The sequence below is a fragment of the Genypterus blacodes genome, unplaced genomic scaffold (genome assembly GCF_046128005.1).
Source record: "Genypterus blacodes isolate CSIRO-AG114 ecotype Tasmania unplaced genomic scaffold, CSIRO-AGI_Gbla_v1 ptg000028l_1, whole genome shotgun sequence".
In the NCBI taxonomy this organism is placed as follows: domain Eukaryota; kingdom Metazoa; phylum Chordata; class Actinopteri; order Ophidiiformes; family Ophidiidae; genus Genypterus; species Genypterus blacodes.
In genome coordinates this window covers 4,188,246-4,242,104 of record NW_027466841.1, presented here as the reverse complement: position 1 = coordinate 4,242,104, position 53,859 = coordinate 4,188,246, and the positions used below count along the sequence as shown (strand labels likewise).

Sequence of the window (53,859 nt, the reverse complement as noted above, 5' to 3'; positions counted from 1 at the left end):
GATGTTGATGCATGGATGGAAGTTTTACAGAAAATACACTGAAAAATACTTAATTTCCCATCAATGGAGGCACGAGGAGACAGTGCCCCCATGTGGTCATGTTGGGAATAGACTTTGATGTTGCTGCAGGGCAACAGTGCTTTCGAGGTTAAAGGATTGTATTTCTCCCTTTCAGGCAGAGCTCATTCCTCGGCCTTGTATCCCTCCAGCTACCTCCACCTATCAAACGGTTGTATTTCGTGTTATTTAGGCCAGGTTAGAGCGGTGTTTGGGTCTGGGTCTGTCATTCCCAGAGAAGGATTTATTCCATCCTGAGAGGCTCGATTCTGGGCAGAAAAACAGATTATTCTCTCATATGTCCTGCCAGAATCCTCCACCTCTGCTGCCTTGCACAACCAGTCCAGTATCAAACACCACTTTCAAACTAAATAAGAACTAAACAAACATAAATTCAGCCTATTCATCATTTATTGCAATTGCTTCTATGTTTGATTTGAGATCTATTAGAACTAGATAGTCTTTATAAACTAAGAATTATTTCCTCCTAAATACCATTCACACAAATAAATTCACTTCGAGTTTCTACATTTGTTTGCCACATGAATTCCAAAACTTTTCCATTGCGTATTAGAGCAACGTTTTGAACTACCGTGACATTGTAAACAAAGCTTGTTATACGAGTGCATCGTGCAAAATGAAGATTCTCAAACTTGTAAAATGAACATACTACCATCACGTCCCCAGCTTGAACTGAACTTGAACTCACCAATTAAATTCATGTTGACTGGCAGCTCTAGTCTAGCAAAAATTAACAAAGTCTGAAATCACACAAATAGAAGGAATCACAAGATGTTACTGAGTGCTTCCTATGATACCAGAGTGGATCTCCAGGAAATAAAAACATAGACATACAGTAGATGTCCCTTCTCTGCATCTAGTTTGATTTAAGATTCCAGTCATTATCCAACATTTCCGTGAGCTTTCCAAATCCTGAAGGACACATACGTACATTATAAAACCAAATTCCTGCCTGAAGAGTGTTTAGTTTTGATGCTTTGTATTACAAACGGAGAACAAAGCATTTACATTTACTCAATTGAGAGACACTTTCATGCAAAGTGATACCCATTTGAAAACAATGCAAACAACAATACAGTCAGGAGTAAACAACAAGAGTAAGTGCCAGGCAGCTACGGACGTTCTTATCGGGACGGTCAAGTCGTGAGATGAGTTGGTTATCAATCGTGACACCCAACTTCCAGGCAGACTTTGTGGGATTAACTTGCGGGGAGTGGAGCTGAATCCTGATTTGTGGTTGTATGGAGGGATTGGCTGAAATGACAGGGAGCTCACTCTTCTTTCAATTGAGCTTTAGGTGCTGTTCATGCATCCAGACGGGGAATATTTGTGAGGAATGCTGCAGAGACTGTACAGTCGCAGTTGCATTTTGTCGGCATACGAACAGTAAGAGAAACCAAGTGAGTGACACTTCCTCCTTTTACGCCACTCTAAAAGATCTCAATGAGAGGTAGAAGTCAAACCAACAGAGAGACGATCCTGGGAGGCCAAGCTCAGAGAATGTGGAGAGGAGGCTTTGATGGTTGACTTTGATAAAGCAGCCCATAGGTCAAGCAGCAAGAAAATTGACAATCTCAGTGTTTCCACTACAGACAAGAGGGCAGTTTCAGTGGAGTGACCTTGAAGTCGCTGGCCTGACTGGTTGGGATCAGGCAGGTAGTTTGAGATTTGAATAAAGGCTGCACGCTAGAATTTTGGACAGAAATAGATGAGCGAGACCGGCCTGTAGTTGAGATGGTTGGAGTGTAGGTGTTTGTGCTTGCTTGAATGCGAGCGAGGGATTGATCCGTGCCAGTGCAGGGAAACGTGTGGGCGTAAAGGCCTGCAGCAGGTTGGAAGGTACGAGGTCCAGAGGACAGGACTCCAGTAGAATTTTGGAAGCGAGAGGGGAGAAAGACATGAAGGAGGTCTTGTTAGCTGGGGGGGCTTGAACTGAGTTGGTCTGGCTCAGAAACTGTTCATTGATGTCGGATACCTTATCAGTGAAGAACGAGGCCAAGATGTCTGCAAATATTCATTTATGTCCCTTGGAACCCATTTATTTTAAGGTTTTTATGCTGAACATGTCATGCTTTGATACAAAAATATTCAAAATACTGTACACTGGTTCTCATCAATGTGCAAAATGTAAAGTATATATATATATTTACAAATCCAGTTGCCAGGAAGAAAATCAACGATAAAAGAGAAAACGGACAAACATGAACTCAAACATTGAACTGAACATTATAGATTGTTATCTTGATTCATAAGTTTTGATCAAAATACTTAAAATCTTCCCGCGTAAACCTCCAAATAACATGAAATGCAAACAAAACCTTTTACAGAATGAGAATGTGTTCAAAGGGATGCAACAACGCCAACATGAACAATTCTGATCCTCACACCCGATTACCTAATTCAGGGTGATGATCAAGAGTTGGTGGCTCCCAAAACTTGATTGACCTACCGAACCCGACTCGGCTGATCGGGTGTGGGTAGAGCGGTGAGAAATGGAAAATGTGGTGCTCGGGATCACAATTGAGAACCACTTTAGTAAAACATTAAACACTGATGTGAAAGTCCCCTTATACACCTTAAATTAAGATGCGACAGAGGGAAGACAAGACAGAGTGACGTTTCAACTTGTGTCTCAGCTGTAGTGTTTGCATTTCTAGCTGGCAAGTTCCTGCTGGGATCTGATCCCATGCTGCGTCTCACCACATTCTGATCACAACCACTTCTGCAATCATTTACAACTGATACTAAAGTGTGTTTTTGCTCATTTTTACTGTACAATACCCAGACATGACTCAAAGTCTGTAACAAATACAGTGTCTTCCACTGAAAACTGTAAAAGAAGTTAGTTATGACTGTGTGTGTGTTCAAAGTGAATGACTGAGGTTTAACTACCTGGAATGTTTTTGCTTCATGCTCACGGCTTCATAAAACAATAAAACAATAAAATGTGTTTCCCGTTTCCACAAGTGCACAAACATACATACATACATACATATACATACATAAATACATACATACATACATACTTACGCACATACCTATGGCTCTAAGATCTTGAGCTGGCCATCCCACAGTACCATTACAACCAAGACCCAAGAATCTGAATCCAGTTATTTCCAGTTCACAGCCAGTCCAGCAGCAACAAATATATTTGTAAATCGCTCTACAAATCGACCCCACAGATGCCTTTTGTGATTTTATTTGTAGAAGCTTCATCTTGTTTCCTGAAATAAGAAGACAAAAAGAAGTAGGACTTATAAGAAGACCTTTTCTATTAAGGTTCAAGTTTGTTTATCACTTACCGAGTCTTTTGAGGAATTTGTTGACACCGCTCGGCTCTGGCTCAGGGTTGGAATCCAAATACTCAGCCACTCTGACTTCAAAGAGACCTGAAACACATTAGAAAGGTTCAGCCATCAGGACAGGATGTGCAGGTCAAAACCTAGATGCCCTTCATGTGCAACACTACTTACACATTATACACATTATATTGCTTTGTTCTTACACTGATGTCTAAAACACAACAGCAGTAAAGGAGAAAATATTCTCTTTTAAAGTGTATTGTTAGCGACGCTGTAGTAGAAACAAAGTCAGTTACCGCGGAGCCCCGACTTGCGAAGCTCCTTGTCCTGAATGAAGCCAGCAAACATTTGGGTTTCCATGAAGAGCTGCAAGAACTGACGAACTCCACGGGAAGGGTGAGATTTACGGAAGCTGTCCCGCTGTATCTCTCGGCTTCCATTGGACGACTCGGTCATGTGTTGAGGATAGTGGCCTACCATCTCCACAAAGAACCGCACAAAGGCCTCAGACAGCAGGGAGCTGAGATCAGCCTGGTGGTCTGAATGGGACAGAGGAGGGTGGAGAGAGGAAGACAACGATGAGAGAAAGGTCCATTAGTACATCTTATTTTATAATAAGCCACACAACAAAATGTGATGGCCATAAGAACAAACATAAGAACATTATATACATATCATAGTAGTTCAAGAGTATCAAATAATTACATCTAAAATAATCTTTGAATAATAGTAAATAAATGAAAGGACAAGCAAAGAAGTCAGATGTTGATAATAAACAATAATCTACACAGGCCAAGACTTCACAGGGTTGTTTAGGGGTTCCTGAGTTGAAACAGCTGACAGATTCAAGCATCATGTCACAAGTCTAAACAGACGTCTGCAGTTTTCTTGACTATAATCTCAAGACATTAACAATGGCTCTACAGCTTCAGTGTGAGCCAGTCAGTCTTAGACACTGTGTACAAACCTCTATGTGTTAACTTTTCCTCTGACATCATGAACTCCAAACTAAGGATTAAGCTTGTCAAAATAGTGCTCATGGCCAGCAGGAAACACGGCTGACTGTCAGTGAGCTCATGCCTTGAGGGTTCTGGTCTCTCAGTTAGCTACATTTTAGAGTCTAAAAACCTGACCAAGTAGATCTAGATATTGACCCGATCTGTGTTGTACTAACCTCCAGACTGCTCTCCATCCTCTCGTCTCAGCATGTCTTCCCTTTCCTCCAGGATCTGCTGCAGCGCTGCCTGAAGTTTACTCGGCAGGATGCAATCTTCATCACCGAGCTGCAGCACAAAGCCAGAAAGACAAGTTCCAAGTCAGATCATGCATTTGTCAACATTATGGTGCTGAACTGAAATATTAAACCTGTTGCCTGACAAAAGGTAGAACTATCCTTTAGCCAATCTGCACAGAGGACATCACAGCATCGGGAGGTTACTTATTTATAGAAATAATTAAAAGTAATGTAAACAGACACGTTGGATGTGAATACGTGTTCATTTTATCCTGAATTTAAAAAGGCAGCGGCCAAATGAGATGTCAGTCAATCAGAGTGTAAGCTAAATAAAACTGACGCAAGAACATGCAGACCCAACCAAACACAGTCCATCAGAACTGGAACAGATGGAATACTGTAGAATGACAGCTCAGGCTCTGAATTAGTTGCACAACAGTCTTCATGTTTGTGCTATGACATCAGCAGCTGGATTCCTGCTCCAGGCTTATATCCTGAATAGTTTCATCTGTGCAGTGGCAACTTTGTCACTTTCAAAACACTGCCATGCAAACAACAGACAAGTGCAGGCAAAGCCAGCCCTGAGTCCCACTAGAACCACACCTATCATCCCATTATACTATGCTATGTGAACACACCTGAACAGCGAACTTGTCAGCACACAGATCCACTATGAGCACCTGAAAGAGAGAGAAATTCACACAGTGCACAAGGTCAGTGTTTTGTTACGAGAATTATGAAACAGTGAAGTGGTTGCTTTAGCTTCTTAAGCACTGCTACTAGAACAGGGAGATACTGGATGTGCTACAAAACGAAGTGTCACCCTTGTGTGTTATCTCATTTGTTTGCTAGCAGATCAACTCAGAATGTATGAATTGATTTTGATCCAGGGATTTTTAAAATTTGTCAAAAATGTAAGTAAAACAGTAGGTGTTAAAAGGTGCAGTTCAGTCCAGATCCTTATCAAGATCTGGACACAACTTGATGTCCTTCAACAAATAGGCCAGAAACATGGCATGCAGGGTGCCAGCACTCCGATGAGGAATGGGGTGGGAGAGCAGCTGATGTCCAGCATGCTGGCCGGCAGTACGGGAACAAAGGTGTGCTGCCAGGTGAACGGGTACAACAGCGCCAGCACTGCATGACTGCACTGAGACAACACACTGGAGAGACAAACAACAGCAGAAAAGAACTGTTAGAATAGACGTATGATGTTGGGGAAAAAGAAACAAACTCCACATTAATTTGGTGCCCAGCTTTGACACACTACAACTAAGAAAAAAGCAGATCAGCGAGAATCCGATCTACCTCTTACATATGTCAATGATGTATCAGACTGATTAAATACTTTAATCTCGCTCACCAGCATAACTGGGTTTTAAAGGTTTCATTGTCAAATGTATAATAATCTTTGCAGCAGCTTAGAAGTAAGTGAACTAACACCTCAAAACAGACAGAGAGAGATGATATTGTAAGACATCAGTGATTCAATGATACATCATTGTCAAGGTATTGTTGAGCCCTAATGCCGCCTGTCAACTGTGTGGTAATAGTGATATTAGAGGTCCAGTGTATGAAATGGGCGTCAGACTATATGAGGGAACACTTCTGCTGCTATGATGAGAGAAGCCATCTGGAGGTTACAATAGGAGATAAATACAGACTTTGAAGTTTAAATTGTCATAGAAAAACACTTTCTGAGGTATATCGGAATGCAAGAAGATATAAACTTCATGTAGAACAGAAGAAGCTTTTCATATTGTTCTGTGGTTCCATGCAGATCCAATAGACTGCAGGTCTACTCCGGACCTGGTAAGTCAATGGTATCAAATATCACAGAAAACGCTCTAACTAACAAAAAGAAAACTATGCCAGTGCCCTAGTTTGGACTTTGTTTTAGCATGGTCTAATGATTTATCACACAGGTTAAATAATGTCTGCTGTTAGTTCTTCCAGGGAGCTCATCAGCATAAGCAGGCTTTGAGGTTTTCATGTTGAATATAAGTCCACAGGGACTTTGCTGCCGCTAAGTAATTAGTGAACTGTCATGACAAGACCAAGTTTGCAGAGATGACACATTGCTAAGCTCTATAATGCAATCAAACTGATGATCACTACAATCATTAAGGAGAAAACTGTAAATTCATCCATCCCAAATGTTTTTGAAATGCCAACACTGACATACTTATAGATGTAGCTGATCCCCTACAGCTGTGAGCAGTACCTGAGTTTGTCTGCAATGAAGATAACCCTCCTCTCAAGCAGCAGAGAGGCAAACACCTGCAGGAGTCTCCCGACACTGAGACACTGCAGCAGACTGTCAAAGTCCACATGCTCTAGTCTGGAGTCCACCGGCCGACACAGGGTCAGTTCCTGGTAAGGCAACAAGAGACATGGGAGTCATTCAAGGACTATTAATAACATTTAAACAAGCCTCCTTTGTTACCAGGAAAAGAAGCTCCAGGAGTTACAATTTTCAGTTGTGACACAGCAGATTCTAATGTGATCACAGCCGACCTCTGCAGTACAAATAACCAAGTCCCCAAGTGACACTTCGAAAATGATTCAAAAATTCAATCTGAACAGTTACCCAAATGCTGAATCCAATCAAAGCAGTGACATCACTTTTGTAGCATTTTCTTTGATTTACGAGGGAACGAGACGGTTCATTATTTGCCTAATACTCAGTGCGTAGAGTTACTAACAGACTAATTCTCCGGTAAATACACGCAAGCCCAATTCTTAGGCAAACTATTAATTTACCTGAATTGTTGTCCATGTCGTTACAACACATAAAAGCAGGGCTATGTGGGATTTGCTTTGTCCCAACATGAACCTAAATTTGAAATGGCAACCCCTATTGTTTACAGAGATAACCTCCCATTCTGAGTCATGAAGTAAAGAGCGGTTAGGAGGAACAAGACTACTAATTAACATTTCCTCTTTGGTTGGAGCCTTACCTCATTCCCAGAGCCAGGAAGGAAGCTCTTGATGGTGACTGTGCGCCCAGGAGCTGGGAATGGGGCCTCCATGACGCTACGCATGAAGGAGTAGACCAGCGCTGGGGAAATCTCCCTCCGCCTCTCTACCTCCTCCAAGATCTGGAAAGACGCAGACAAATGACTGTACGCAATCAACAACCAGGACTGATTATCATCTCAACAACAGACCTGCAGGACACATGTACAGAAGCAACATGCAGCTTCCCAGGCAACATTCACACTTTTTTTTTGTCTTTTGGCCAGATGGAAAATGGGTGGGACACAACAACACGCATACAAATACTTCAGTGGAGCTTCATTCCACTGTGAAACACTCAAGACAGCAGTTTTTAGGACACAGAGACTGAATTTCAACAACCGGCAGTCTATCTTGTTTCACTAATACTCCCTGAAAATCCAGTAAGGGCAGAAACAAGAGAGCAGGTGTGTTTTCTGGCTCCTTTACCTTTGCAAACAGGTCGAAACAGCCCAGTTAACTGACGACACAGTGCACCTCAGGAAGCCTCTTGCCCTTTCCACTGGGCTGTAAGACAAGTTAGACAGTGTTACAAGGCAGAGATCACGTATGACAAAGACAAAAAAAATCCATAATCAACATTAACCTAAAGTTATTGTGCCAGTCATGACGCATAAAGTGCTTATTTGTTATTTTTGTATACTTGCTTTACCCTTTTAGCATGAGGCTAATGTCACATTTATATTGTGAGGTACAGATGTGGCACATACAGGATGTGTGTTGTGAATAGTAGACATGAATGGATGGTAGATGAAATCAGAAACACACTCATACATCTGTTCTGTGTCTGATTATCTGCAGTATTTTCACACCTGGCAGAGTTTCCGAGCAATTCTGACTCATGCATCAATAAAATGCAACTCTCCTCTTACTCCGTCTACATTTAAAAGACAAAGCAGTGATCCCTGTCACATGCCCAACAAGTGCTCTAATTCCTCTCCACCTTAAGATATAAGTCCTTTAAAAAACACTTAACACTGTAAAGAAATAGCTTGTACAACAATTTCAGTCGCACTTGGATCCATTGTGACACTTTGTTTACCTCTGTCTCGGACACTAAACCCTTATTTGTACATGTGGGTTGTTTGTTTCAGGCCCGAACTGAGTTAACATGTGTGTCAATGACAATGAAGTTGAATCAAATCTAATTCACTGGTGTAGCCTTACTGACACCTACTGGAAGTTTGCAGATATTGCTGCATAGTAATGACTAGTGATCAAAACACATCACACACAATATTAAACCCAAATAACACAAAAAAGAATATAAAGGAACCCTCTTATTAACATCCTTTCAATGGAAATACGTTTGTCTACCCTAAACATGACATCTACGCCACATTGAGGTCACAGACATTCCTTCTGTCACCCTTTGTCCTTTTGTCACCATCGAGAGAATTATCATTTTGGGTTGATTTAATCAGTGTTACATATTGGCAACGTACACAAATCTATTCCCATGTCTGAAGACACACTAAGCAGTGTATTGGATACACAGCAACATGACTTCATCCAGGGTCATGGGTGGCTTCATCACTTTTTTTTAAACAATGTAAAACGGCACCTTGTCCTCCCATCTCGTCTTTAATTCATTTATAAATTTGCTCTTGGCCACACCCAGAATCGGCCTCAGCTCACACATCACCTATAATGCAAGTAAGTGTTCAATCATGCAACAATGCTTGCTGAGTGGATAAGCCAGATACGATCGGCTCGATTCAGCCCTGAAAATCCAGATGGCCCAACCAGTGACTTGGAGGAGGAGGAGGAGGAACAGGAGCTTCAGATCCCATGATGATAACACACATCTCACACACTCTTCACTGCAAAAGGTTTTTTAGGAGGAATAACGTCACTAAATTAATTTTTCAATCAATTATTCACTTTAGCCAATTCACTGCGCATCCCCCCCGAGTTCATTTAAATCCATCATCAAGAAATGGAAGGAGTGTGGCCATCCTCACAAACTGAGTGACTGGGCAAGAGGGAGACTGGTGAGGGAGACCACCGAGACACCTACGACCACTCTGAAGGAGTTAAAACCTTCACTGGCTGAGATTGGAGAGACTATGCATACAACTGTTGCCCGAGTTCTTCACTAGTCAAAGTTGTATGGGAGAGTGGCAAAGAGAAAGCCACTGTTGAAAAATCTCGAACTGGAGATCGCCCAAAGGCATGTGGGAGACTCCAAGGTCAATTTGGAGGAAGGTTATTTGATCTGATGAGACAAAAATGTAGCTTTTGGGTCATCAGATTATTCGCCCTTTTGCAAGGAGGAATGGAAAGAAATTGCAGTATCCAGACGTGCAAGCCTGAAAGAGACCTCTCCACACAGATTCAGTGCTGTGATTGCAGCCAAATGTGCATGTACTAATTGGCTTTTACCTGTATTCTGCTCAATGAAAATGAAGTTGAATCAAATCTAATTCACTGGTGTAGGCTAACTGACACCTACTGGAAGTTTGCAGATATTGCTGCATAGTAAGGACTAGTGATCAAAACACATCACACACAATATTAAACCCAAATAACACAAAAGAAGAATATAAAGGAACCCTCTCATTAACATCCTTTGAATGGAAATACGTTTGATTACCCTAAACATGACATCTGCAACACATTGAGGTCACAGACATTCATTTTGTCACCCTTTGTCCTTTTGTCACCATCGAGAGAATTATCATTTTGGGTTGATTTAATCAGTGTTACATATTGGCAACATACACAAATCTATTCCCATGTCTGAAGAAACACTAAGCAGTGTATTGGATACACAGCAACATGACTTCATCCAGGGTCATGGGTGTCTTCATCACTTTTTTCTAAACACTGTAAAACTGCACCTTGTCCTCCCATCTCGTCTTTACTTCATGTATAAATTTGCTCTTGGCCACACCCAGAATCAGCCTCAGCTCACACATCACCTATAATGCAAGTAAGTGTTAAAACTTGCAACAATGCTTGCTGAGTGGATAAGCCAAAATTATGAATTAATCACTGGCATTATGAAGATCCTTGAAACATGGCTATACATCAGGGATCATTGTTAGCTCATCCTCTTCTTTCAGGACATTACTGTTGATTAAGGCTCTTCTAAACATTTTCAAACTGCACCTAGTCACCCCATCTCAATTCCATTGAGTGCAGTTAATGTGTCTCAAGTGATTGTAGTATAACGACACCTGTGTCTGGGAGGTCCAGTCACTGGTTCAGAAGTATTCCTGCTAGAATTACACAATGAAGACAAAAGAACACTCCAAGCAACTCAGAGAAAAGATCATTAGAAAATATAAGTCAGGGGCGGCTACAAAACTCTTTCCAACTCACTGCACATCCCCTGGAGTTAATTTAAATCCATCATCAAGAAATTGAGTGACTGGGCAAGAGGGAGACTGGTGAGGGGAGTTCACCAAGACACCTACGATAACTCTGAAGGAGTTAAAACCTTCAGTGGCTGAGATTGGAGGGACTGTGCATACAACTGTTGCCCGAGTTCTTCACTAGTCAAAGCTGTATGGGAGAGTGGCAAAGAGAAAGCCACTGTTGAAAAATCACGAACTGGAGTTCGCCCAAAGGCATGTGGGAGACTCCAAGGTCAATTTGGAGGAAGGTTATTTGTACTGATGAGACAAAAATGTAGCGTTTGGGTCATCAGATTATTCACTCTGTTTGGCCAACACGTAAACACTGCACATCTCCACAAACACACCATCCCCACATTGAAGCATGGTAGTGGCAGCATCATGGTGTGGGATGCTTCTCGGCAGCAAGTGCAGTCAGCGCCGACAGGTTTGAATGCATGTGTGCCGTGAGGAAGGGTGTGTTTCCTGTGTGTGTGACTGCGAGAACAAAAGGGAACCGCGTGTGCGTCCAGTTTGGGCTCCATTGCAAATACGAAGTACATAAACTCTGAAATTTGAAGCTGAAAATTGTAGAAGAAGTACAACTACTAAAAACTTGTACATAAAGTAGTGGTCAAAATTGATGGTTGAATGTTCCTTCTGGCAATATAATCGGTTAAAAACCTGTTGCAGTGTTGTTTTGTTGTGTGCTGCGGGAGCATTGCTGTTACGGTGTTGAAAAATAGCTAAAACTTAACTGTTGCTATATTTTGTGCTGTATTGCTATATTCACCCAGTGTGTTGAGACAGATGTGTACGCAGCTCTGTCCTGTGCCCTACTGAAGAATAGGAGAGGCATATACCACCGAGTGGGCGTGCCTAGACCTCACACACTCGGGCCTGCTTAACAGGAAGAAAGGAGAGAGGCTGACTTCCCTCCTCCCCATCTGAGACTCTCTGGAGTCAGGTCTGACCACTTATGCTATTTGGCTTACACCACATTTTCTGTACATAAACTGAGAGCTGCAATACAGTATTGGCATATATGGTTGCATTGTTTGATTTAAATGTATTACCAGATGCTGAATTCAGAATAAGTGCTTAAGAGGTGACGTAGGACTTATAACATAACTTGTGCTTGAGACCAAATTGCAATTATTGCCATTCTAAAACTACGCAATTGAGCCTATCCAGGTATAAAAACATCAAAAGACAATATTTAAATTGTTGATACGCACAGCAGAAATGGACGGAATACCGGTAACCCTCTTGGGAATTAAATATCCCCTGAGCAAAAAAGACTGGGAGAAGCGAACTAAAGGCTTATGCAGTCCTTGGCCAGCTGGAGGCACATTTGACGTCAATGCATGCGAAGAGATGCAACTAAAAAATAAATAAAAGACTAAAAACCGTTGGACAAAGGCAAGAAAAGACAACAGAAAAGACAGAAAGAGGAAGAGATAATTAAACTGTTCAAAGATGAAGGCACAAATTACAGGAACAGGTTGAGAGAAATCCGAGAGAATTTAAGAGCTAAAAAGGTGCGAGCGGATAGGAAACAGACAAAGAAACAGCTAGTGTCAACAGACACTGCAGGAATATATCCAAATCTGGCAGGGGTCATTCAAATTTCAGGAGACATTGAATTTGATCCTTCCAGTATAAAGATTCGACTCCAAAAGTTTACAGCAGAGAAAGGAACAAGGAAGTTGTAAAGGACAAACCAAAAGTCTTAGATTGTTTTGCAGAGAGAAACCAGGCTCTGAAAGAGAAAGAGGCAGAGGCATATTGGTTGAAGTTTGACCAACTAGGTGAAGAAAACCTGGAACATACTAAGTATCAAGAGATAGAAGTAGAGGCAGAACAGGAAAAAAGGCCGAAGAGATGTTAAGGGAGAAGAGAGGGCACACGATATGAGAGAGCAGGGCAAAGTATGTGAAGCTCGAGCAAATTACACTGAAGGACCTCGGGAGGTAGAACAGAGAGATATTGTGTCAGGAAGTCTTACATTTGCTGCAGGAAGCCAACAGGGGGCCAAAAGCAAGGAGAAAGATTATGACCTTAGATACAGACCTGCAATAAGGCCTCCAGACAGATATGACACTAGGCAATATCCAATATTGATAAAGGGGGCACAGGGACAGTATATCCCATGGCAAACACACGACCTTGAGGGGCTGATTGCTCGACTTCCTAACGTCCATGAGGGGGCCAGCAAATGGATAAAAGCATTCAAGGAAGAGACAGTGGGCAAAATATTGGCTCTTGGCGACATTAAGGCACTGTGGGCCCGAACCATGGGGGTGCCAACGATGGAAAATGTCTTGCGCATGAGTGGCGCACACTGGATGGTTGATCCACTAGCCGATGGAACTGAATTCAATCCATATCGAGCTGGCTTATGGGGGGCTCTGAGGAAAGAATATCCGGTCAAGATTGACCCCAAGGCACTGAAGGGTGAGCTTCTTACTGATACAGAGAATCCAGCTGCCTACATCAGTCGTCAACTGAAAAGATGGAGGCAGGAAACTGAGGAGGAAGCTGAGAGAAGCCCTCTACTAAGCACACTGGTCAGAACATCAGTGATAGAGGCCATGCCAAGCCCAGTAAAAAGCAGATAGGAGGACGTTGTGGGACTGACATCAAAGTCGCACAGAGAATTCTGTGACCATGTGGTACATGCCATAGAAAAATACAGAAAGGACGAGGAGAGAATGAGGGCGCAGGAGAAAGACATTCAAAGGAAAGTTGCTCAGCTACAACTTAGTGAACTGACTAACAAATATAAGAAAAAGTTTCAAGCCCCAGTTCTGAACAATCAGTCAGGTGAAGAGACACCTGTCACTCAAACATCTGCTCCATCTCCTGTCCAACCCCTCCCATCATCAATGTCTATTCCCAATAGCAACGAATACAACAACAGGCTCCAAAGATGAGGAGACCACCTGCATCGCACCACAGAGGAGGCAAGGGGGACCTCCAAGTCTCTGCTGGGGATGCGGGCAGCCCGGACACAATCGCCAAAGTTGCCCATCAAACCCGTGGCCAGCTCCCAATTGGACCGAACGGGGTTCTGGTGATCAGCCACCCCAACGAAGACTTACGGAAGACAAACTGTTCTAAAATTCACGGAAATTTGTTAGGGAGAGATGGATTATGTTAATTAAAAGTAAAGAGCTGGTGTTCACCACAATGACAATTCTGGAATCAATCTTCAAATGAGCGTAACATAAAAAAGAACAAATGTTTATTGGCTGGGTGATATAACTGAACAAAGGACTAAAATTCTACAGAAGTGGGAACATTTTAAATTTAATCTAATACATAATAATAGGAAAACAGGGAGCAGCCATAAATATTGACCCCAATCCTTTCATTTTCAGAGTGATACAATGTTCCTGAATCTATAACATACATGACTTTGCAGGTAAATCTTAATTTGGAATCAAAAGACTTGAGAGGTACTTTTAGGGCGCTGCTAGTTTACTGTTTTATTTTTACTGTTTGTATTATTGAAATGTTTACGCATCTGAAGGTTAAAAGCTCCAGAGTGCCTGTGTCGGCGTACATGTGTTACATGCTCTGTACGTTGGTGGGGTTGATGCATAATGAAAGTTTACTATTTTGTTTATTTTCTTATTAAATTGATAGTTGCAGCTGTGGCATTGCTAACCATGTTGATTTCTGATCTGCACAGTGTAGATACACTGCGCAAGGGGGGAAGTGGTGAGAAAAATTAAACAGGGATATTGGTCGCCTTTTTTGCAGACAATGGTGGATGATGTGCTAGGACAATGGGAAATTTGTGCCCAAAATAATGCAAGAAAAGGAATATTAGCCATATTCCAGTGCCAGAAGGACCATTCAAACATCTAGTCATAGACTATGTTGACGTGAGAAAATCAGTGCATGGAAAGCATTGCATGGTAGTAATAATTGATCGCTTAAGTCGTTGGGTTGAAGAAATAGCATCAAAAGTCCTAGGGTCAGAAACTGTTGTTAAGTTCTTGATAAAAGAAGTAATTTCACGTTTTGGTATACATTCAGAAATAAGTTCAGATAATGGATCAGCATTTGTGCAGAACGTAGCTCGAGGAATCTTATAACAGTTAAGAAGCAGACAAAGGTTGGTAAGTGTATATCATCATCAGTCTCAAGGGACAGTCAAAAGAGTTAATGGGACTCTAAAAGGCAAAGCAGCACAAAGCTCAATTGCAATGATGCTTTACCACTTGCACTAATGAGTTATCGCATGCAAACTAACAGAAGCAGACATTTAACCCTGCATGTGAGGCTGACTGGTTGACTCATGCCACACCGCATTTGAGAGGACCCTATAAGGGACCTCCGCTTGAGCAGTTGCAAATGCAGTTGAAGGAATATATGAGGTGGCTAACTGCCATACATGAAGTCATCTATTAACAGGAAAAAAACAGGGTTCCTGATTCTAGTTCAGTAGCAGAGAGCCCGGTGGTGCCAGGAGACCAGGTCCACATTCAGGTCCAGAGAAAGTGACGCGAAGGGCCGTACACAGGGCAACACCAACTGTTGTCCAGGTGGAGGGAAGAACTACATGGTCCAAACCACTACACCACTGTCCATAGAGCTGAAGCAGACATCTAGCATTGCCACGCATGAGGACATCTATATCAACATATATGAACTTTGCACTTCCTGTATCAGTATCGGGTTGATATATGTATACTCTGTATCAGCATATTAACATGCATTTGTTACTCATGGTGTTTGCATCTGTATTGGTAAATGCAGGAACTACAATATTCCTATAGGAAGAACTCTTGATTGTGTAAGTTTATGCAAATCTCATTTTGATCTTATTTTCAGTTAAATAGGTAATTCATTTACTCAGTAAACACAGTTAAGCAATTCATATTTCAGTTTTACATTGTTGGTTTATGTTTATGATCTACACACAACTGGGCACCGCAGGCAAAATACTGACTTGACAAGATCTGCCAGGCTTACATTCCATTTAAAACCTATTTTTATGTATGTAACCTATTTTTATGTATGTATTGTTATGGAACCACATCCAGCGCAAAAGCGTGATCGCCCATGATTAAGTTGAGAGGCAAGGGGGTCTTGAGGGAATTTTTCTAGCATATTGATGCTAGTTTTTGCCCGTCACTGGTTGTTGGGTTCCAGCTAAAATATGTATATCATCATCTTGGCGATATTGAAATCGCCAAAGGGGGAATTATGTGGAAGAAAATGTACTATATTCAGGACAATAGTATGCAAGTGAACCGTGTTCTTGGCAATCATTTAATATTATGTAACTGTTCAATATCAGAAAGGAAGTACACAAGTTGTTTTTAACCTTGAGTGTTTTACCAGAAACATCCATCATCAGCGAGGAAGCGACATTGTGTATTGCCAGGTCACCGTGACATGGTTACTAAGGTAGCCAGGGCCAACAATAGAACAATGGAAAGTTCTAGTTTGGGTTTGTGAGGGCTGGGGTGAGGTTCTAGGAACTCCTTGATATAAACTGATGTTGGCTCTATGAGGAGCCAGTGCCCATATTCACAATGAAGTGTAAGATAGCACTCATGTGTGAATGAATAAACGAAGATTGACAGCCTCAACTGTCTCCGCAAATTGATATATAGAATTATACTATTGTATATTGTTCTTCTAAACACCTTCAAACTACACCTAGTCACCCCATCTCAATTCCATTGAGTGCAGTTAATGTGTCTCAAGTGATTATAGTATAACGACACCTGTGTCTAGGAGGTCCAGTCAATGGTTCAGAAGTATTCCTGCTAGAATTACACAATACAGACAAAAGAACACTCCAAGCAACTCAGAGAAAAGATATTTAAAAAGAATAAGTCAGGGGATGGCTACAAAACCAATTCCAACTCACTGCGCATCCCCCGGAGTTCATTTGAATCCATCATCAAGAAATTGAAGGAGTATGGCCATCATCACAAACTGAGTGACTGGGCAAGAGGGAAACTGGTGAGGGAGACCACCAAGACACCTACGACCACTCTGAAGGAGTTAAAACCTTCAGTGGCTGAGATTGGAGAGACTGTGCATACATTACATTACATTGCATTACGATCATTTAGCAGACGCTTTTATCCAAAGCGACTTACAATAAGTGTGTTCAACAAAGGTAGATAAAAGAACTTCAGGTCACAAGAAATCGTAAGCGCATTTCCTTCCTAAACCAACAGCTAAGAGCATAACTAGAGCTAGAATAGAAGTGCAATAAGTTAGGTACTATGATGAATGAGAAAAAAGGACAAATTAGAAATGAAAGAAAGAAGGACAAATTAGAAATGAAAGATTAGAAAACAAGAGCATCAGAAGAGCTAGGACAGAGTAGGTGATGTCCTAAGAGGGAGGATCCGGGTAGTGTTTCTTGAAGAGATGGGTCTTCAGCCTGCGGCGAAAGATGGGCAGCAACTCCGCTGTCCTGTCATCAGTCGGGAGATCATTCCACCACTGAGGTGCCAGAACAGAGAAAAGCCGTGACCGCATCGATCGCAAGCAGGGGCCGCCGAGCGCCGGGGCAGCCAGTCGCCTGGAGGCAGCAGAGCGAAGTGGTCGGCCGGGGGTGTAGGGCTTGACCATAGCCTGGAGGTATGAAGGAGCTGTTCCTTTCACTGCCCTGTAGGCTAGCACCAGAGTCTTAAACTGGATGCGAGCAGCTACAGGGAGCCAGTGTAGAGAACGGAGAAGGCAAGTTGTGTGGGAGAACTTGGGAAGGTTGAACACCAGACTAGCAGCAGCTTTCTGGACAAGCTCCAGAGGTCTGATGGCGGAAGCCGGGAGCAAGGAGGGAGTTGCAGTAGTCCAGGCGGGAGATGACAAGAGCCTGGATCAGCACCTGCGCTGCCTTGTCGGTGAGGAAGGGACGAATCCTCTGGATGTTGTAAAGGAGGAATCTGCAGGAACGCGTCACCGAAGCGATGTTTGCCGAGAACGACAGTTGGTCGTCCAGGGTCACACCCAGATTCCTCGCGGTCCGAGTAGACGTCACCACGGAGTCATCTATGGTGATGGCCAGGTCTCGGTGCGGGCAGCCCTTCCCCAGGAGAAACACCATCTCAGTCTTGTCCAGGTTGAGCTGTCATCAGCATAGCAGTGGTAGGAGAAGTTATGGGAGTGGATAACCGAACCAAGAGATGTTGTGTAGAGGGAGAAAAGAAGAGGGCCCAAGACCGAACCTTGCGGAACCCCAGTGGTGAGCCTATGTGGCTTCGAAACAGAACCTCTCAGTGTTACCTGGTAGGAGCGACCTGTCAGGTAGGACGCGAGAAAGAGCGCAAAGCCAGAGACACCCATTCCCTCAAGGGTAGAGAGAAGGATCTGGTGGTTCACCGTGTCGAATGCTGCAGACAGGTCCAGGAGAATCAGGACAGAGGAGAGAGAGTTCGCTCTAGCAGTTTGGAGTGACTCGGTCACTGGCAGCAACTTGAAGACAGCACGTTCAAGAGTTTTAGATAGGAAGGGTAGAAGGGATACCGGTCTGTAGTTCTTGATGTCTGAAGGGTCAAGAGTTGGTTTCTTTAGAAGCGGTGTGACTCTAGCAGTCTTGAAAGCAGAGGGGAAAGAGCCAGAAGCCAGAGACGTGTTGATGACGTGGGTCAGGTAGGGAAGAAGATCCGGTGCAGCAGACTGAAGGAGAGAGGAGGGGACAGGGTCAAGAGAGCAGGTGGTGGGGCGGCTAGATGTGATGAGCTGAAGGACCTCCTGGGCAGAGAGGGGAGAGAATTGGGACAGAGAGGGAGGTGGGGAGGGAGATGATGGAGAGGGTGGTAGAGACAGGACTGCTGGCGGATGATGGATGGAGGATCGGATGTCGTTGACCTTCTTGTCGAAGAAGTTGGGGAAATCGTCTGGGAGGAGAGAGGAGGAAGGAGGAGGGGGTGGGGGTTGGAGAAGGGATGAGAAAGTTTGAAAGAGTTTTTTGGGGTTGGAAGCAGAGGTTTGAATTTTGGTGCAGAAGAAGGCAGCTTTAGCAGCTGAGAGAGAGGAGGAGAAAGAGGAAAGTAGCGATTGGAAGGCATGAAGGTCCTCCAGGAGTTTGCCGTTCCTCCATTTGCGCTCAGCCGCTCTCAAGCTCCGTCTCTGAGTACGCACCGAGTCCGACAACCAAGGGGCCGGTGGAGTTGGGCGTGCAGGCCTGGAGATAAGGGGGCAGAGATTGTCCAGAGAGGAGGACAAGGTAGAGAGAAGAAGATCAGTGGCAGTGTCAGGGGAAAGAAGATAAACAGATTCAGGGGCAGGGAGAGCAGAGAGAACAGAAGAGGAGAGATCAGCAGGGATGAGAGAGCGTAGATTGGGACGAGAAGAGATCATGCTGGTGGGGGGAGCTTGGGTGGGTGGGGAGGAGAGGGAGAGAGTGAAGGACATGAAGTAGTGGTCAGAGAGATGTAGAGGAGTGACAGAGAGGTCAGCGCTAGAACAGTGCCTGGTGAAGATGAGGTCCAGTTGGTTGCCAGCCTTGTGGGTAGGAGGAGATGGGGAGAGAGCTAAGTCAAAGGAGACAAGAAGAGAAACAAGAGGGTGAAGTTTCTCAGTCGGGATGTTGAGCTTTTTTGCAAGGAAGAATGGAAAGAAACCAGCCTGATAGAGACCTCTCCACACAGACTCAGTGCTGTGAATGCAGCCAAAGGTGCATCTACTCATTGGCTTGTACCTGTACTCTGCTCAATGACAATAAAGTTGAATCAAATCTAATTCACTCGTGTAGCCATACTGACACCTACTGGATATTTGCTGATATTGCTGCATAGTAATGACAGGTGATCAAAACACATCACACACATTATGAAACCCACATAACACAGACAAAGAATATAAAGGAACCCTCTTATTAACATTCTTTCAAAGGAAATACGTTTGTCTACCCTAAACATGACATCTGCCACTTTGAGGTCACAGACAGTCCTTTTGTCACCCTTTGTCCTTTTGTCACCATAGAGAGTATAGTTACCATTTATACCAAAAAGCTGTCCCTTTGTTGGTTACATTGTTGGTGGTGACTGGGGGTTCTTAGACGCTTGTTGAATTGCAAAAAAAGGAAATCCAAAGAGGTCCAGGCAAAGTTCAAATAATAATGATGGTTTATTAATAAATAGGTCTAATAGGGTTTGCATACATAACTTAAATCAATAAAGGCTGAAACTTGATTAATGATCAGCAGCGGGTTCCTATGTCTATCCTCGCCTACAGCAAGGTCAAATGCTGTGTGCTCCCAGTCAGCCACACCTCCTACTGGTCACTCTCCAATTTATTGCCGTGTGACGTTTCTTTTCGAACCAAGAACAGCTTGCCAGTAGATGTTCTCCAGTGCAAAACAGGCAGGATGGGCTGTGTTGGACTGGTGACGTGCCATTCCTTTGTTTGGGAGGATTTGAGATAACATCAATGGTTGTTTCATTGGTTGTGAAGCGTTTGTCATTGAATTTGGATTTCATGTATCTTGTGATTGTGGATCTTACACTTTGTGCTCTTGGTGAGGGATCTTGTATATCACCAAAGACGGTAGCTGTCAATATTTTCACTTGTCTTTCAATGAACTCGACTAAGGTGCTGAATGTGGCTGTGCGGTTTGTATTTTCTTGAAAAATTTAAAACTTGAACTCTCCACTTTCTCTCAACTTGTAGGGCAGTTTTCCGACTAGTAATTTCAAGTTAGAAGCCAGATCTAGTTCATCCATGTAGGCAATTTCATTCATGGCATTTGAGCAACCTCTGAGGTACAGAGTGTATGATTTCAATGTTTGGCAGTCCTCAGATCAAATGGAGGGCCATGACAATGCCTTATTAATGTATGCATTCGAGATTTGATACTCGTTTCCAAAGTGCTCATGGAGCAATTCTTTGGCTCTTGCAAAGCCTAAGTCTGCATTCAAGAAGAGACATGTTTTAACCATCTCTCTGAACCGACAGGATGTATATTGCTCCAGATAGTACAATTTATCTTTTGCATCCTCAATTTTGCTTTCTACGATATGTTCAAATGAACTCATAAATGATCTGAATTGCATTGGGTCATTATTAAATACCTTCATTTCCTTTCCTGGCAAAGATGCTATTATGTGCATTAGATATAGGATACCATGTGTTCTTAACTAAGCTTAATATTACAAGTGTGTTCTTAAATTTTTCCTCGGTGTTAATCAACACCGATTGCATGTGCGCCGTTCTCTCTCTCTCTTTCTCTCTCTCTCAATCCTTTGTTCTGGTAAACTGCTAATGTGCTACACCGCCGTGTGTCTGACTGTGATGTTGTGTATTGTAAGCCTTGCATTGAGCCTCTCAGCCTGCCTCACAAGTTACCTGAATCAAGACTGTCTCTACCCCATCTTCTGCCGTGTAGAGGGGCGGAGCACACTCTCACACACACACACGCACGCACGCACCAGCACACACCCACATATAGGGAAGCTAGGAAGAAAGCCGCCATCTTGGGACCCCTCCCATTCACATGTGTTTAGCCGCCATTGCTACATAGCCTGTTTCTAAGCTAGATCCCGCCATCTTAGTTTGATCCAGATCCTACTAGTGGGCGTGTTATAACTCCGCCACTTCCTGTGCATCATTCCCTCCCACACGCACACACACACACTCGCACACACACACACACTCAAGTTTTGTCTTCCTTGCATTCAAATCTGTTGTTGCCTGAACTTCTTGACATTGTTTATGTTTTCTGATTTGTTCTATTGATGGTTATGACCTTAGTTATTATTGTGAGTAAATAAATCTTTTCATATTTTTTTTGTCTGAAATTGTTTGCTCTGAATGTCTGTATGATTATCAGCCTCTACGCGCGTCAAGTCTCACCATTCTAGATTGATTTCGAGCGCAAAACTAATCTTTAAATTATTCCCGTTTTATTAATTTATTAATTAATCTGATGATGTTAATTGATAATTAAGACTTATGGTGAATCTTTAAGGTTAGGTCAATTATCTGCTATCTTGGTTCCCTGTGCCAACAAACAGGGTGGTGCCCCGAGGACTTTAATTTATTAAAGTTATTTATTATTTATTTTATTTTTATTTTCATTTATTTAATTTTTGATAGCAATCTTTGATAAAGCAATATCACCTACAATGAATAGCAAAATGGCTCCTACAGAGAGTATAATCATTCTGGGTTGATTTAATCAGTGTTACATATTGGCAACATACACAAATCTATTCCCATGTCTGAAGAAACACTAAGCAGTGTAGTTGATACACAGCAACATGACTTCATCCAGGGTCATGGGCGGCATCATCACTTTCTTCTGAACACTGTAAAACGGCACCTTGTCCTCCCCTCTCATCTTTACTTCATGTATAAATTTGCTCTTGGCCACACCCAGAATCGGCTTCAGCTCACACATCACCTATAAGTAAGTGTTAAAACTTGCAACAATGCTTGCTGAGTGGATAAGCCAAAATTATGAATTAATCACTGGCATTATGAAGATCCTTGAAACATGGCTATGCATCAGGGATCATTGTTAGCTTGTCATCTTTTTTCTGGACGTTACTGTTGATGAAGGCTCTTCTAAACACCTTCAAACTACACCTAGTCACCCCATCTCAATTCCATTGAGTGCAGTTAATGTGTCTCAAGTGATTGTAGTATAACGACACCTGTGTCTGGGAGGTCCAGTCACTGGTTCAGGAGTGTTCCTGCTAGAATTACACAATGAAGACAAAAGAACACTCCAAGCAATTCAGAGAAAAGATATTTAAAAAGAATAAGTCAGGGGATGGCTACAAAACTAATTCCAACTCACTGCGCATCCCCCCCGAGTTCATTTAAATCCATCACCAAGAAATGGAAGGAGTATGGCCATCCTCACAAACTGAGTGACTGGGCTAGAGGGAGACTGGTGAGGGAGACCACCAAGACACCTACGACCTCTCTGAAGGAGTTAAAACCTTCAGTGGCTGAGATTGGAGAGACTGTGCATACAACTGTTGCCCGAGTTCTTCACTAGTCAAAGCTGTATGGGAGAGTGGCAAAAAGAAAGCCACTGTTGAAAAATCTCAAATTGGAGTTCGCCCAAAGGCATGTGGGAGACTCCAAGGTCAGTTTGGAGGAAGATTATTTGATCTGATGAGACAAAAATGTAGCTTTTGGGTCATAAGATTATTCGCTCTGTTTGGCCAACATGTAAATACTGCACATCTCCACAAAGTCACCATCCCCACTTTGAAGCATGGTGGTGTGGCCATGACAATGCCTAATTAATGTATGCATTTGAGATTTGATACTCGTTTCCAAAGTGCTCATGGAGAAATTATTTGGCTCTTGCAAAGCCTAAGTCTGCATTCAAGAAGAGACAATGTTTTAACCAGCTCTCTGGACTAACCGGATGTATATTGCTCCAGATAGTACAATTTATCTTTTGTGTCCTCAATGTTGCTTTCTACTTTATGTTCAAATGCTGTTTATGATGTATCAAAACTAATAAATGATCTGTATTGCATCGGGTCATACCTTCATTTCCTTCGGTGGCAAAGATGATTTGTCCTGTTGCTTTATCAGTGATGCAGTGATGTTGTTTTGCCTCTGCAGAATGTTGCAGAGCTGAGCAGTGGCTGGTTCTCCAGGAGGGGCTCCAGTTGCATCAGCATGAGAGTGTCTTCCTGAGTGGGATCCTGAGTTTGGTGATGGGCCCTGGGTGTGTAAAGGAGTTTGAAAGTGCAGTGATGGTGTTCGATCAGAGGACCTGCTGAGGCGTTGTAGCTCATAGGTATGGCCAGTGGGTTGTGGATGGGCTTGGCTTTTCTTTGGCTGCGCCGAGGCCTTGTAGACAGATGGATCTGGCCAGATGCGGTCCGCACAGAAGGTAGAAAATGCGGCTCTTTTGGGGCATGAAGTTGCATTGGATGAGGGGGTAGGGCATGTGATTTAAGTCTTACACTCCCATCTTGCATTCCTTTGCTGTGCACATTTTCCAATTTCGGTTCATCACGTTTCTTTCCAATAAACTCCTTTGCCCACTGCAATTTGAGTGTTTTCTCCAAATGCTCATCCATTCCATCACTCTGTGAGGCATTACTTCTATCACTAACTAATACATCAAGTTTGGCGTTAGCGGCATTCAATTCGCTTTGGACAACTAACGTTTCCTTTTGTTTTTTCAATGTTTCTTGTCTTTGAGCCAATTCTGCTTCCTCACTCTATGGCGTGCTTTTCTTCAAGAGCCACCAATTTAACTTCTAGGGCGGCTTTCGCTGCTGGGCAACGCAACACGGAGGAGGATGTGGAGACGTTTGATGCTCCATCGTCTGCTTTGCTTGTCCGGGTTGCGGAAGCACTATCTTCTGGATTTATCTCCAAATCACCATCGTCGTGCTTTTCGTGTTCTGAAGCCAGGCATTAGCTTCTAACACGAACGATTTAATAATCTTTATTTTAGGTTGATACCACAATACATCAGCAGATTCGCGTTCCTTCTCCGACAATACGTGCCGATAGTCCCTATGCCCCCATCTTGTGTGTAAGCCGTCCGAGGTTTATCTTTCTGGAATTACGCAAAGCATCCACTGTTTGCATTTCCTCCATTCGGATTGCACATTTGTGTCTTCGTGTCTACTTGTTTGATTATCCATTGTTTAACAAAAAAGCGAAAAATCTTCACAAAAAAATCTTGTTATCCTTTCCAATGAATGTATAGGCATATAACTGTTCCGTTTGACATTACGCTACTTCAGCGAGGAAATGCGCACATAAATTAACAAGCGGCGCTTAACTTTCTTCTGGTAATTTAGGATCTGATCAAACTTGTTTCAAAGTCATTCCATAATTCAAACGAAAATATAATCTAACGAAATCGTCCAATCTTCGGCTCCTTGAGCTCTTTGTCTATGTACTTTTAAAGTACCAGAGGCTTACCGCACCTGTGGGAATTGTTTGCCTTGGCGTTCCTTTGCGGCATCTTCCTGGCGTTGCCTTGGAGTTCCAATCCTCGTGATCCACGGAGTTTTGAAAATCCATAAGCACACAGCTTTTGACTAATATAGTGACCGTTTATACCAAAAAGCTGTCCCTTTGTTGGTCACATTGTTGGTGGTGACTGGGGGTTCGTAGACGCTTGTTGAATTGCAAAAACGGAAATCCAAAGAGGTCCAGGCAAAGTTCAAATAATAATGATGGTTTATTAATAAATAGGTCTTATAGGGCTTGCATACAAAGAAGTGAAACTTGGATGTTGTTGGAATTAGATCATTGTTTTATGGTGAAACTACATAACAACTGCAGTTTTGACCATCAACACAATAAGGTTTCATTGCATTTAAACAATAGTGTGAGAAGTTAGTAATATATTAGTCTGTGGTGTTTAAACTACTTAATCAAGGCAATAAAACTTATTGGCATGTCCAGACGCGACTACCGTTCCTCTCTGCACATGCGCAGTAGTGCGATCTAGTGTGCAGTTACCCTGCAATATAAAGCTCTTTGAGCAGCAGGCCACCTTGAAGTTACGTATTGAAAAAAATGAAATTGAATTAATGTTTTGCAAGTTGAGTTTGTAAATTCGTTATTTTAACAGAAATGTAATGGTTTAATAGTGGCATTTTAATAACTATCATTAAATGTTCCCAACTCTGGCCTCATGTTCCAGGAAAAATATTTTGATATTATATGTTCATTGTGTTCATCGTGTAACAACTCTAATTGTGAATTTCAGATTTGTGAGTTGTTTCAGGAAGTGACTTATTGAATGGATGCGCAGCCAGCGGCTCAACAGCAGTGGTAAGCATATCTCACCTCTTTGATAAAAGTGAATTTATTGTGGTTGTTGTAGCTCAATTGCTTCGTACACATGCATAACAAGAGATACAATTGAGAACTAAGAATGAATTTGATCACTGATCACTTTTTTCCTTCCTCGTAGTTTATGAATGTGGAAATGCAAACAGTGTGAAACAGTATCTGCAAGGTACCAATTACTGAAGCATTATAGGCTAGTGAACAGCCATTTTGGCCGGAGACTTTCAATTCCATGCACATACTTTGATTGCCCGTGTTAGTTCAAATCATGGAATGCTCTGAAGACTCATTTAAGTAGGTGTCATGTTGAAGTTACAGCTGTAACAAGTGCAGAGCTTGTAACATTTACATGTATTTTGTGCCCAGGAAGTGTCATATCATCTAGTAGAGAGTACTTTTCCCATATCAATACCCATTTGAAGCGCTATGAAACTGTCAGTTGTGTGTTTCAGAATTGTTCTTTTCAAACAAATATATATACTACTTTCAAAACTCATAAAAGCAGGAAGCATGGCTGTTGCACAGTTTAACTTTAAAGTTGAGCTGGTGAAAAGTATTGATGTAAATCATGAAGATCACCCATCTGAAGAACCTCTGATATTGCAGAAACTGGGTATGATGTAGATGCTCATGATTTGATTGAAACAGACACAGACAACGAGAGGCTAGAAGACAGAATAATTAAAAAATTGCATCTGTTATTTTAAAATTGGAAATTTTGTCACATGTTCCAAGCTCAGCAATTGATGAATTTTTAGAAGAACTGCACTTTATTTTCACCTCTGCTGTTGTCCCCATATCAAACAGTCCAGCAATTGATGTTTTCAAAAAGCACGACATTCATATTGATAAGTTAGTAATTGATGAGCTGGCCCTTGCTATATCTACCCATAATCCTTTGGTAAAAGCTATAGCTAAAGACGGTCCGATAGCTTCAGCTTTTAAGTGTAAACAATACTACAAGGAGCATTTTAAGGTAGTTGAACCTGTTGAATATGTACTTGAGGCAAGGTCCAACAAAAGCTACCAATATGTTCCTTTACTGAAGTCTCTACAACAACTGCTTGGACGTAATGATGTTGATAGGGTTGTTGATACACCTACCACCTGTTCTCTAAGTCGTCCGAAGTATATATCTTTTCAGGATGGTGAACATTATAAGAACAACCCGTTCTTTTCAGCTGGAGAATTAAGGATTTCCCTGTGCTTATATATCAACGACTTTGAGGTGTGCAATCCCTTGGGGACGTCTCGGAAGAAGCACAAACTCTGTGCTGTTTACTGGATATTAGGTAATTTACCTCCCGGTAGTAGCTCAACTCTCTCTTCTATTTACCTAGCATTGTTGTGCCTAAGTGAGTATGTAAAAAAGTATGGTTACAGGAAAATATTTGAGCCTCTCTTGCATGATATTGTGACTTTAGAGCAACAAGGGTTATTCATTCCACAGCCGGGCACATTCATAAAGGGTACAGTACAGTGCGTGATAGCTGATAATCTTGGGGCTCATGGTCTAGCTGGGTTTGCAGAGAGTTTCTCAGGGATCTATTTTTGCAGATTTTGTACAGCTCAGAGTTGCCTCATTCAGACGCAGGAAGTAAAATTGGGCACATTTGAAGCCAGAACCAGAGAAGGCCATCAGCTGCACATCACAACAGCTCAGAAAGAAGGTGTCAGCTGCTTTGGTGTAAAAAAAGCTTGTGTTTTGACTGACAGGTTGTCTCATTTTGATGTTATGAGTAGTGACCCCCCCAGACATCGTTCACGATCTTTTTGAGGGCATAGTGCCGGTTGAATTGGCACGGTGTATGAAAGTGCTTCTGTCTAAGAAGCTGTTCACTCTGGATCACCTCAACAGTCTCATTCATTTCCATATAAGTGGCGGGATAAAACTAACCGCCCTCATTTGTTACCACAAAATTTGTGATGAATCTGCATGGCATGTTATTTTGGATTTAAAGGATATTGTGGAATTGGTTGTTGCCCCCATTCATACTGCAGAGTCAATTGCATATTTGGAGTGCAAAATCTCAGCGCACCGACAACGATATCAAGAACTATTTCCTGATAAAAAGTTGTTGCCAAAACATCATTTTCTGGAAAATTATCCAAATCTCATAAAATGTTTTGGTCCCCTTGTGACACTGTGGACAATGCGCTTCGAGGCCAAGCACAGCTTTTTTAAGCAGGTGGTTAGGCATACAAATAACTAGGAACATAACTCTGCCATTGGCTACCAAACATCAGTTGATGGTGGGCTATAATATGCTCATACCTGATTGTGAAACATTATCCTTGGAGGTTGCAAATATCTCCAAAGTCCCCATTGATGTCCTGAATGAGGATGTTGTGAATACCCTTACTCAGAAGTACCCTGAAGTCACTGCTGTAAACCTTGCTCATAGTGTGACCATTAATGGTAATACCTACAAAAAAAGCATGATAGTTGTGCATGGATCATGTGGGGGTCTCCCAGAATTCTCTGAAATAATTCAACTGTGTATTGTAAAAGATGATTTGAGTCTTATCATCAGAAATCTATCTTCTTGGTATAGAGAGCACTACAGAGCCTATGAATTGCATCCAACAAGAGAGCTGGCTTTGGTTAATGTGAAGGAGCTTGCTGACCAGTACCCCTTGGCTGACTACAAAGTTGGATCCATGCGAATGGTGACCTTGAAAAGATTTGTGCATGTGACAGGTAATCTGTTAAATTTAAATAATGTGTTACAATACTGACATTCATAATTGGAAAACTAAATGAACTTGTACTTGGAATTGAAAGAAATACGTATTGTAGTTTTTTAGGACTCACTCAAGCCAATGAGACGAGACAGGGACATAACAAAGCACAAACAGAAATAAATGATACATTTTAGGACAAACCTTTGTACAGTATTTGCCTATTTTACTGTCAGGGCTTCACGTACTCAGGCACCATACCTGATTTCAGGCACAAAGCAGTTTTCATACATATAATACTTAATTTAACACATTGTATACATTTCCTCCTGGCAAAATTTCAGGCTCACAAATTTTTTTTCTTTAATCCTTGTACATTGTACAGTGTGATGCATCGAAGCAAGTACTTGGTTATTATAATCTCAAAATGTATCACTAGAGCCCTGTAAGTGTCAAGTAGGGAGGCAGTAGCTCAGTGGGTAGAGCTTCCGCTTGGGAACCGGACGGTCTCCGGTTCGAGCCCCTGCCGAAGTGCCCCTGAGCAAGGCACCCAACCCTCAATTGCTCCCCCCTCTCCGAAGGGTGGTAATGTAATGTAAGTCGCTTTGGATAAAGGCGTCTGCCAAAATGATGGTAATGTAATGTAAGTAATTTGTCATGTTTTTCTTCTCAGATGAAATAGAAGATGGCTGAAACCCTGAGGGTCATACTTGGAATAGACGATGCATGGAAATTGAGTCTGCCCTGCGGAATACCGGATTCTGTGGATGAACTCAAAGCAGAAATTCAAAGACACTTTGGCTTGTCAGGAGATTTCATGTTGCAGTACAAAGACTTTGAATTTGATGACTTCCTGAACTTGACATCTACTAGTGAAATCAAAGATAAAGGCACTGTTAAAGTCATTTACTTGCCTAGTGGTTTAGGAACCTGCCCTCTTCAAACTGCTGTACGACTAGATGATCCTTCTTCATTTTCTTCAACAGCAGATACCGACATACTTTCCTCCACATCCTCTACATCCCCCGGATCATCATCCCTTAGATCACAGCCATGGCCCAAAACTTTCAAAATACCCCAGTTCAGCTATGAGGTGCAGATCCAGCTAGAGAAAGCCAATGATTTTAACAACAGTGACACTCTTCTCAATCCAAGTTTCAAACTTAAGTCAGATATTCTCGAGGGCTTGGCATCAGAAATTGTCAAATACAAAATCTATCCTTCAAGTGCAGAGTTTGACGATGTTGCTCAGGCGCTAATAACAAAGTATCCTTGTTTAAAGGAGCAAGGATCAGTCCCTGGGTACTACGGGTGGAGAATAAGTTTGAAATACAAAATGGCCAACTACCGCACAAGACTGAGGAACATTGGCTGCCCAGAGTTGAACATAAATTCTATGAAAGGAAAGCGTGGTGACACCAGCCAAAGTCCAAACCAGTTGAAGAAGCCGCGGAAAGCTGAAGACAACTACTGCCCTGATTATCCATCAGGCAAAACTTAAGAAAGCCTCGAGGAAGAAAGGAAAGCCCTCTTGTTGGAAGTGAACAAGAAGAAACCTCAGCTGATAAAAAATTAAATGCAAAGAACCTTTGCCTATAGAAGACAGGAAGTCGTTAAGGACATGCCCTTCGTAGCACAATTCCGAGACAGATGGCCAGCTCTTTTTTCTGCGAGAGAGGTAATGCATTATTGATTTTTGGTTTATATTTTAAGTTGTTATAGTTGTATATGTATCAAAGAATAACTTGTTGAAAATGTCAGTGATTGAAGCTCAAAAAACACTCCAGAACACATTCATGCAAACACTGCATTCCCCCACCTGCGTGCCAAATGAAAAAAAACAAACTTAAATGGGTTACTGGCGCAAGGCTTTTTTGCAGTTGCCCTGAACCGAAGGGGGGCAGCAAAATCACAGGGGGTCCCCAAGGCTTTGTCTGCTCTGAGCTTGTCAAAATTAGATTTGCAGATTTGAACTAAAATAACAATTTATACAGAAGTTTTCACACAAAACTGTTTTGTCCTCACTCAAAAGTACTGCAGTAGGCCACACGTTTGTGGTAATGAATCATTATTATTTGCTTTGTCAGGATGAGTGTGTACAAGTTATTCTGTTGGGTTGTTAAGAGAAAAAATGTTGAGCTTGTTCTAGAAAAAGGATATTTACCAAAGTTAGGTTCTAAGAATGAAAACAATTAAAATTTATTTTGGAATTCTTTTTTATTAAAGTGTGCAGGATGGGGAACACAATTTTTCAGGCCTGTCTTAAAACAAGTCGAAAGTAAACATTGTAAATGTAATCAGTATGAACAGGAGAATGAATTCAATCACTGTTAAAATTATTGCAGTTTCTTCAACATTCTTCCAAAGATAGTTCATGTTTTTTTTTTGGATAGAATAAAACACAGTCCTGTGTATCAAGCAGTGGAGTTGCAGAGACCACTGATTAAAGGGTAGGTTTGCAAATGTTCCAAATATTAAACAGTTAGGTGCCTGTATGAACACTGAAAGAGCTTTTTTTGTTGCTTTAATAGTCCACCAAAAGATCCCCTTCAAATGTGCTTTCAGTGTAAGTGACGGGAGCCAAAATCCTAGTGTGTCCAGTGATTTCGTGCAAAATGGAATTTATTATTTGAAATGATGAGATCATGGGTTTCACATGGGTTCGATTTGTGAGTGATGCATGGAGTGTTTGATAGAAATACAAAATGTTATAAGAATGTGTTTCAGGTGAATGCAGAGTTCACCCGCATCACTACTGTGCCTCTGCTGTGCACATTCCTGTCCCAGCTGGATAACTACACAGACAAGCTCATGGGGGTGTTCAGAAAGAAGGGGGGAACAGCAGGACACATTATCAGCCTCATTATGGCAGCCATGGACAAGGTATGTGGTAGAGTTGGGTCAGATATTTTGACAAAAACCTAACCAGACCAGTATACTGAATTTGCATCCACTACCAGTTCCTAGCAATCCTGATCTTGACTATGGGATGCAGACACGGACGGCAACTTGTGACCTTATGGTTTGGTTGGGGGTTAAAAAACAAACTTGTCCGTGGCTGTATCCCAACTGCAAATCCCTGGCTGCACGTAGTTGTGCCCATCTTTCATGTCAATAACAAAAGTCTCTCAAAAAGCCTGTGCGTGAGTGGAAGAATAGCTGCCTGACTCACACACACAAGTACTGATCTCGCAAACTACTGCACCAGTCGGCCTAATACTTTCTGTGCATTTGTAGATATCTACTCTCAACAACCTCTCCCGGTTGCAGGCATTCACAGTTGTACATAACCTACTTCATTGACTGTTTCCTGCTGCGATTGCAATGCCTGCCTGACAGCTGACTCCCCTGGCTGGGAGGGGTGCAGCTGAACCTGGCGCAGATGTGCACTCTACTGAGTATACCTTTGTAGTTAAAATAATGCTGCCCTTTACTGTTGTTTTGCAGGTTGGTTTATTTTCCTCTGAAAACATAGTGGGCCAGGCTGTGATGGTCCATGGGCCAATTTTGCCCATATGTACGTTGTGAATGTTTGTTTGTCTTTACAGAATCCCAGCATTGAAACTTGTCGGGAATGTGTCTTAAAAGGGCTCTGCTGCTACCTGAATGAGAAGCCTGAGAGCCTCATAAAGGAGTTCTTGGTGAGTTGCATTATTGAGTATGAATCATGGCCCAACCAAGAGAATCGTGGTGGAAGTCATAGAAATGTACTGAATGGGACAGTTTACAATGTAGAAATTAACTTGTTTGTAGTTTATTGTTGACAACTTTCTTTATGCTATGCTATAATTGTTTATAGATGATCTCAAAACATCATTGTGTTCCTTGCTCTCTCTACTGCACAAGAACTCTGGAGTATGGCCACTTTTTTACTATAGCCTCCCAATTTATAGACATTGTCACATTTTGATAGAGAAATCAATTTGAGTAATTGAAATTAACAACTGCATTCTAATTAATTATTTTTCTTTCCATTTTGAGGATGTTGATCCTGATGCAAAAAGAGAAATGGAGGAAATGGTCCTGGGAAGCTACGTCATCCGTCATGAAGGAGCAGAGGTGACAGATCCCCCTGGGGATATTGGCATCATCATTGAGGGAGTGGAGGTACTTGGTGATCTTGGAGATGTGGCAAGTGGGTGTGCAGTCCTGCTTGGCCTGATCTACAGCCTGAACTTGAGCTACCCCAAAAATCTGAGGTACACATTTGAATTTATTCAAAAAGTGTTGATGCAGTTGGATACCAACAAGCTTTCCAACAAGGTGCAGGTCCTCAAAAACAAACTACATGGATAACGACCTTGAGTTAGGTTCAGTGGACTCGGTTAAATAGTTGTTGTGAACATTCACGTCTATTATTGATGGGGTGAAATTTGTGTTTGGTAGATTATATCTCTGTTGTAACAATGCTTCTTGGCAATACATTTTATACCGTTGGAAAGCCTGTTTAGTCCCCTTTTAAATGGTGCTCCATTTGTAAGGAACATTGTTACGTATGGTGTCTACGTATTTTTTATGTATGTAGGCCTATTCTCGTTTGGTTCTGTTATGTGGTGTTTTTGTCTCCCTCTTTTGGTCTGCGTCTCCTATTTTCTCAGATGTACTTCCTGGTTCCAGTCATCACCACTCACCTGTTCCATATCACCAATCAACTATCCCCACACCATATATACAGCCCCTTTGTCTTCAGTTCCCTCTCTTGTTCCACTCTTGGTTTGGTGTGGTATGGTTGTGGATTATTTGCTAACTCTTTTGTGTTGCACGCAGGGACAAGTGAGGACCGGAAGATACCCTGGGGTCTACATCTTGCAACACGTAGGTTTACCTGTTGTTAGAAACCTTAGGTTAGAGTGAGCACCAGCCACTGTATTTTTGGGTGCTTAGCACCTGCTAGGGGGGTGGGGTATTGTTTTCTGTTGTATTTTTATTTGGTGCCATTAACAGGCCTCCTTGATCCCTGTGTTGCTTTTTGTTAAAATAAACATTATTTAATTGATATTGTTTCTTGGTGTTGTATCCCTGCACCCTCACCTAAGTCTGTTGCCTTATGTTGCGCCCTTCCCCTCTGAGTCACTACAGGGACATAACGAACATGCATTTGTGGGATGAGCAGCACGGCTGAGTATGTGGGTTGTGCTCATGAAACATTTGCCAAATCTTCTCTGCCAATGCCAAACAGCTTATTCTGCTGTTGCTATTGACTCTTGTTTGGTGGATTGGATGATTGAAGTCTATCAGTAACAAGGAAGAAGCAAGACATGTTGGCAATTTTACAACTTATTCATTTAACAAACAGTCAGGAGCCAAAGCAGCGTCTGGAAAACCATACATAGGCTGTTGTGGCTGTGTATGGTTCTTCCACACGCTACTGAGGCTAAAATTGCCAACATGTCTTGCTTCTTCCTTGTTACTGATAGACTTCAATCATCCAATCCACCAAACAACACTGAACAAGAGTCAATAGCAACAGCAGAATAAGCTGTTGCAACCCACATACTCAGCTGTGCTGATCCTCCCACAAATGCGTGTTCCTTACAAATGAGGCACCATTTAAAAGGGGACTAAACAGGCTTTCCAACGGTATAAAATGTATTGCCAAGAAGCAATTGTTGTTTAGAGAAATAATCTACCAAACACAAATTTCACCCCATCAATAATACAGTGCCAGAATAGTGAAAAGCAGTCATATGCAAAAGGTGGGGCAACATTTTGCATTATTTGAAATCTCGAATTTTGTCATACCTCAGCCGGCAATGTAAGCATAGCGTTTGTCAGGTACTTCAAAACTACACTGCACACAGAGTTCAAGTACATATTCACTGGCCTGTTGTATGTCTTCTGAATGACACCGGAGCCTAGCGTGCTCACCGAGTGCGTACCTATGCAGAGTGGGTGCCCTCATTTCACTGATTACTGAACTTGCAGCATTTGTTTCATTATTCTCCCACCGTGCTGTGCAGTGCAGAGCTGGTCAAACGTGCAAACAGAAAGTCTTTAAACCTGGCTTGGTATTGGGTGGGAGGGGGGGGACGTGCTACAGACCACTGCAGTATACCGTAGGAAAGGAAAGGTCATGTACAGTATGTGGGATGGAGCCGACAGGCCCAAACAATACAGAAGCATCTGATCATGACAAGCATAGTAAGACCACAGCCTGGATTTGATTCGTGCACACTGTAATATTGTTTCTAGTACAGTCAAGTCTCAAAATTGTTTCGCATAGCAACAGGTGGTGGATCCAGTTTTCAAGCTTCAATTGTTCGATGTTAATAGTTGTAATATTTTTTCCCAGGTCCAATGTTTTCTGTTTTCAATTTGTTAGTACTTGCTGCTGCCTTAAACATGTTGGCATTTTGGACTTATTTTTTTTGCAGCAGTTTCTAATTTTCTACTTTGTAATATTTCTGTTTTTCATTTTTCATGTTTGTACAAACTATAAAATGGCATGCTTTAATAAATAAAAGCAGTTGAAGTAAAGTTAAAGTTGTTTTCCACTCATTGATGAAGCATGTAGTTGGGGTAGGCATGGGGTAGGCAGTAGCTCAGTGGGTACAGCTTCCGCTTGGGAACCGGAGGGTCGACGGTTCCCCCTGCCGAGGTGCCCTTGAGCAAGGCACCGAACCCTCAATTGCTACCCCCTCTGCGAAGGGTGGTAATGTAATGTAATGTAAGTCACTTTGGATAAAAGCGTCTGCCAAATGCTCGTAATGTAATGTAATGTAAATGTTTTTAGTCATGTAAATTTCAAGCAACAAAGGTTCTGTTATGTAGGGTTATATTAACCCTATGTTAATACAACTCAACTAATAATAATAATATATTTTATTTGTAGAGCACTTTTCATAGTTAAAAACAATCTCAAAGTGCTACAGAGTATAGCAAAATTAAAACAGGTTGAAAAAAAAAACAAGGGAACTATGACACAGTGTGTTAAAAAAAATGCTTGTTTAAAAAGAAGGGTTTTTAGGCCTTAGGCCTTAAATGAGGCAGTCGTTTGTGGTGCCCTCAGGTGGTCTGGGAGGGAGTTCCACAGGCGCGGAGCGGCTGAGCAGAAAGCCTGATCACCCAATGTACGGAGCTTGGTTTTTGGAGGCTGGAGGGTGTCTTTGTTCCCAGAGCGGAGGTTACATGTGGAGGTTTGTGGTGTGAGGAGTTCTTTGAGATAGGAAGGGGCATTCCCATGGATGCATTGATGAGTTAGCAGAGAGATTTTATAGTCGATTCTGAATGATACAGGAAGCCAGTGGAGTGAGTGAAGGATGGGTGTGATGTGGTCATATTTCCGTACTCTCATCAGGATCCTAGCGGCGCTATTCTGGATGTACTGTAGTTTTTGTAGGCTCTTGCCAGGAGTACCGATGAGAAGTGCGTTGCAGTAGTCCAGCCTTGAGGAGAAAAAGGCGTGGACCAGATAAGATGAAATTTTAGTATGCCGAGGGAAATTACTGTGCAACAGTTACAGCACAGCATGAAAACAAGAACCAGAATCAGAAACAGAAATCACCAACTAGTGCAATAATGAAAAGTGCAAGAATGCAAGTAGATAATAAGTACACGATAAGTACACACAAGAAGGGGTACGAAGTACATACAATGGGGGGAACAGTACATGAAAATGATTAAAAGATACGTATTACCACAGGTGTCTTTACTGTATTTAAATCCACAACTCTTTTTGTGACTTTTCTAGCTGAGGAGCTGTCTTTGTGGCTTGAAGATTGACTACCAACTGTGATGCAGTGGACATGTAAGTTTTGCAACTTTGCATGTGAAAAAAGAGGGCAGCTACTTAAACATTATAGATTGAAACATGGTGGTTACACAAGAACGTCACCGTTACCATGAGTTCATAAAGAGTGCCTCTGCACATTTAAGTCCTTCAATGCACTTAAGGTACATCTATCAAGAGCACACTCCCAAAAGGATGATCATCCAAGTGATGCTGTGGAAAATGTATTTCAATGTCAACTTTGTGACTTCAAAGAGCCATGTGCAGAAAAAGATTGTTTTTCACATTTGCGTACACATATCCGGATGCACCAGAAAGTGCAGTGCCCCTGCCAGGATTGCAATTTTGAAACCAGCATCTATACTACATTGAATGCCCACAAAAGCAGGAACCACAATGACGATCATAGTCAGTTGCAGTTCAAGCCAGGAATTTTAACACCTGCTGAAACTCTGGTTGAAGTTGAAGTTGAAAGTGAAAATGAAAGAGACGTTCAAGACATAACTGATTTTCAAGAAGAGGATTTGATGGCAGATAATATTGATGACTTGGACTGGCAGCTTGAGCATAATTTGGCAGCCCTTTTCCTTAGAATGCGAACCATACTTAATATATCTGAAAGTGCTGTGCAAGATGTAATACAGCAAGTAAGCCAAATAATGGACCTGTCAAAACCTTTGCTGTTTTCTGCTATTCAGAGAATACTCCTGAACTACTATCCTGATGCAGACATGTCTATCGCGTCAGAAATAGTAACTGCAATCTCAGAGAGCAATGTCATTCTGAAACACACTCAGAAAGGCGGTTCGCTATCGACTTCGTCAAGAAGAGCCTCTTACATGGTAAAAGAATTTAAAATTGTGGAACCTGTTGAGTTTGTTACAGATGAACACAAGCAGTCAGTTGTCTACATACCTGTCCTTAAAATGCTCCAGACTTTGTTAAACAAAGATGAAATCTTGGACAAGGCTCTCACAGTTAGCAGTGGTGATATGCAAGGATATAGGACCTTCAGGGATGGTTCACGTTTCAAAGAAAATTCTTTACTGGTGGAAGACAATTTTAAGATTGCCTTGGGTCTTTATATCGATGATTTTGAGGTTGCAAACCCTCTTGGGACCTCTAAAAACAAACACAAAATCTGTGCAGTATATTGGGTACTTGCAAATCTTGCACCGAAATTTCGCTCGTCTCTCAACTCAATACAGTTAGCTCTTCTTTGTAAGGCAAACACTGTCAAGGCATGTGGATACTCTGAAGTCCTTCGTCCACTCATTCAGGATCTAGTGCTTCTTGAGAAGCATGGTGTGTATGTGGAAAAATTGGGCGCAAGTGTCAAGGGAACCATTTTGTATATTTCAGCAGATAATTTGGCTGCTCATTCATTGGCAGGATTTCAAGAAAGTTTTGTCTCTAATAAGATTTGCCGCTTGGCTACACGGCAGGAAATACAAGATCACGAAGTTAGGTCTGGACACTTCATCTTGAGAACAAAACCAGACCATGATCGTCAGGTTTGTGAAGTCCAGCATGATGCCCAGATGGCAAAGCAATTTGGTGTGAAACGGAGCTGTCCTTTAAGTGATCATTTGGAGCACTTTCATGTTGTTGACGGTTTTCCTCCTGATATCCTCCATGATTTGCTTGAAGGTATTGTTCCGTCTGAGTTGAGTCTTTGCATTCATGACTTGATAAAAAAGTTCTTCACACTTGAAATGCTGAATAGTGCCATCAAGGAATTTCCCTACACACATTCAGATAAAACAAACCAGCCTCAGACAATTACTAAAACATTCCAGATCAAAGGGACCATTGGAGGTAATGGTCATGAAAACTGGAGCCTGATCAGACTGCTTCCCCTGTTGATTCTGGAAGACCAGCCTTCTGTGAAACTGATGTTGGAACGCTGGCCAGCTCTCTTCAGAAAAAAACAGGTAAGCAAACAAATAACTACATAATAAACATCCACCAAGATATTGTGGTCATTTCTTAACTTTGTACAAAATATTGTGTTTGTGTTCTGTTTTGTCTTTGATGGTTTTTGCAGAATTCACAAGAGTAGCAAGCAAAGATCTTGAGCGAGACTTTTTTGAGTCCTTGGACCGCCATACCCCACGACTCCTTGAGATCTTCAAATCCAAACAGGGAAATGTTGGCAGGACACTTACAGAGATCGTTGCACAGATTGAAACAAGGGTAAGCATTTCTTCTGATTACTATTGCGTAAAAGCAGGAAAATGTGCAGTCTTCTTTTCTGACAGTGTCCCAGTCGCACACACACACACACCTCCTCCTTTTCCAACCCCATCTGACTTTTGTCTTTATGATAGGCAAAGCTAACCAGCTAAACAGCCTCATAATTACTGTACAGACAGTATGTAAGTTTTGCTCTTTTTCTCCCCCCCTGGTAGACCAATGATGTCATAGCCATGAGGACTGCTGTCCTGCGATGCCTCCCGGTTTTTCTCGGTGATGATGGGAGTGATTTCTTCAAAGTCTGCTTCGTAAATATTCCCTTATTTGGTTTGTTGAAGGTCCTGCACCGCAAAGACAAAATCTTAACCTCATTTTCTTTATGCAGGATTCGGATGCAACTGTGGATTTCACACAGGTTCCTGTTGGAGTAGTGACTGTTATACCTGAAGAGAGTCAGCAGCCACGTCCAAATGCCCTGCACCTTGAACCATCCAGCATTGGTATCATACTGGAAGGTAATCTCGTCGTGGATGACATTGAAAGCCACGCGCAAGCTATTTGCCTCATATTTGGACTAATCTATGCTCTTCATCTAGATTATCCCAAAAGTCTTAAGAACACCTTTGACTTCATTCAGAGGGGGATGCTCAACCTAGGTGTAGGTAACCTGAGGCCAAAACTACAGAGCTTGAAAAATGCGCTTTTGCAGTAGATGGCTGTGCTGTTTATGCAGGCACAGGCCACCCTGCTGCTTATTCACATCAACACACAGCCTGTTTGCCTTTTGATTTGCGTATTTACCATCCTTTAGTTTATTAATTCTACTTTTATTACATATAGCAAGGCGCAGACACTGAAAGTTTGCTGTTCCCCCTATTTTGAAGGTCAGTCAGACAGACAGACAGATAAAACTGCTCGTCCTCTCCCGCTATCTGAATGATTTCATTTAGCCATTGGCTACTGGAGCTAAGTCCCTATTAGCCTCTTTTATTAGCAGTAATTACACTTGAGACAGCAGCCAGCTGTTTGTACTTTGCAGCTTTACCTCCAGTTTGTGTTGATTTTCTGTGTGTGTGTGTGTGTTTAAGGATGAATGTGCGGTTTTCAGGTGGTCTCCATTCACAGGCTCAGATCACGATAACAAACATCCCATGTGGAGTCGGAGTAAAGACCAAAGCTCTGTGTTTTTGTTTCCTTGGCTTTGGGTTTGTGAAGCACAGCAGTGAGGGCATCAATGCTCCAGCTGAGTCATGCTCTCCTCTTGGAAATATTGTATTTTTTTTGTATCTCCATCTTATTCAAATGAGATACTTGACCCTTCTTGTTTGGCAACAAACATAAGTGAGAAGAAGGATGTTGAGCTCATGTAGGTTATGTGATATAGTTCAGTTTAGTTTGTAAGTTGACTGAAGCTTGTGCCATAGAACCCTGTTCAAAGTCAGTAAGAAAGATTTGGTTTTAATATTTCTATATTTTTTTAAAAGATTATTTTATTTTATATTGTATATTTTATTTTATAGCTGATATCTTTTTTTTTTTTTTTTTGATTGTATAATTTAATTGCATTTTTACATTTATAACACTGACCTGGGTTTAAGAAGCTCATGGCAATTTTGTTGAAATAAACATTAATCCTGCAAACTAATCATTCTTTGTTGTGCTTACTTTATTTATTTAAGGCAATCGGTTTCCTAGATTCTATTGAGTTAACACAACTGTTCAGTTAAGTCAGACTCACTTGTTTTACTTAAGTTGGAAACACTTAGAAAGAAAAATTCATTTCACTTGCCATTTTTAAGTTGGAACAACTTTACCAAATTAAGTAAATACAACAAAAGTTAAAGTAAACTCAACATACAAAGTAAACATAACTTGAGACTTATAATTATGTTTACTCACCTTTTTCAAGGCAATCGGTTTCCTGGATTTTTTTAAGTAAGATCAACAAATCAGATTTTAGAGTGTTTCTGGGTGTCAAAAGTGAGATGATTGTCAAATCTTACGCCCAGGTGACTGTTGACTGTTGAAGACCAGAGAAGGTGATGTGTGTTATTGGGGATGACCGGACTTGATGTGGTGTGCCAACTAAGATAGCTTCTGTTTTGGAGCTATTTAGATGAAGAAAGTTTTTTGTCATCCACGCCTTTATCTCCTCAAGGCAGGTGTTCAATGAAGATGACGAGGATGATGATGATAATGAGGCTGCAGATGTGAATGGGTCAGTTTTTACATAGAGTTGTGTGTCATCAGCGTAGCAAGATGACACACCAAGGGGAGAGTGATCTGACAAAATCTGACAAAACACAACTGTGTTTTGTCAGATTTCCTTAACTCGGTTATGTCAACCGGTTCCACATAATGAAGTTGAATAAATCAAACATAACTGTGTTTAGTAAATCAGACATAACTGCGTTTAGTAAATCAAACATAACTGTGTTTAGTAAATCAAACATAACTGTGTTTAGTAAATCAGACATAACTGCGTTTAGTAAATCAAACATAACTGTGTTTAGTAAATCAGACATAACTGCGTTTAGTAAATCAAACATAACTGTGTTTAGTAAATCAAACATAACTGTGTTTAGTAAATCAGACATAACTGCGTTTAGTAAATCAAACATAACTGTGTTTAGTAAATCAGACATAACTGCGTTTAGTAAATCAAACATAACTGCGTTTAGTAAATCAAACATAACTGTGTTTAGTAAATCAAACATAACTGTGTTTAGTAAATCAGACATAACTGTTTAGTAAATCAAACATGTCTTGAGTAATTTCAAAATGTGTGTGTTATTTAATTCCACATAACTGAATGAGGTAGCATTTAATTAATACAGTTTGGTGAGATTTTCTTAACAGTATTAAGTAATAATTAGTTCTCTATGTTTTATCGCATTTATTCAACTTAGTTATGTGGAACCGGTTGACATAACTTTTAAGTAAATTGGACACTTCATTTCTTTGAGTATAACTTAAATCAATAAAGGCTGAAACTTGATCTATGATCAGAGGCCGGTACCTATGTCTATCCTTGCCTACAGCAAGCCAGCAAGGTCAAAAGCTGTGTGCTCCCAGTCAGCCACGCCTCCTACTGGTCACTCTCCTATTTAATGGCCTTTTGACCTGTAGAGGGCACAAATTCTCAGAAAATGGAAATAAAGACAATGATTAGAATAACTTGTGATAAATAGCAAAATGGCTCCTACAGAGAGAATTATCATTCTGGGTTGATTTAATCAGTGATACATATTGGCAACATACACAAATCTATTTCCATGTCTGAAGAAACAATAAGCAGTGTATTGGATAAACAGCAAAATGGCTTCATCCAGGGTCATGGGTGGCTTCATCACTTTCTTCTAAACACTGTAAAACGGCACCTTGTCCTCCCAGCCGGAAGCTCGGTTCATATCGGGCTGCCTGAGGGAGACCTACGCCGACTGAAACAATATTAGTATTAGTTTTTGTGTTAGTGTTACATAATTTAATATTCCCCTCTCCCTTTTTACCAAGTTTGTGTCGTGAAAATACTCCTGGCTCAGTTCGCACTTGGCTCATAGTGTCGAGTTGTCTTTTATTGAGGCTTTGGTTCCCCCTTGTGGCCATTCTGTAAACCGCAAACAACAGACAAGGAATGATGTGCTGTCAATTTTAAGGCAGATAATTTTTCAGATTTTCAACATCTGCTTCACTTAAGTTGAACCTTAAAATGCCACGCTCACATGCTGGTGCACCGCCTGTACACAGTGTTTTCACTCTGACTGTGAATTTCTTTTGGGGGCAGAACCTTGCAGGGAAGAGCGCAGCGGTGGAGGGAGAGAAGAAAAGCATTTTTGAGGTTTTATTGATTTATTTCCATCAATGTTTACATTTTGTCTGCATTTTGCTCTGAAACATGACACCGACTGCACTGTATGATGTCTGCGGGGAGAATGTCTTCTGTTCTAAACGTTATACATGGACAGAGTATGACATGGTTCAATGTTTCATAGAAAAACATTGAAAACGTGGTTCAAAATGAAAAAAAAGGTATTCAGTTAAGACCCTTTGTAATAAACGCTATATTTAAAGTCTTGCTTTTCACTTTTGCAATCCTATGAATGTAACTTTTCATTCAATTTAATATAGCTTTTGTATCTGTTGTGTACATAAAAAAAGGATTTCACTTGTTATGTTGTACACAAAATGCTGAAAGAGTGTATCTTTGTTTGAATAAATTAAACATTTTGCTACAATGTAGGCAGGCAGTGGCTCAGTGGTTAGAGCTTCCGCTTGGGAACCGGAGGGTTGCCGGTTTGAGCCCCTGCCGAGGCGCCCCTGAGCAAGGCACCGAACCCTCAATTGCTCCCCCCTCTGCGAAGGGTGGTAATGTAATGTAAGTCGCTTTGGATAAAAGCGTCTGCCAAATGATCGTAATGTAATGTAATGTTCATTGTTGAACGTTTCATCCCTTGCCTGCTTACCCCCGGGTAGCCACCGGGTGGCACCAATTGACCAATGACTTTAAAATCATCAAACACAACAGCAAAGAACACAACAACAGAGATAAAGACATCAACTGGTGAGTATCATCACAGTTGTGAGTGTCTCTTATATGCGGTTGTGAGTTCGAGGCCTGACATTTCTCAAATCTCCAGTTAGACCAGCTGGAGCTCTAGAACTCTTTTAATACAAACACAAGTGTCTCCTGCATGTCAGGGTTTGCAATAGTCTATCCTGCTTGAACCTCTTCAACTGTCTGAGTGTCCTCCAGTAAGGTCAGGGAGACAAACTAGATCACCTCAATGCACCTTCCTCCCTGCACCTCTACAAACATTGATGTACACTACGTGTTTTACTTTTAGGAACCATATTTCAGCCTGTTTATTGAATTGAGTTTGTATTGGTTAAAAGGCAATTCCTGATTTCACCGGTAGGGGCGCTGTCACCATTTCAGACCAGGAGAGCAGCAGATGAATTAAGCGAAGGAGAGAAACGGTATGTTACTGTTGTCGTCTCGTTATTTCTCTGTTATCAGGTCGGTATTGTGCTTATAAGTACAGATATGTGCTCACAACATGCAGGGCCATGTTCACTACATGATACCACTGCATTTGAGTCAGAAGAAGAGTTAACTTAAGTAGTTTGGTGCTAATAGTGGCTAGCAGTGTACGTAATGTGTGCGCGTGTTTTGTATTAACTGTTTCACCAACAGATTTCTGGATGTTGAGTTTGCGTTTGTCAAACATTGTGTGAAGTCTTTTCAGGTCAATTCATCACTGGATTCAAGTCGAGTGTAAGAAGTCCAAACCACTGGGAATAGTTCAGATTTAGGTCCGTGTGTGCTTCTGGCACAGAATTGATCGACCCTCTATTCAGATTTCATTAGCGTTGAATGATGTGTGGATAAGAAATAATAACTATAATTAATAATAATAATAATAACAGTCAATATTGTAAATATTGATTCTTTAATGTATATATAGTTATTTTGATATCGATTTTAACCACGTCGACTTTGAAGTTGAATATGTATATGTCGCCCTCTTGTGGTTAAAATGGAATACTGCATTCTCAGCAGCTCTTCATAAAAAACAGATAAAGAGAAAGAAGTTGCTGATCACAAGGAGTACAAGTTGAGGATGTGTTTATTCGGAAACTTAAATGTAAATAATTTGTATTTATTCTGAGTTGAGCAGCTGGACTGTAGTAGTGCACAGCAGGCCCTTGTAGCCAGTAGACTCCACAGAGTCTGTCCAATTGTACCAGACGCTCATGCTTACGATTCATGACTTCGTGAAAGTCTGGCACAACTGCTGCTGCAGGTCCTTGTAGGCAGTAGACTCTTCTGAGACCCTTTAGATTCTCCTGCCTACAAGGACCAGCTGTGTGTCTCCAACAGCAGGCCACCAGAGCACAGCTGAGCTGAGTTACTGGGAAACTCTGCTCGTTTGCTGTTGGGGAGGGGAGTGACACAAAGACTTTGAGGACTGTTCACTGAGTTTGACACCCCTGCTCTAGCTCATTCCTTGTCCAAGATATGGGCTTTTCACACATTCGAACGATTTAGTCTATGGTTACACTGGAAATTTGACCAAAAATGGAATTGAATGATCCTCGTGTCCTGTAGATGCTGCGTTTGAACATTTTAGAGCTCTAGCTCTTAAATTGACCAAGATATGGGCTTTTTAATAAACAAACGATTTGGTCCGTCGTTTTGGAAAATCGGACCAAAAATTAAATTTGCCACAAACTTGCAGAAAATGATCCTTGTGTCATGCAGATGCTGCGTTTGAACATTTTTGGAGCTCTAGTTCTTTAATTGGCCAAGATAGGAGCTTATAAATGTCCCAAATTAAAGCCGGCTGCTCCTTGGAATGTGGCTTCATGGTTGTACTGGAGCACAAACGGGTCAACACTTAGCACCATGACCAGACATTCCTGTGTTCAATAACTTTCAGCTTCCGGTTGCAGTGTGTATCTGTTTTGTATCTGTATCTGTTCACCCTCCAGCACCTGGACTCTGCAGGAACCAACGCCAGGATCCTGTTTGTTGACTTCAGCTCTGCTTTAACACCATCATCCCCTCACTGCTGCAGGACAAGCTCTCCCAGCTCCACGTGCCCGACTCCACCTGCAGGTGGATCACAGACTTCCTGACTGACAGGAAGCAGCACGTGAAGCTGGGGAAACACGTCTCTGCTTCACGCTCCATCAGCACCGGTTCCCCTCAAGGCTGCGTTCTTTCCCCTCTACTCTTCTCCTTGTATACAAACAACTGCACCTCCAGTCATCAATCAGTCCAGCTCCTGAAGTTCGCGGACGACACCACCCTCATTGGACTCATCTCTGATGGGGACAAGTCCGCCGACAGGCAGGAGATTGACCGTCTGGTGAATTGGTGCGGGCAGAACAATCTGGAGCTCCACTGTGGAGACCTTTAGTTTCCTGGGAGCCATAATCTCCAAGGACCTCAAGTGGGAGCTCAACATCAGCTCCCTCAGCAAAAAAGCCCAGCAAAGGATGTTCTTCCTGCGGCAGCTGAAGAAGTTCAGCCTGCCAAAGACATTGATGGTACGCTTCTACTCTGCCATCATTGAGTCCATCCTCACCTCCTCCATCACCGTCTGGTTCGCGTATCATACGCTGTGCGGAGAAGGTGATCGGCTGCAACGTGCCGTCCCTCCACGACCTGTACGCCTCCAGGACCTGTACGCCTCCCGGACCCTGAAGCGGGCAGGCAAGATTCTGGCCGACCCCTCCCACCCTGGACGCAAACTGTTTTTAAGCCTCCCCTCTGGCAGGAGGCTGAGGTCCATCAGGACCAAAACCTCACGCCACAAATCGAGTGTCTTCCCCTCTGCAGTGGGCCTTATCAACAAGGCCCGGGTCTTCCACTGACTCATAATAAAGCCCTGCACATTCACTTTATTTAACAGTATTCTTAAGTTAATTTAATACAATAATCCCCTGCACGTTTTTTAACACTCTATTCATCAGCATTCATTTAGTTGACTTATTTAATATAGTGTGTTTTTAATTTAGGTATTCGCCGAGCTGCTGTTTGTACATGTTGTTTTATGTTTTATATGTTGTTTCTTGTTGTCTTTTCTATATGTTATACGTTTGCACCTAGAACCACAGCAAATTCCTCTTAAGTGTAAACTTAATTGGCAAATAAAGCAATTCTGATTCTGATTCGTTACATGACTTTGTCTTTGTGATTTAATAACTGGTTAAAGGTTTAATCACTATCCGCCATCACGCATCAATCAGTTCATCAATTTTGTATTTTTACTGACAGTTTTTCCAGAGACAAGTAACTAGGTCCCAGAGGGCGGTTTTAAACATGGCAACCCACCTCACTGAGGCCAAGTCATGGGCTTTTCACAGAAATGACCAATATGGTCCATGGTTACACTGACATTTTGTGAGAATTTGAGTAAAAAATGAACCTCCTGAGAGCTGCACTGGATTTATTTTGCATGCATTTATAATTTATCCTTGCTGTTTTGGATTTATGGACCCAAAGTGATCTTTAGACCACTAATGACTGTGGAAAATGTTTAGACATGAGGACAACAGGTTGAAGTTAAACCCAATGGTGTATAAGGTGTAGGGTGGATTAAGTATAATGTCCATATATGAGGACACAAGGTCTTGGGAGGCTAACATTTCCCCAAACTTGCATCAATGTATCCTGATGCCATCTAGATGATGTGTTTGAAATTCTAGAGCTCTAGCTCTTTCCTTTGCCAAGTTAAGAGCAGCTATGTCTTTGTATCCACTTGATTGATCTCACTGCTCAGTCCGTTGAGGACGCGGCGTGCCTTGGGAATCAGCACATCGCAGTGCCGGTTCAACTCCAAGCCACGCTTCAAGCGTCAGTCCCTTCACGGGATGTAACTCCCTCACGGGAGTTGCAGCAACTCTCCACCTGGAGCAGTTGACAGTTTGCATCGAGTCAATGCCCAGGCACCTGTACCCCCTCCAAGTGCATGTGTGTTCAGGAGGGGGCGCATGCGTGCTAGAGGGGGTACATTTTGATTTAAAATCATAACAAGAGTCCTGCTGTTTATGGCATTCTGTATCATAACACTTGTACTACACTGCTCTGAGAACACCCTGCTTCAGCTGGAATCGAACCGGGGCACCGGAGACATCACCATGATAGTTGACAGTATCGCCTAACCATGTGCGCCACAGATGTGTATACCAACACATGCACTCTGTGGGATTTTCTCTCTTTGATTTGGAGCAGCATTTTGAAAAGAAACTGTGAGCAGAGACAGGGTTTGAACTCATAACCTGGTGGCCATGAGGCTGAAGCTTAAATCATTGAGCTACAGAGCTAGCTGCTCACTTGAGTTTTCTTTGTTGAGGCCATTCACACATCTAGTTGAAAGATGCCACCTGTAGGCAACGAGCATAAGGACCAAAGAAGGATCAAAGAAACTCATTCCTCCTTAGCTCAGGGCTAGGCGCTCTGTGAAGCATCCTGATAACAGAGAAACACAAGAATAAAAGATAGAAAAATTAGTTCAACATAATGTTCCTTCATTCTACCTCATCTCCTTCTTCCTCTTCAGGCATCCCCACATGCTGCCCAGTGCTTTGTTAGAAGATGACGTCATGATAATGGACCCAGTCAGAACACAGTGACTCATACAAAACTCTAATGTTCATTACATCAGATTGACGTCCCACACACACAGACCTAAACACGAAGCGTTACCATGGAGATTGGACTTCAGCTCCACTTAGGATCGAGCGATGAATTCACTTGGAAATACCAAAGCTTGATAAATGAGCTTCATTGCTTTTCTACAATCCGCAGTGTGAATGTAAATATTTAGATGGTCCCTCCCCCTTCTTTGGTTTGCATCCCTCAGCTCGCTCCCTATGTTTGTAATACAAATAAAGAATTCATTAAAAAAATCTCATAAATCGCAACAGTTGTACAACAAGGATGTGAAATGACAATCCGTCATTAATTCATCTTTAAACTATTGATAATAGTATACACAATACTTTGGGACCAACTGATAGAAGTTTGATTATAAATAAATAAAACCTGCATCAATGTAGTGTCACATGAACAATATCTGTATGGAATCTTATTTATTATTATTTTATATATATATATATAAACTACAAAAATCCATTTAAAAATTCCTTTTGAATGGATTTTTTTTCATATTTCTTACTAACACATGAATTACGTCTTATAAGCAAATTAGTTTCTCACCACAAGGGGGAGGACTTGGTCAACAATCAAAGTAACTTTCATCTCTACGCTGTATCGTATCAAAGGTATTTAGAGGACTGTACACTTATATAACACACATTTAAGACAGCAACCGTCTGAAGCAATTTTGACAATTTTGACCAAATTCCAATCCATTTAAAAGCCCATATCTTTGTCAAGGAACAACCTAGAGAGCTTAAAAAATCCACACACAGCCTCTCGTGTGCACAAGGATTCATTGGCATGAGTTTGAAGAAAATTTAAATTTTGGTAATTTTTTAAGAGGAGGTAAGGGGGGAACCTTATCCAATTCGACGTTTTCTGCTCGGGCCATAGTTTGGTCTAGGAAACACACAAAAAGCCCAAAATTAACACAAAACATCCACATGGCACCCGGATTCGTTGGTGCAAGTTTGGAGTAATTTTGACAATTTTGACCAAATACCATTTCCTTTAAATGCCCATACAAGGAATAAGCTAAAGATCTTAAAAAATGCACACACAGCCTCTGGGGGGCACGAGGATTCATTGGCATGAGTTTGAAGAAATTTTAAATTTTGGTCATTTTTTCAGAGGAGGTAAGGGGGGACCCTTATCCACTTTGACTTTTTTTTGGATGGGCCATATTTTGGCCTAGGAAACACACAAAAAGCACCAAATTCACACACAACATCCCCATGGCACCAGGATTCTTTGTTGCAAGTTTGGAGCAATATTGACAATTTTGACCGAATTCCAATTCCTTTAAAAGCCCATATCTTGGACAAGGAAGAAGTTAGAGAGCTCAAAAAATCCATACACAGCCTCTGGGGGCACGAGGATTCATTGGCATGAGTTTGAAGCAAATTTAAATTTTGGTCATTCTTTCAGAGGAGGTAAGGGGGGACCCTTATCCACTTTGACTTTTTTTTGGATGGGCCATATCTTGGCCTAGGAAACACACAGAAAGGCCCAAATTCACACACATCATCCCCATGGCACCAGGTCTTTGTTGCAAGTTTGGAGTAATTTTGACAATTTTGACCAAATTCCAATTCCTTTAAAAGCCCATATCTTGGACAAGGAAGAAGTTAGAGAGCTCAAAAAATCCAAACACAGCCACCGGGAGGGTAACAAGGATTCATTGGCATGAGTTTGAAGCAAATTTAAATTTTGGTCATTCTTTCAGAGGAGGTAAGGGGGGACCCTTATCCAATTTGACTTTTTTTTGGATGGGCCATATCTTGGCCAAGGAAACACACAGAAAGGCCCAAATTCACACACAACATCCCCATGGCACCAGGATTCTTTGTTGCAAGTTTGGAGAAATTTTGACAATTTTGACCGAATTCCAATTCCTTTAAAAGCCAATATCTTCGACAAGGAAGAAGCTAGAGAGCTCAAAAAATCCATACACAGCCTCTTGGGGCACGAGGATTCATTGGCATGAGTTTGAAGCAAATTTAAATTTTGGTCATTCTTTCAGAGGAGGTAAGGGGGGACCCTTATCCAATTTGACTTTTTTTTTGGATGGGCCATATCTTGGCCTAGGAAACACACAAAAAGCCCAAATTCACACACAACATCCCCATGGCACCAGGATTCTTAGGTGCAAGTTTGGAGTAATTTTGACAATTTTGACCGAATTCCAATTCCTTTAAAAGCCCATATCTTGGACAAGGAAGAAGTTAGAGAGCTCAAAAAATCCAAACACAGCCACCGGGAGGGTAACGAGGATTCATTGGCATGAGTTTGAAGCAAATTTAAATTTTGGTCATTCTTTCAGAGGAGGTAAGGGGGGACCCTTATCCAATTTGACTTTTTTTTTGGATGGGCCATATCTTGGCCTAGGAAACACACAAAAAGCCCAAATTCACACACAACATCCCCATGGCACCAGGATTCTTAGGTGCAAGTTTGGAGTAATTTTGACAATTTTGACCGAATTCCAATTCCTTTAAAAGCCCATATCTTGGACAAGGAAGAAGTTAGAGAGCTCAAAAAATCCAAACACAGCCACCGGGAGGGTAACGAGGATTCATTGGCATGAGTTTGAAGCAAATTTAAATTTTGGTCATTCTTTCAGAGGAGGTAAGGGGGGACCCTTATCCAATTTGACTTTTTTTTGGATGGGCCATATCTTGGCCTAGGAAACACACAGAAAGGCCCAAATTCACACACAACATCCCCATGGCACCAGGATTCTTTGTTGCAAGTTTGGAGAAATTTTGACAATTTTGACCGAATTCCAATTCCTTTAAAAGCCAATATCTTCGACAAGGAAGAAGCTAGAGAGCTCAAAAAATCCATACACAGCCTCTGGGGGGCACGAGGATTCATTGAAATGAGTTTGAAGAAAATTTAAATTTTGGTCATTTTTTCAGAGGAGGTAAGGGGGGACCCTTATCCAATTTGACTTTTTTTTTGGATGGGCCATATCTTGGCCTAGGAAACACACAAAAAGCCCAAATTCACACACAACATCCCCATGGCACCAGGATTCTTAGGTGCAAGTTTGGAGTAATTTTGACAATTTTGACCGAATTCCAATTCCTTTAAAAGCCCATATCTTGGACAAGGAAGAAGTTAGAGAGCTCAAAAAATCCATACACAGCCTCTGGGGGCACGAGGATTCATTGGCATGAGTTTGAAGCAAATTTAAATTTTGGTCATTCTTTCAGAGGAGGTAAGGGGGGACCCTTATCCAATTTGACTTTTTTTTTGGATGGGCCATATCTTGGCCTAGGAAACACACAAAAAGCCCAAATTCACACACAACATCCCCATGGCACCAGGATTCTTAGGTGCAAGTTTGGAGTAATTTTGACAATTTTGACCGAATTCCAATTCCTTTAAAAGCCCATATCTTGGACAAGGAAGAAGTTAGAGAGCTCAAAAAATCCATACACAGCCTCTGGGGGCACGAGGATTCATTGGCATGAGTTTGAAGCAAATTTAAATTTTGGTCATTCTTTCAGAGGAGGTAAGGGGGGACCCTTATCCACTTTGACTTTTTTTTGGATGGGCCATATCTTGGCCTAGGAAACACACAGAAAGGCCCAAATTCACACACATCATCCCCATGGCACCAGGTCTTTGTTGCAAGTTTGGAGTAATTTTGACAATTTTGACCAAATTCCAATTCCTTTAAAAGCCCATATCTTGGACAAGGAAGAAGTTAGAGAGCTCAAAAAATCCAAACACAGCCACCGGGAGGGTAACAAGGATTCATTGGCATGAGTTTGAAGCAAATTTAAATTTTGGTCATTCTTTCAGAGGAGGTAAGGGGGGACCCTTATCCAATTTGACTTTTTTTTGGATGGGCCATATCTTGGCCAAGGAAACACACAGAAAGGCCCAAATTCACACACAACATCCCCATGGCACCAGGATTCTTTGTTGCAAGTTTGGAGAAATTTTGACAATTTTGACCGAATTCCAATTCCTTTAAAAGCCAATATCTTCGACAAGGAAGAAGCTAGAGAGCTCAAAAAATCCATACACAGCCTCTTGGGGCACGAGGATTCATTGGCATGAGTTTGAAGCAAATTTAAATTTTGGTCATTCTTTCAGAGGAGGTAAGGGGGGACCCTTATCCAATTTGACTTTTTTTTTGGATGGGCCATATCTTGGCCTAGGAAACACACAAAAAGCCCAAATTCACACACAACATCCCCATGGCACCAGGATTCTTAGGTGCAAGTTTGGAGTAATTTTGACAATTTTGACCGAATTCCAATTCCTTTAAAAGCCCATATCTTGGACAAGGAAGAAGTTAGAGAGCTCAAAAAATCCAAACACAGCCACCGGGAGGGTAACGAGGATTCATTGGCATGAGTTTGAAGCAAATTTAAATTTTGGACATTCTTTCAGAGGAGGTAAGGGGGGACCCTTATCCAATTTGACTTTTTTTTGGATGGGCCATATCTTGGCCTAGGAAACACACAGAAAGGCCCAAATTCACACACAACATCCCCATGGCACCAGGATTCTTTGTTGCAAGTTTGGAGAAATTTTGACAATTTTGACCGAATTCCAATTCCTTTAAAAGCCCATATCTTCGACAAGGAAGAAGCTAGAGAGCTCAAAAAATCCATACACAGCCTCTGGGGGCACGAGGATTCATTGGCATGAGTTTGAAGCAAATTTAAATTTTGGTCATTCTTTCAGAGGAGGTAAGGGGGGACCCTTATCCAATTTGACTTTTTTTTTGGATGGGCCATATCTTGGCCTAGGAAACACACAAAAAGCCCAAATTCACACACAACATCCCCATGGCACCAGGATTCTTAGGTGCAAGTTTGGAGTAATTTTGACAATTTTGACCGAATTCCAATTCCTTTAAAAGCCCATATCTTGGACAAGGAAGAAGTTAGAGAGCTCAAAAAATCCATACACAGCCTCTGGGGGCACGAGGATTCATTGGCATGAGTTTGAAGCAAATTTAAATTTTGGTCATTCTTTCAGAGGAGGTAAGGGGGGACCCTTATCCACTTTGACTTTTTTTTTGGATGGGCCATATCTTGGCCTAGGAAACACACAGAAAGGCCCAAATTCACACACATCATCCCCATGGCACCAGGATTCTTTGTTGCAAGTTTGGAGTAATTTTGACAATTTTGACCGAATTCCAATTCCTTTAAAAGCCAATATCTTCGACAAGGAAGAAGCTAGAGAGCTCAAAAAATCCATACACAGCCTCTTGGGGCACGAGGATTCATTGGCATGAGTTTGAAGCAAATTTAAATTTTGGTCATTCTTTCAGAGGAGGTAAGGGGGGACCCTTATCCAATTTGACTTTTTTTTTGGATGGGCCATATCTTGGCCTAGGAAACACACAAAAAGCCCAAATTCACACACAACATCCCCATGGCACCAGGATTCTTAGGTGCAAGTTTGGAGTAATTTTGACAATTTTGACCGAATTCCAATTCCTTTAAAAGCCCATATCTTGGACAAGGAAGAAGTTAGAGAGCTCAAAAAATCCATACACAGCCTCTGGGGGCACGAGGATTCATTGGCATGAGTTTGAAGCAAATTTAAATTTTGGTCATTCTTTCAGAGGAGGTAAGGGGGGACCCTTATCCACTTTGACTTTTTTTTGGATGGGCCATATCTTGGCCTAGGAAACACACAGAAAGGCCCAAATTCACACACATCATCCCCATGGCACCAGGATTCTTTGTTGCAAGTTTGGAGTAATATTGACAATTTTGACCGAATTCCAATTCCTTTAAAAGCCCATATCTTGGACAAGGAAGAAGTTAGAGAGCTCAAAAAATCCAAACACAGCCACCGGGAGGGTAACGGGGATTCATTGGCATGAGTTTGAAGAAAATTTAAATTTTGGTCATTTTTTCAGAGGAGGTAAGGGGGGACCCTTATCCACTTTGACTTTTTTTTGGATGGGCCATATCTTGGCCTAGGAAACACACAGAAAGGCCCAAATTCACACACATCATCCCCATGGCACCAGGTCTTTGTTGCAAGTTTGGAGTAATTTTGACAATTTTGACCAAATTCCAATTCCTGTAAAAGCCCATATCTTGGACAAGGAAGAAGTTAGAGAGCTCAAAAAATCCAAACACAGCCACCGGGAGGGTAACGAGGATTCATTGGCATGAGTTTGAAGCAAATTTAAATTTTGGTCATTCTTTCAGAGGAGGTAAGGGGGGACCCTTATCCAATTTGACTTTTTTTTGGATGGGCCATATTTTGGCCTAGGAAACACACAAAAAGCACCAAATTCACACACAACATCCCCATGGCACCAGGATTCTTTGTTGCAAGTTTGGAGAAATTTT

At 41.7% G+C, this 53,859-nt stretch overlaps 1 pseudogene; it reads right to left on the bottom strand.

The window, feature by feature from the left end:
- Positions 1 to 2,068: 2,068 nt before the first annotated feature.
- On the bottom strand, positions 2,069 to 14,007 carry LOC142993581 (DENN domain-containing protein 2C-like; annotated as a pseudogene).
- Positions 14,008 to 53,859: the final 39,852 nt, after the last annotated feature.